Here is a 70711-nt window from a genome sequence, read left to right as displayed (position 1 = left end):
TCAGGGCCAGGCTCAGTGTACTTCTGGAAGAAATGATGGACCTTCTTTGATACTCATCTGTGTTACCTGGGGTCTGGGTAACACATGCCGTATTCTTCACGTACAGCCTGAGGGGTGGCTGGCCCATATTGCCACAGAGTAGAATACTTGGGGAGGTGTATGCAGGGTCGTGTGCTTAGGGTGGCGTACCAGTGGTAGCCTGGGCTGGGCATTGTTGCTGTTGTTTGATCATTTTTCAGTTGTGTCTGACTCTGTGACCCCATGTGGGTTTGTTTTGTTTTTTTTGGCATTTCCTTCTCCAGCTCATTTTACAGAAGAGGAAACTGAGGCAAACAGGGTTAAGTGACTTGCACAGGGTCACACAGCTAGTAAGTGTCTGAGGCTAGATTTGAACTCAGGAAGATGAGACTTCCTGACTCCAAGCCCAGGACTCTGTGCACTATGGCGCCACCTAGCTGCCCAGGGCTGGGGTGGGAAGATCTATATGAGATATTCTGCATGGGGCAATCAGATCCAGGGCACTCTCTGATCATTCTTTCCCATTCCATGTCAGAAAACCATCTCCGGTAATGAAGAATAAAAAAGGAAGAGGGGGAAAAAAGTCGGTTTAGCAAAACTAACCAACACGTCAATGAAGTTCAATGCTGTGATGAACGAATGAATAAATAAATGAAAGAGCATTTAGTAAGTGTTTGCTGTGTACCAGGCAATGGGTTCAATGCTGGGGATACATAGACAAAAGTGAGATAGCCCTGCCCTTGAGGAGCTTCTAATGGGGGTGGTGTCAAGGAAGGAGTGTTTTAGGGATGGCCAATGGAGCCATTGGAGAGTTGATTGACCTGCATATTCCGGGAGCAGCAGCAAACTGGTTCCAGAGTCGAAAGAAGGTGGGATATGCATGTATTTGGCAAGGTCCAATGATGCAAAGGCCACAACAACAAGCCGTCAGTGGGCATTTATTAAGCACTTACTATGTGCCAGACACCGTGCTAAGCTCTGGAGATAAAAATACAAGCAAAAAAGAAAGACAATCCCTGTCCTCAAGGAGCCTACATTCTATGGGGAAAGACAACACATAAAAGGAAGCTGAAAAGGGAGGATAGGAGGAGTACCCCAACTGGGGCAGAGAAAGGTCAAGGTGGAGGTGGGGACCAAGAAAGCCTGGAGATAAAGACATGGATGGCCTGGGCCTCCTTCCTAAAATGGAGGTTCTGGGAATAACTAGCCAATCAGAGGGAGAAGCTGTAGGGGTGGAGGGTAAGCGATTTTCTCCTACTGTGTACATTTTAAAGCCCTCTGAGAAGTGACTGGCCATCTATTGAATTTTATCCTGGTGAGCAGATTGAATTCTATTCAGTTTGATAAATGTGAGTAACCCCCATCCCAAAGACCACTGGAATGAGATTTTCTCCCCTTTGCTGGGGGAGTGCCTTATGCCTGTGTAAGGGGCAGGGTAGAGTTGGGGAGAGAGACAAAGACAGAGAAAGAGAGAGGAGGGAGGGGAGGAGGGAGAGAGAGAGAGGAGGGAGAGAGAAGGGAGAGGGAGGGAGAGAAGAGAGAGGAGAGAAAGAAGAGAGAAGGAGGGAGAAGAGAGAAAGAGAGGGAGAGAGGGAATGGAGGGAGGAAAGGAGGGAGAGAGAGGGAGAGAATGGAGGGAGGGAAGGAGGCAGAGAGAGGAGAGAGAAAGAGAAGAGAGAGGAGAGAAAAGAGAGAAGGAGGGAGAGAAGAGAGAGAGAGGGGAGGGAGGGAGGGAGAGAGAGAGAAAAAAGAGAGAGAGGAGGGAGGGGGAGAGAGACACAGAGAGAAACAGAGAGAGACAGAAGCAGGGGGACAGAGACAGAGACACAGAGACAGAGAGAGACAGAGACAGAGAGAAAGATAGAGAAAGAGAAAGAGGCTCTTCAGTTTTCTGTAGACCCTCTCTGAGATGCAGAGTTCTTTCATACCTCCACAGCTTATGGCTTCCACCTTTGAGAGAGAAGACAGAAGATGCCAACCCCACTTCCATTTGCTGAAGGGAGAATAAGACTCTGAGAAGAAGGCACCATGAGAGGAGTCGACAGTCTCCATCACATCCCTTTCCCCAGCTTCCTATATTAGAGACTCCAGGGAGTTTCCCTTTGGATGAGATCCAGGACTCTCTTGGCTGAGCCAAGTTCTTCCCTTGCTCCCAATGGGAGAGCTCCTTCACTCTGTGTTGTCTGGTATATATTCTATGGATATCTTCACTGATTTATGTTCAGTTATTGACTTGGGTAAATGGGTTGCTGGGTTAAGTGCTATGTGTGTTCACTGTGGACCTGGTATTTGGTGGGACAGGAGTCAGACCTTGGATATAAAGCTTGGAGTCATCAATAATGGAGCAGCAATCAGAAGCTTGATTGATCTAAAAAATCACAGTCTCCAGACTAACACTATTATGTAAGGGAGCAGATAGGTGCTATTCTAGCCTAGTACTCCCTTCCTCTGGGGAGCAGAGTGGCCTCCAGCCCCCACCTCCTGCTTTCCCTCCTGGCAGGAATGAAAGTCTGTGAGAAGGATGGGGAGAGAAGAGGCTAGAGATGTCTATTCTGTGTCCCATCAAGTCACACGCAATGACATTCTCATACTACGTGTGGATGGACAGCTCCTCACCACGTGTGTATTATTTGCACAGACTCTGCCCCAGGCTCCAAGACCAGAAGTGGCTCTTAGCAGAGGCCAAGTTGCATTTATTGGGGAAGGGGAGTGGGGAGGTATTCCCTCCCTAGGAGTTTCTTATATAATGAAATCACAGGTTTGGTTCTCCCCCACCCCCACCCCACAATGTGCTAGTGCTGGAAATACAGACAAAACTGACACAGAGAACACTAACAAAATGACCTGGTGGGATTTGAAGTATGTCATGGACCATGCAACATATACACCATCTGGGACAGTGGGGGCCCCCAGGGTAGGAGTTCCAGGGTGGAGAGGGTTAAATTCACCAGAAGAATGCAGCATCAATGTCCAGAGATCTGGAGGGCACAGCAGCAGCCAGGGCAGGCAGCCAGAAAGTAGCTGGGCCGGGGCAGGGTAGGGGGATGTGAAGCATGGGTATGGTAAGATAGAATGGGCCACTCACTCCACACTCAGGACAGCATGGGCCCAACTGGCAGTTCCAAAGTGGAGAAGGTTAAGTCTTCCTGAAGGCTGTATCAACAAGCCCCCACCTCTGCAAAGAAGAAAAGGAGGCACATTCTTATGTCTCTTTCCCAGGGCTGAGCCATCATCATTGTTGTTCTGGTTCTGCGTTCACATAACTCTTCCCATGATTCTCTGAATTATTTACTTTATTGTTTCTCACAGCACAACAATATCCCATTATATCCACACACCCCAATTTGTTTAGCCATTTCCCAGCACGTGAAGGGCAGTGACGTGTTGGGGCTGGCCCACCCCAGCTCTCAAGAACCAAATGTTCAATTTTTATACCTCAGAAATCAGCAAACAAGATAAATCAGGGTTTGATTTGTTGGTTGTCTAGACTTAGGAAAGTGATAGCAAAGTGTTAATGCATATTGAACTTAAAAATGGGTCCTGCTGCACCTTTTCCCCCCAGAAAGCCAACATTCAGACATTGACCAGCACACACCTGTGGAAAGTCCATCTTTTTTAATACCAATAGTTTGGTTATATGTTTGAGAAATGTGCATGGGGGAGCGGGGTGTGAACTGACAGCAATACATAACAAATAATCAACTGACATATTTATCAAGCATATTCTATGTGCCAGGCACCATGTTCTCTCTCTCTCTCTCTCTCTCTCTCTCTCTCTCTCTCTCTCTCTCCCTCTCTCTTTCTCTTTCCCTCCCTCCCTTTATTTCTCTCTCCCTCCCATGCCCCCTCTCCTTCCTTCCCTTCATCTCTCTCTCTTTCTCTTTTTCCTTCCCTCCCTTTCTCCCATCCTCTTTCTCCTTCCCTTCCTCTCTCTCTTTTTTCCCTACCTCCCTTTCTCCCATCCTCTCTCTCCTTTCCTTTCTCTCTCTCTCTCTCTCTCTCTCTCTCTCTCTCTCTCTCTCTCTCCTGTCCTCTCTCTCTTTCCCTGTGAGTACAGAGTGAAGCTTAAGGAACTTATATTCTAGTGAGGGAGAAGTATATAGAAAAATATATGCAGCATAAATATAAAGTTCTATAAATATGTATGTATATACACACACACTATAAGCCTATATAATTGTATGTATGTATGTATGTATATATATTTGAATACATATGAATATATATATAATTGAATACAAGGTCAGTTGGGAGAGGGGGCATTAGAAGTCAGAGGGAATAAGATAAGGCTTCATTCACCAGAGTAAGAGTAAAGGTCGGCATCAGGAAAATGTGTCCTCAAAGAGAAGAGGGGCTGACCACGAGAAGTGGGGGAGGGGTGGCAGAGGGACGCCTTGGTGCCTCGCTGGAAGCCTCACAATGAAAGCAGGGAAGTCTCGTAGATATGTGGGAGGACATGGACCAGAGTCCCATTGGAAGAGTGGGTGTGGCTGAGATCCCATCTGCATCATCAGAGGAAATATACAAATGAGTGAAGTCACAGATGTATTTGAGTGTTGAGTATTTACAGAAGATGGAAGCCAGGCTAGGAAATGGAGGATGAAGAAAAAAGCCTCGCAATGCATGTTCTTAGAAAAAAATAACATCAAAGGCTAAAGCTCAGAATGAATGGAGGCTGGTGGAGAAAGCTGAGAAGCACAAAGGGATTTTAAGAAATCTATTTGGGACAAAGAGAGGCAAGGGTGTGTAGTAGATAGAAAGCTAGCCAGGAAGATCTGAATTCAAGTCCTCTCCTTCTGCATCTGACACATGTGTGTTCATGTGTGACCCTGGGAAAGTCATTTAGCCTCTCAATGTTTTAGATAAGACCGTAAGTTATAGAGAAGATTCTAACCTGCATGGGTAGAGGGAGTTTCCCACCTGAAAGTTCTCCAGACCGATAAAATCACCAGTTCTAAGACAGAATCATTGAAGGGATGGGAGCACTACTTGGGATAGATGATGTGGTGATATAAGAGAGAAGGACAGAGCTTCTTAATTATTATTTTGTTTTTCCTTTCTTTGCCAAGAAAAATGACTTGCAGGCTGAAAATTACCTGAATAAAAACCCTCAACAGGGAGTAAATATCCAACATTAATGAAGAGATAGCCAGGATTAGTGAGAGACAGCACAGTACAGTGAAAAGAACACTGACTCTTCCAGCAGAGGGGCTGAGTTCAAATCCCACCACTGATGCTAATTTCCTGGGTGACCTTGTGCAAATCACTTGACTGCCTTAGAAGGGTTTCTCATCTGAAAGAAGATAAAGAGACCACCTTTCCTGTCTTGGTTGAAGAGAAGCTGGAGAATAGGGAAAGAAAGAAGATGAGGCCTTCTTTCTTGAGGGATCCATTTTTAACCTTTAGATTTTGAAGATGATTCTGGAGAAGAGACTTTGATTGATAGCTTGAGTGAAGTAATTAGTGTGGGACTGTATTCTCAGAAGTGAAGAGGAGTCATCTGTTAATACAATCAGAGTTTGAGGTGGCTCTCATTGTGATAATTCTCAGCTAAGATATCATAAATAATTATGTATATTTTTGTCTTATTATTGAGTTTGTAGTTAATAAATTGTATATTCATTGTCTTTTGCCTTTTTCTTGAATCCCCAGCACTTAGCACAGTGCCTGGCACATAGTAGGTCCTTAATAAATGTTTTATTGAATATATTGAATTGAATTGAATATTTATTTAATCCTAAAAGATTAAAGGACTCAATAGATAGAATTATATGAGTAACTATCCTCGAATTAAACTGCAAGCATTCCAACTCTACCGCAGAAAGATGGACTGGCCACACTGTTTGAATGCCAAATATACACTTGCCAAAAAGACTGTTTTTGTTATGGAGAACTCACACAGGGCAAGCGCTCACATGACGATAAGAAAAAATGATACAAGGATACTCTCGAGGTCTCTCTTAAGAACTTTGAAATTGATTGTGTGACATGGGAGATACTGGCATAGATCACTCAGCATGGCGTGCCCACATCAGAGAGGGTGCTGTGCTCTATGAGCAAAACAGAATTGAAGTGGCTCAAAAGAGATGTGAGATGCTCAAATGGAGAGAATCCACCCCACATGTTCACATGGACTATTTGTGCCCCACCCGTGGTAGAGCGTTCCGAGCTCACATTGGTCTGATCAGCCAGTCAGACGCACTGTAACTTGACTCCAGCATAGTGACGTCACTTTGGTCCTCTTCAAGAACCAGGGAGTACAATCAACAACTATCAGGAAAGAAGATTTCTCCAATTTGCTAAATAACATTATTGTATGCACAGGCTGGAATGTTCTTCTGCCTTTCCTTCACTAATAGAATTCCCAGCTTCCTTCAAAGCATAACTCAGGTCTCGCCTCCTACAGGAGACCTTTCTTGATCCCTCTGTCCCCCAGTTAATACCACTCTTTTTTGAAATGACTTTGCCTAGACCCTGTATCATTTCTGTGTTTGTATCCCTAGCATCTAGCAAAGTGCTTGGCACACAGCAAGTGCTTAATAAATGGTTGTTGAATTCAACTGAAGATCTTGGAGGCAAAGTAGTTATTAATTTTGGAGGGGAGATTTCAAACCTGTCTCTCCTTCCCCCTCAAAGTGAAATCACACATTATAAAGTAGATGTTAAGAAACTCACAATTTCCAATCTCACAACAATGTAATCACTTACAAACTATTCTCTGTATCAAGAAGGGATCGGTGGGATTAGCTAAAAGAATCAGTCACACTCTTTAGGTATATATAAGTGTATACATACATATATTTTAATATATTATATCTTGTTATGTATAGTTATATATATATACAAGTACATACATATACATATATTATATGTATTACATGCATGAATATATATGCATATATATATATATATATTCATTTAGCAGTTTGAGAGTTGGAAGAGTTCAGGTTTGGGTGGAGACAGATCCCTTTGTCAGTACCCCAGACCAGCAAGGGGAGAGAAGACTCCTGCACTTGAACTAATCATATTATTGTAACTCCTGGACAAGTAGGAAATATTCCATTCAGCTGGGAGCAGACACATAAATTATGGATGGACACACCTACTCCAGACAGTCACCGGAGAAAGGAAGCAGCTTTAAGGAGTGTGACCCTACTCCCAGCAAAGAAGAATACCAAGTATAGATATGAGGCACCTGGGTGGCACAGTGGCTAGAGCACTGGCCCTGGAGTCAGGAAGACTGGAGTGCAAATCCAACCTTAGATACTTACTAGCTGTGTGAACCTGAAGCATCAAGTGATCTCTGTCTGCCTCAATTTCCTCATCTGTAAAATGAAGGTAATAGGGGCAGCTAGGTGACGCAGTGGATAGAGCTCTGGTCTTGGAGTCAGGAGGACCTGAGTTCAAATCCAGCCTCAGACACTTGACACTTACTAGCTGTGTGACCCTGGGCAAGTCACTTAACCCTGATTGCCTCACCAAAAAAAAAAGAAAAATGAAAAGAAAAATTAAGGTAATAATAGCACCTACCTCCCAGGGTTGTTGTGAGAACCCCATGAGATAATATTTCTAAAGCTCTGATTGGGGAATAGCATTTTCCACCTCTAAGTTTTTCTGTTACAATAGTAATTCATATTTCTGTAATCATTTACAATTCACCCAATGTTTTCCCAGTTACAGTCCTCTGAAGTACATAGGATAAATATTATTGTCCCCATTTTGCACGTAAGGAAACCTGCCCAGAAAAGGGAAGTGACCCAGTCACACAACAGGGGGGCAGAGACAGAATTTAAGCCCAGATTTCTGGCTCCAAGTTCCATGCTTTATTCATGTGATGTTCTATATTTTAGGGGCTCTTCTGGCATTGATAGTCTCTGTTTGACACCCTAAGGATTTTTTCGACTCTGACATTCTATACTCTAAGGTTATTCCCACTTGTGACACTTTGTGATCTATATTCTAAGGGCCCTTTCTAGCTCTAACAGAGAAAATATATATTTTCTATTTTCCCATGGACTTTATGTGCATTTTGGGGAAAGTATGTCCCTGCAGCTTGGGGGAGTGTAGGGGGAATGTTTCACACAGACTGTCCTTACTATGGCACCTTAGTGATGCCCAATGAAATGAAATGCCTAATGCTGGGCATTTTGCTAAAGACTAAATAAGTCTACTAGCTGATTGTTCATGGGACATACCACTAGTGGAGGCTAATGGACTCTAGTAATAAACTGTTGTAGTTGTTTGTCCAAGAGGACCATTACATCAGGAAGATGATGCCTTGACTTGCAAACGAATTGGATTTAAATGAAGCAGGGCTGTGCAAAGTCACCAGCCTCACTTTGTCCTTCAGAGCCACCTGAGTCCAGCGGCCAGATATAGATCAGGACTGGAGTTGGCCACAGATGCAGTGGGAGACCTTGACCTTTTTTCTCTAGTAGTAGGAGTAGTCAATCAAAAGGTGAACTCTGGAACCTGAGGATAGTCATTGCCTTGGGGACCCAATCCATAAATTCAAGTGCAAGTTATGAGAGAGTTATGTCCAACTGTTTCCCATCCTTAAAAAAAAAAAAAACAAAACTCAGTGGACTACCATCCCCTCAAGCTGTCATCTTCTATCTCTTAGCCCTTTGACAGCCAAACTTCTAGAAAAAGTTATCTATCCCTGTTACCTCCCCTTCCTTTCTCCTTTTTCTCTTCTTCCTTTTTCTCAACCTTTTACAACCTGACTTCAACTTTATTACTCATAATGAAATTGTTCTCCCCAAAGTTACCAATGACCTCTTCACGGACAGATCTGATGGATTTCTCCATCTTCATATTTCTTCTCCTCTCTGCAGCTTTTGTCACACTGTTGACCAGCCTCTCTTCCTAGGTACTATCTCCTCCCTGGGTTTATGACACTGCTCTCTCCTGTTTCTCTTTTGACCTGAATGACTATTCCTTCTCAGTATCCTTTGCTGGCTCTTCATCCAGGTCATACCTTGGCATTGTAGGTGTACTCTAAGGCTCTGTTCTCGTCTCTTCTTTTTCTATACTCTCACTCCTCAGCTCACCTGGTTTTAAGTATCATCACCCTGCAGTGGACTCTATCTCAATGATCTCATCAATTCCCATGGGTCCAATTATCATTGATATGCAGATGACTTCCAGATCCATATATCCAGCCCTAGTCTTTCTCCTGGGCACTAGCCTTACATCAACAATTCACCACTGGGCATTTCAAACTGAATACCCTATAAATATCCCAAATTCAATATGTCCAAAACAGAAGTCATTATCTCTCCCCCTCCCCGCTTCCAAATCCATCTCTCTTTTGAACTTTCTTGTTTCCATCCAGGGCACTCTTATCCTTCCTGTAGCTCACGTTTGCAACTTTGAAGCTGTGTTCCACTCTTCATTGTCCTTCCAATGCCCCGTCCAATCAGTTGTTAAGTCGTGTTGATTCTATTCCTGCAACTTTCACATTCATCCTTTTGCTCCACTCCCAGGGCTACCCTAGTGGCTTCATCCCCAATCACTTTTGCCTCCTGATTGTCTTCCCCGTCTCAAGTCTCTCTTCTCTCCAATCTATCTTCCACAGAGCTGCCAAAATGATTGTCATAAATGCAGGTCTGACGACGTCACTCTCCTGTTCAAAAAACTCCAGTAGCTCCCCATTTCCTCTAGCATCAAAGACAAAACTCCTCTGGTTAGGTGAAGCCTTTCACAAGTTGGCTCCAACCAACCTTCTTCAACTTACTGTACATTACTCCCTTTCATACATTCTATGGTCCAGCAAAACTGGCCTTCTTCGTGTTCCTCACACCCAACCCTCCCTCTCCCATCTCTACGCTTTTGTTTTGTTTTGCTTTGTTTTTGAGGCAATTGGGGGTTAAGTGACTTGCCCAGGGTCACACATCTAGTGTCAAGTGTCTGGTCTGAGACTGGATTTGAACTCAGATCCATCTCCACACTTTTGCACTGGCTATTTTCCATGCCTGGAATGTGCTCCTTTCTCAGTCCTGCCCCTTAGAATACTTCTGTTGTTGTTCAGTCCTTTTGAGCCATATACAACTCTTCGTGACCCCATATGGGGTTTTCTTGGCGTAGCCACTGGAGTGGTTTTCCATTTCCTTCTCCAGCTCATTTTACAGATAAGGAAACTGAGACAAATGTAATTAAATGACTTGCCCAGGGTCACACAGCTAGTAAGTGTCTCAGGCCAGATTTGAACTCGGGCAATCTTCCTGACTCCAGGTCCCCCATTCTATCCACTGCTGACCAACCTCTATCAATTTCACTCTAGTCACTGCATCACCTAGCTGCCCTGGTTAGAATCCCTAGTTTCCTCCGAAGTTCAGCTCAAGGACCATTTTCTACATGCATCCCTCCATACGCAGTGCCTCTTCCTTCCATATACATTACTTCCTATGTGTTTGCAAACTTTAAAACCCTATATAAGCTATTATTATTATTATTATGTGTATAATCATAAGAACATGTTGTCCTTTGATGGAATAGGAACTCCTTGAGGGCAGGGACTCTTTCATGTATGTCTGTATCACTAGCACCCTAAACAGTGCTTAGCATATTATAGTGGTTTAATAAATGCTTGGGGACTGAGAGAGTGAGCGAGTAGGGGGCTGAGGTGGCCTGGAGATGAGAAGCCTTGGGGTGGGACTGAGGAGATGACATGATGCCAGCATTCAGGTATTTGTAAGGGACATTACAGGTACTCTGCTCGGCCCCAGAGAATAGGACAAGTTCGATTCTGACTCAATGTTAAGAACTTTCTAACAAAAATGCCATCCCACACTGGAATGGCCTCAGAAGGTAGTGAATTCCTATTCCTTGGAGGTATTCAAATGCAAGCTGGGGGATTTCTCATCCAGGACAAATTGGGAGAGATGACCTCTGAGACCCCTTCCACTTCTGAGACTCTGGGGTTGTCTAGACTGGGGAGGGTATAGGGCCAGGAGATTTTGGGGGTTTACATGCAGGGGTTAGGTGGGGAGAGGATTCTTTCTCTTCCTATTGAGTTCCTCATAGCCTGGACCTATCACCTTCTTCCAAGTGTCTCAGTTTCCCCAAACTCAGAGGAAAGGGAGAATACAAGCAGACAGAGCAGGTCGCAACTAGGCCCAAGTGGATCCTTGTAGTCATGGTATTAATGGCCTGGCCCTTCTTCCTCTTAGTTTATGATTTTGTAGTCAATGAGCCTGGACTGAGTGACTGCTGTTTGTTCAGTCCTGCTATGGGGGAGACAGCAGAAATTAATAGAGGGGGGAAAGGGGGGACAGATTGACCACTGGGGATGGGGAAACAGATGAATAGATGGACAGAAGGCTTCCGGATGGACCAGGGAGATGAATGGGAAAAGGATATAGGAGAGGGGCAGTCAGGCAGAGGACAGATGGACTAAGGAGCAGGATGGAAAAACAGACAGATGGAGAGGGAGGGATAGGAAGATGAAGAATGAACAGACAAACGAAAAGGAGGACAGACAGACAAGACAGAGGAGCAGGGCAGGACACCTAGGGGTGGACAGACAAATGGCCAGAGGAAAGGGATGGCAAGACGAAGCACAGACAGGTGAACAGTGGGGGGAGACAGGCTGAGGACAGATTAGGGGAGAATGATTGAGAGAAGGGGGAGCTAGAGGAGAGGAGCAGCCCCGTGCTCAGGTTCAGGCTGATGCCTTGGTGGGGTGGAGAGGGGGTTTCTTCTGGGCTTGGCCCTGCCCTGCCCACCCTGGGGCTCGGCCGCTCCCTCCCTCTCCTGCCCTCTGGCGCCCCTGCGTAGGCACGGCTGCACTGGAGGAGGCTGCGGCGGGGGAGGCGGAGCGCCTGGGCAGCCGGGAGGGCAGGCACGGCGGGCGCCGGAGGATGCAGTCTCCATGGGGCTGCTGTGGTTTCTGTCTTTTCTCCATTCCACCTTCTTTGGGGACGAGGTAGGAGCTGCCAAGGCTTGGGGTGGGGTGGGAGTGGGAGATCACTTTGGGGGGTGAGGGGGGAGGGCTGGATTTTTCCTGTCCTGCCCTGCAGGATTGAAAACGGAGGAGGTTTAGCGGGGAGGGCAAGGCCTGGGCCAAGAGGGAGGGTTAGGGATAAAAAGAGGGGAGAGAGGTTTGGATGCCAAGAGGATGGGGGCATAAGGATTAGAGGATGGGGAGGGAGGAAGAGTATGGAAATGAAGGGCCAAGGGGATGTGATGGGGGAGGGAGATAGGGAGAGGAGGGGTGGGGAGCGGGATGGGCTGGGAGAACAGGAATGGGGTCTAGGGGTGCCTCTGATGGAGGTAGCTGGTGTCCTTCAGACCTGACAGGGTGTGTAGATTTGGGGGGAGAACCTTCCTGGAAGGGGGCGCTGCAGTGAGTCCCACAGAGAGAGGGCGGTGCCCCTGTGCCCCGAGATCTGGTGGGGAAGGAAAGGCTTAGTTTGTGGGTTGGGTGGAGGAAGAATGTGAGGGGACTTGTCGAGGTTTCAGGGTTGGAACGTGGGGGCATAGTTTGAGGGGCTTTAGGGGAGCGGTTTGGGGGAGAATAGGGGAGGGTTTCAGGGAATTGGGCTTGGGGGAGGATTTTAAGGGGAACAGTGCAAGGGAAGGTAGAGGGAGGGTTTTAGGGGAAAAGAGGGGGACATTTTTCAGGCCTGGATTGGAGGTTGGAGCTCAGTGTATGGATTCTTTTTCAAAGAATTATCTGGCCATTTTTGATGCTTCTAGCCCCTACCACCTCGAGAGGTTTAGGGGGTGGGGAGGAAAACAAGGCTGCTGCAGAGATGAGGCTTCACCAGGCCTTGGTGCTAGAGCAGAGCTGGAATGGACATCTGGGCCCCCCAGGCCAGAGGCTGGCACCAAAGGCTGGCACCACAGCCTGGCACCAGCCGTGGGAGAGTCTGTCCCCAGGAGGCCTGGTTCTCCATTCCTCCTCTACCCCACCCCTCCCTTCTCCTCCATCCCTGGCCCTGGCACTTCCCCAGTCAATTGGCAAGGAAGGCCCTGTCCCCATGGTGACCGTTGCCAGGGAGCTGCTTCCTCTCTCTTTGGATTCTAAGTCCAAGGCCTTGCCTTGTGGGAAGGAGACGCGCTAGGGGCTGATGGGGGCATGTTAAGGATGGAAACATGCCCCCCCTACTCCGCCCCCCCGGCAAAGCGTCTCCTTCCCCAAAACCCAGGTCAGACTACAGAGCATCTCTTTCTCCAAAACATCCTCCTATACTCCTGAATCTTGCTTGGCAATCTGGCTTCTTTTCCCTACCTCCTCACATCCCTTACAATACTTCCTGAGGTCTGGCTGCCCTCAGTACCTCCAGCACAGAGAAGCCAGGGCATTCCCTCAGAATCACACAGCCCAGTCTGGGAAGAAACCACCGGAAGAGTCTCTGGGAGCAGCCTACTACTTCTCTTTATGGATTGGTCCCTGGTGCTGCGGCCTCCTAGGGAAGTGGGGTGGCTGGAGGCTGGGCTTGTAGGATGAAATTCTGGGTTCCAGGGGAGCAGACAGCCCAGGACCTCTATGCCTTCTCCTCCCCATCAGGTCCCTCCCTAAGAGGGAGGGTGGGCAATGGGTGACAGCTCATCTTGGAGTAGGACAGAAAAAAGACACCTTGACTATTCACATTTCTCTCCATAGTTACACAGTGAGAAAGGTTGGGGTGTGAGGTGGGGGAAGTGCTGAGAGACCATCTAGTCCAAACTCCTTATTCTACAGATGGGGAAACTGAGGCCCAGAGAGGGGAATAACTTTCTAAGTCACACAGTGAGGAAGCAGAGAGAGGACTGGCATCTGGGTATATCCTGACTCTCAGTCCAGGAACTGATGCATAGCTCTCCCTCCTCCGACCCCTCCCAGTACTTCACTTTTGCCTCTCCGGCTTCCAGGCGGCCTTTCAGGATCACAAAGTGCCTTTAATACATTATCTCGTTAGATTATCACCTTCCTCTGGGAAGTACATTGTGCAATTGTTATCATACCCATTTTACAGAGAGGAAAGCTTAGCCTACATAACTTGCCCAAGTCCACATAGATACTAAGTGGCAGAGCAAGGAAATGAACCCGGGTTGCTTGACTCTCAGGCTTGGACTCTTTCCCTAAGGATTTCCTTGTGGCCCTTATGATACTATGTGGCTTATCTTCCCTACTAGGTTGTGATGGGAAATTTATTAGGGCAGAGACCTCAGTTTTCTTCTCTGGAAAATGATGGCATCAGACCAGATGATCTCTCTCTAAGACACTGCTCAACCCTGACATATCCTGGGTTCTAAGGGCTCTCCCAGCCCTGACATCTGTGTTCTAAGGGCCCTCCCAGCTATAACATCCTGTGTTCTAAGGGACCTCCTAGCTCTGATATTCTGTGTTCTAAGAGCCTTCCCAAGACTAATGTTCTATGTCCTCTCTCCAGGCAAGTCCACTATTTTTTCCTCAAATTTTAGGCAGAAGAACCATGGCCTCTAGTAGTCTTAGAGTCAACCTTAAGTCCATCCTGAGGTGAAGCAGCCACAGATGGAAAGCCAGGAAGAATTTTCCTCTTCAGCTTTGTTTGGGGGCAGCTCTCAGAGTCCCCTCAGCCTATGACCTCAGGCCAAGTTGGGCTTTGAGACAAGAGATGGACTAGATTCATTGACTAATACCCTACCGCCTTGGGCCTCTGAATCCCCAGTAATTTCTCCTTAGTCTTCTGAGAGTAAATGAAAACAAATGTCCAGTAGAATGTATGCTCCTTGAAGGCAAAGGTATCTCCACCCCACTGCACAGTGCCTTGCATATAGTAGGAATCTAATAAATAGTTTTAGAACCAATTTGAAGATCAAGCCATGGCTTCATAGATTTTTAACTAGAAGGAATCTTAAATGTTATTGAGTCCAACTCCCCAATTTTATAAGCAGGGAAACTGAGACCCACAGAGATTAAGTGATTGTTCTACATGACAGGTAGTATGCGATGGAGCCAGAATTTGAACCCAGATTTTCTGGATTATACAAATCCAACACTTTTCCAGTCAACCAGTCTGTCTGGAAGATACACCAACCTCCCCATGCCACCGATTGTGTTTAGCCCTGGGCTCATTCATCCACTCTGAGCATGTATACATGGTCATTGCTCCCCCAAAGAGAATGTAAACTTCTCAAGTAGGGCTGGAGTGTGTGTGTATGTATGTATATGTGTATATATATATATATATATATGTGTGTGTGTGTGTGTGTGTGTGTGTGTGTGTGTGTGTGTGTATAAACACAAATATATATAAATGTGTGTATTATAGACACAAATGTGTGTATACTCATACATACAAACACACATATATAGTCATTGGACCACCAGCACCTCACACAGTGCCTGGCACATGGGAAGAAGAAGGAGAGAGAAGGGGAAGCATTTATATAGTGCCTACTATGTGCCAGGCACTGTGCTAAGTGTTTTACAAATATTATCCCATTTGATCTTCGCAACAACTCTGAAAGGTAAGTGCTGTTACTTTCTCAATTTTACAGCTGAAGAAACTGAGGCAGAGGTTAAGTGGCTTGCCCAGGATAACAAAGCTAGTAAATGTCCTTAGAGACCCTTGAGTCCCACCTCTTCACAGGTGAGGAGGCTGGAGCCCAGAGAAATGAATTGATTTGCCTTGGGTGATACAGGTAGTAACTGACAGGTGCAATTTGAACTCAGATCTTCCTGACACCAGGCCCAGTGCACTACCCATTGTACCACCTGGCTGCACTTATGGAATGCTTCTTGAATTGAATTGTTTCTCAGGAAACAACTTACTTTATTTGTGATAAAGAGGAAAGAACACTGGTTCTGGAGTTCTGGGGTCAGGGATCCCACTTCTGTGTGGGACCTTGGGCAAGTCAGCTAACTTCTTTAGTCCCCAGTCTCCTCACCTGTAAGATGAGGAGGCTGGACGCAAGGGCCTCTGAGGACCATCCCAGCTCTCAGTCTATCTCTAATACAGACTCATAGTCTGGATACAGAGAAAAGCCCCCACATGCATAACAGAGCCAGGAGACAAACAAACAAAAGAGAACTGACATTGAATCTGACAAGAAGGAGTGGGGGGGGGTTGTTATTTGCATCATTGGAGGGAGAACCCACATGGATGAGATCACAAATCCATCAGAGCATGGAAATAACTGATATTTCTATAGTGTTTGATGGTTTGCAAGTCCTTTCACACTTTTTCGCTCCTACAGCTATATTTTACATCAAGTGGGCATTTATTAAATATTTGTTGATCCTCACAACCAAAAAAAAAATTGTCATCCCTATTTTTCAGAAGAGGAAATTGAAGCAGAGAGTAATGAAGTGACTTGTCCAAGGTCACCCATGTAGCAAAGCCCAATTGGAAGCCTTAGTCTTTTGGCTACAAATCTGCTGGTGGTTCCACTAAACCCCAGCGGCTTTCCCATACATACAATAATGAGACACACCTTATTTCAAAGATTGACCAGGATGGGGCTGGGGTAGTTTAAGGAGGGTTTTCTAGAAGAAGTCACTTGAGCCAGGGAACATCCAATGAAGACAATCATGCAGAGACACCAGCTCACTCCAACCCCACTCTGGCCCTACTCCAATTGAAGGAAAGGCAGATCTGATTCCCATATCTCTGGGATGCTTTGAGCATGATCCTGCCACAAAGGCAGGGGGCTGAACTAGATGTTCTTTCAAGGACCAGGGTCCAGGAGTGCAGCTTGAGAGAAATAACCACAAGAAATAGAAATGGCCACCATTCCCACCACTCTTAAAAATGTACCTACACAATGCAATGCAGGCACTGGTGAACTGCTGGGGCTCTGTCCACGGTGCTGATCTCTTAGTAGTCAGCTGGAATCCTGCAATCATAGGCTATAGATTATAGAATGTCAGTGATGGACTGTACCTTAGGACAGATCTCTGGAGGACCTTAGAAAATATAACATAGACTACCAGAGTTATAAAGGGCCATTAGAATATAGATTATAAAGTATCACAAGTGGGGGGTAACCTTAGAACATAAAATGTCAGAGATGGAAGAGTCCTTAGGATATAAAGCAGAGAATGTCAATGCTGGAAGAACCCTTAAGACACAGAACATTCTATGGAAAGAGCATAGAGAGGAAAGAACTTGGAGTCAGAAAATCTAGGTTTAAATCCTATTTCTCCACCTACTGTGTGACCATAGCCCTTCTCTGGGCTTTTTTCTTTATGTGCAAAATGGGAACAATAATACTTATCCTATCTACTTCAAGGATTGTTATGGGGAAAACATTTAGCAAATTGAAAATCACTGCAGAAATATGAGTTCGTATTATAACAGAAAAATCTCGGAACTGGAAGGGGCATATGTAGAACAGATGTAGTCAGAGCTTATTGAATAAATGAATGAATACCTTATTTTATAGATGGGGAAATCAAGGCTAAGAGAGAAGATAAGACTTGTACAAAATCGTTCCATGAACTGATGGCAGAGCTGGGGATAAAACTCAGTCCAGTGCTTCCTCAGACTGCCCAGTCTGCCCATAGGGAAATCTGGGAGAAAGAACAGCAGGGAGGAAATCATATTGAGGCATCAAGGGCCCCTTTGGGAGGGTCTGGTCAATGTGTCATCCCTCCCACAGGCTGGAGTGAGAGGGTGACTGGTTTCAGATTCATTAATCCCTCAACCAGCCCCAGGTGGCCCATATCTGAGCCCTAGACATGATAGATGTGCTAGGAGGTGACGTCTGTCAGGAAATGTTTATTTCCATCAACCTGTCACTTTGCTCATCAGAATGGGTTGGGAGCTGAGGCTGAGCTCCCAGGAAGGGGATGGTTTTAAAGCCTTTTTGATTCAGTTAGAGACAAAGACTTCAGGAGGAATCAACAAGAACTAACTGGGATCTTTGAGGTCTGCCCTTGAGGGGAGGTAGTGTGGGATGTTGGAATGAGCCTGAAACTTGGAGTCAGGAGAGCTAAGTGTGAGTTCCAATTCTGGCACTAACTGTGTGACCTTGGACAAGTCCTTTCTCCCACTCTGGGGCCTCAGTTTCCCCATATACAAAATGAAGAGAGGATGGATTTGATAATATCTAAAGTCCTCTCTAGCTCTGATGACCCCAATAATAGGATTCTGATCATTAGGGTCCATAAATTCTAATCTTTGAAATTGACTTTTTAAGGTCAATCTTTCAATTTGACCTTTGACTTCAATCTTTGACTCTGGTCTTGGAGATCAATCCTTGAGGTCCATTTTCCATTAGCTGATTTTATATGCTGAGTTGATGGGGCTGCTTTATGTCTGGGTGTCATTGATTAGCAACATACCTAGACCCCAGAGATGTTCTGACTGAGACAGGAATTTGGCTTCCATCTTGTGAACTCAGTCTGATGTGTATGTGTGGTTTTGAGCTGTATGCACACATGTGTGTATAGACATATGCATTGTATATATATGTGTACTGTTTTGTACCTACACGTGCATGTGCTTAGAGAAATGTGGTCTTCAAGAAGCTGAGGGCTGTTCTGGTTTGCCAAAAGGAAGGCAGAGCTGTTGCCTGATGATCCAGAGAGGCAATCAGAGACAAAGGGACAGAAGAAGTCAGGAAGAACTTAGGGCAGACAGAGCAAGACCTTGAGAGAGAATTTGGGAATACTCTTCTTATGTACAGTTCAGCATAACACTACTTTCCAAACACATATACCTCTGCCCCAGAGTCAACTAAGGAGAGCAGGGGACACATCTGTGCATTTTAAGGGGAAACTGGTAAAAGTGCCTTGACTTGAGAATCAAGAGGCCTGGATTCAAGTCCTGTCTCTGCCACTGACTGACTGTGTGTAGCCCTTAATGAGACATTTCCCCTCTCTGGGACTCAGTTTCCTTATCTGTAAAAGGAGGGGTCTGCACTAGATTATTTCTAAGGCCCTTGCTGGCTCAGATATTCTATAATTTTTCTCCTCTATGGCACTGGCTGATGACTGGAGCCTGAACACAGAAACCAGAGGTTCTTAGCTCCCAACCTAGGGACTCTCCAGTCTGTCTACTTAAGAACCTTGCTCATCCCACTCCTGAAACCTCCCTGGGGTTCAAAGCAGAGGAATGACTGTGGACTCCCTGTTGTGCTGGGGGGTGGGTCAGGAAGGGTCTTTGAGAATAGGGAACCCCAGCTTCCCCCACCCATGAGACACCATTGATCTTTTCACTTGTTGTCTTTTACAAATTCTATCATAATCCAACATGTTCAGAACCCAGATTCAGATAACTTGTGGGTATAATCCTAAATTCTAAGTCTTCCCTATCCAATCTTAGAAAACCTTCAGTGGAGGGAAGGTTGGGCTTACTCATAAAATCTTAAAATTGTAAGACTTTCTTTTTCTAAGATTCTGTGAGTCTAAGATGTTATGACTCTAAGCTCCTATAACTCTACCCTTTTATGACTATTTCATTCTAAAAACCTAAAATTTGATGATTTTAAGGTTCTGTGAATGTTAAATTTGGATTCTATGATTCTAAGAGTCTGATCTTCAAATCTATGATTCTATGATCCTATGCCTCTAAGATTCTCTGCCTCCAAGCTGAGAATCTAAGATTTTTATTTTATGATTCTGTGATTTTAAGATTTTTGATTCTGTGAATCTCTGACTCTAAGATCTAGTGATGCTAAGATTGTCATTCTGTGAATCCATTTTGCCTGAAACTAAGGGACTGTGTCCTGGTCCCCAACCCCGACAATCTTACAAGGGGATTCTTTATCTGCAAATTACTATTTCACCACTGTCCCTGTCCCTCCTCCCCCTGGCCCCCATTCAGGTTTCAGGGCTAGTACCATCATCAGATTCACAGCAGTGGGGCCATAGTACCCAGAACAGAGGCAGCAGTGGCTTCTCCTGATGATGGTGAGAACGGTGGGGTAGGTCCCCCCTCCCCAGAGCTGCCATTGGCTGTTGCCATGGTTCCAGACAGTCTTCTCGGGCCTGCCATTGGCTGCCAGCAGCCAGCATTCCCGCATCCCTCCTCCTCCTCCCCCCCCTCTGCTGAGATTCCATCCAGTGCTGGGGATGAGGCTGACAGACTGATCGGCCCCAAGCCCAGGCCCTGAGCAAGGCTTTGTTTCCAGGCTGAGCCTGCAGCAGAACCACTGGCCCCAGGGAACACACCACCCAGCTCTGAGTTCTGTTGACTGGTTTCAGGACTTGGAGCTCGGGGCCCAGGACGTGGGATTTTTGGCCACTCATTGGCAGCTGGCCCTGGGCCTGGCTCTGCCCCTTCTTCGCCATCCCGGGGATGAGCTCAGGGAGATCGAGGCAGCCACAGGCGACCCAGCAAGTGAAGTAAGCGGAGACCCTTCATTTGTCTGTGTCTTGCTACTGTCTCTGTCACTATCTCTGTCTGTCTCTGTTTCTGCCTTTGTCACTGTCCCTGTCTTTGTCACTGTCTCTCTCTCTCTGTCATGCCTTTGTCACATACACAATCCATGCGTATCTGGATGGATATACACACAGTTTATGTACACCTGGACACAGAGGAAACCCATATATACCTGGATGCAAACACAGAGGTCATATACACTTGGATGGACACAGACACACACACTTTATCTCTTTCTCTAGTACCAGCTTTCAGAACCTGAAAGCCCTTTTTTTTTATCCTTTGTGCTTATGGAGAAACTGAGGCACAAGGAGATGGGAATTTGTGCCTTCACAGAACCATGGGTAAAGGACTTCTCTCTCTCTCCTTACTTAAAGGATATCATCAGCACTTTCTTGGGTCCCACCTGGCCCAGCCCAACCCCAACCCATCTTGCTGTCCTGTCACCTGCTGAGCTCAGATTTGTGTATAAAGATTCTGTCGCCTTCCTTCTCCTCTATCTGTGTGTGTGTGTGTGTGTGTGTGTGTGTGTGTGTGTGTGTGTCTGTGTGTGGTAGGGATCTCTGTGTCACCACATCCAAACCGGAGGTGAGGGAAATGGGCGTGGGGCCTGTCGAGGGAGTGACCAATTCAGTGGGAGACCTCTCGCCCTAACCTAACCTAAGGTCTGACACATATTAGGTGCTTACATAACGCTTGTTGATTGGCTGAGATCTTCTTGGTTCTGGTGACAGTCCCAAAGTTAGGTGTGAAGAGGAGGAGTGGGTGGAAGGTTTGGGGAGCAGGAAGGATGAGGGTTCCTAGATCGGGACTGGACAGGATTTCCTTCCCCTCTCCAACACCTGGGTCAGGGCAGGATGAGGTCCAGAGGGCTCCCAAGTCAAGGGCATGGGGAGGATTTCCTTATCTATGGCCCCAGGATGGACAGTCAATGAAGCTAGGTGGGCCCCTGGCAATGGAAGTGGTTCTTACTGAGGGTAGGGGATGGACTAGGACGGAGCCTGCTAGTCACTTCTGGGTCTTTAGCTGCAAGGTTGTGCCCAGAGAGGTCCAGGGGCTAGAATGGGCCCATCTGGAAAGTCTTAAGGATCTAGTGAAGGAAAAAGAAGCCCCTTGTAATAAAAAAAAAGTTCTTGAATCTGGCCTATAGAAGCCTCTGTCCCATGTGGGCCAGTAAGCTGTGCTCTGTTCACTGGCCTGAGGTTGAACCTCTGACCTCAAGAGACGCGATGCAGGCCCTAAAATGAACTCTAATGATCTGATCAAGGTGAAGTCCAGGTGAGGGAGCACGACTGACTGCACAGCCTATCCTGCCAGGAGCTGCCTCAGTGCCCCCTCCATGATAAACGAGCTGAGGTGAATTTATCCTGCTCTCCCAATGAAGAGAAGCCAGCCCACCCGACCCATTCTTGACTTCGTGCATACCTCCACCTGGACAACTCCTCCTTAATAATAGCTAGCATTTATATAGTGCCTACTATGTGCCAGGCACTGTGCTAAGGGCTTTACAAATATTATCTCATTTGGTCCTCACATCAACCCTAGAGATAGGTTCTATTATTGTCCCATTTTACAGTTGAGAAAACTGAGGCAGGCAGAGATTAAACAGCTTGCCCTGGGCCACATAATTTGTAAAACTCAAGTCATCCTGACTCCAAGCCCAGCACTCCATCTATTGCAATACCTTCTTGCCCCTAACATCCTCCTGGAAGTTCAAGGCTAGGTTTAGGGGCCATCTTTTCCAAAAAGTCTCCCTGCTTCCTCCCAGCCGCTCTCTCCCTCATCTTTTCTCTCCTTGCCCCCCCTCCTTCTCCTCTCCCTCTTTCTGTCTCCCCTCTCTGTCTCTCCTTTCTGTCTCTCCTCCTTCCTTCCCTCCCAGTCCTCCTCTTTTTTCCCCTCTCTCTCCGTCTCTGTTCTGCTGTCTCTGTCTGTCTGTCTGTCTCCTGCTTGCTTGCTGTGACTCTTTCTGTCTCTCCCTCCCTTCTTTCTCTCTTGCTCTTCCACCTCTCCATCTTCCCCCTCCTCTGTCTCTGTTCTGCTGTCTCTGTTTCTCCTCCTTCCCTCCCTCCCAGTCCTCCTCTCTTTTCCTCTCTATCTCTCTGTCTCTCTCACTTTATCTGTCTGTCTGTCTGTCTCTCGCTCACTCTCTCGCTCTCTTTCTGTCTCTCCCTCCATTCTTTCTCTCTCTCCCTCTTTTTTTCCCCTCTCTCTCTCCATCTCTTTACTGCTGTCTCTGCCTGTCTCTCCTCTCAGACCGTGTCCTACTCGATATTACACAGGTGTATATCCTAGTTTTACCTTGTTCCCTCTCCTAAACTAGGAGCTGTATGAGGGTAAGGAAAAGTTTTGCCCTAACAAATAGTGGAAAGGGCACTGAGCTGGGAGGCAGAAGGTCTGAGTTTGAATCCCAGCTCTGATAGTTATTAGATATATGACCTTGGCCAAGTCATTTCCTTTCCTTTGGGCCTCAGTTTTCTCTTCTCTAAAATGTAGCTCCTAATACTTGCATCCCTGCCTTTGCACCCACCTGGCGTGCCCTCCCTCCTCACCTCTGCCCCCTGGCTTCCCTGCAGACACCCCTCATATCCCAGCTTCAGTAGGAAGGTTTTGGGACCCCATCAGTTGTATCTCCACTTGGAAATCACCTTCCATTTATCCCGTCTCTATCTTGTATATAGCTGGTTATTTGCACGTCCTGTTCCCCTATCCCCTCCATTACAATGTCAACTCTTTGAGGACAGGTGCCATGCTTTCCGCCTTTCTTTGTGACCCCAGAGCTTGGCACAGTGCCTGGAATACAGTAGGTGCTTAATAAGTGCTCATTAACTGACTGACTACCTCACAGTGTGAGTATGAGAAAAAAACTTTGGAAGCCTTTAAGTGTCAAAGGAATGGAAACTATTTGTTACCAATTAATAAAAATAGTAAGAGCTTCCTAAGCACCTTGAATTTACAAATACCTTTCTGAACAACACTCTGTGAGGCAGATAGCACAAGTATGATTGTCCTTTTTTTACTTACAGGGAAACTGAGGCCCAATGAGGGGGTAGTGATTTGCCCAAAGTCATGCAGCTAGGAAGTGTCAGGGCCAAGACTTGAACCCTGACAATTAGAGCTAACCCAGAGTGGCAGCCTCTGGAGGTGCTGAGCTCCCCCTCCTTGTCTGATATGTACAGGCAGACTTCTTGTGCAGGTATGGCTTGGATGAGATGGCCGCTGAGGTACTGTGTGATTCTGAGACTCCAAATCCGGGCCACTTTGCCCTCCACTGAGCTGCTTCTTATCCTAGTCCAACTTGAGGAGGCAGCACTGAGTGTCTGGTGACTGACTGGCTGATGGATTCATGGGGGTGGGGCATGGGGGGACAGGGTAAGCCATGGGCCCTGGGGACTCAGAGGAGCCATGGCTGAGGTCCCATGCTAGGGAAGGTTCATGTGAACTGTCAGAGATTGAGCTTAACCAGCTGGGGCAGGGCTGCTGGTGGAGACTTGGAGAGAGAGTTCTCAGTGTCGCTTGGAGCTGAAAACAAAGACAGGGAGAGAAAGTATGAACAGGGAACAAAGAGGGAGATGGAGACATAGTCAGAGCCACAGGGGGAGGAAGGAGGAGGGGAGAAGGAGCAGTGGAGCTTAGAGGACAGGGAAGAGGAGAAGGCTGAGAGGCAGAGGCAGGAGGAGACAGAGACAGCCAGAGCCGGACAGGGAGGAAGTGAGAGAAACAGTGATGGAGAGGAATACAGAGACACAAATGGAGAAAAGAGACACACAAAGAGAGGGAGACAGACTGAGACGGACACCGAGAAAGGAAAGGGGAGAGACAAAGAGATAGAGACAGAGACGGAGAAAGGAAAAAAGACAGAGATGGGAAAGAAAAGAAGCAGTGAGTGGGAGACCAGGGTCAGAAGAGAGGAGGACTGAGTGGTGATCGTCCAGGAGAATGGAGGAAAGGAAACCATGACTAAAAACAAAGGGGGGGAAGGGCAATAAAGAACTGAGGAACCTGAATGAAACAAAGGGATCAGAAGAGGTGGGGGGCAGGTGTGGGCAAGGCTACCCTGGAGTTGGGCCAGGATGACCAAGACAGAAAATTCTGGGCTTGAGGGCCAACCCCACACCTCCCCACAGGGATCTCGGACCATCTGTCCACCAGCGCCATGGGTCTGTCTACCTGTCAGATTATTGGTCCATATATCTGTCAGGTTGCCCATCTCTGGCTGCCAAACTGTCTGTCTCTGACTCTCTCTCCTTTCTTGTCACCCCAGGCCAAGCTGCTGCTCCAGTGGGAGCCCCTGGAGGCTGTCAGTTCCTCATCCCAAATCCTGTGCCTTCCCTACTCTCCCAGATCCTCTCCCAGGCCAGTAGCTATCACCAAAGCAGCAAAGAATTTTAGCATTGGGAGGACCCTCAGGGGCCATCGATTTCAACCCATATCTACAAGGCATCCCCACTAAAATACACCCAGCAAGCTGTCATCCAACATAGGAGATAGCTCAAATCATGAGGAAGTGTTATCTGTGTATCAAGCCTTTTCTTCAGCTTCCATCCATTGTCCCTAATTCTGCTCTCTAAGGCCAAATGGAACAAATCTAATTCCCCTTCCACATAACAGACCCTTGAATGCTTCAACCCGCCAAGAAATCAACCACCAAGCTTTTACTGAATGACTACTGTATGCTAAGCACTGTTCCAGGCACTGGTGACACAGATAAAAACAAAACAAGTTCTTCCCTCAAGGAGATTATATTCTATCAGTAGAGATAATATTATATATATATATATATATATATAAATTATGTATTTTACAAAAAAAAAAAAAAGGTCATTTGGGGAAGGGAGGAGGCCAGAGAAGCTAGGGCATCAGGAGAAGCCCCATGTAGGAGGGTGGAACTGATGGAAGCTAGGGATGGTAAGAGGAAGGGGCGAGGAGGCAGTGTGTCGCAGGCTGGCATGGCAGACAGCCTGACCAAAGGTCCAGAGGTGGGACATGCAATGTCATAAATAAGGAACCATAAGAATATCAACACAGCTAGACCATAGAAAACATGATGAGTGAGTGAAGATAAGCCTGCAAAGGTTGGTTGGAGCCAGACTGGAGCCAGGAGGGCTTTAAATATCAGATACAGGAGTTTGTTTTTAGTCCAAGATGTAATAGGGAGTCACTGGAGTCTATTCAGTATGGGAGTAAGGTAGTCAGATCTATGCTTTGGGAATATCACTTGGCAGCGGAATGAAGGATGGATTGAAAAGGGGAAGAGACTGGAGAAAGGGAGGACAATTAGGAGGCGACTGCGGCAGTCCAGACAAGAGGTAATGAGGACCCAGGGAGGTTAAGTGATGTGCCCTACGTCATGCAGATTGTATCAAAAGGGAGATTTGAACCCAGGACCTTTGACTCCAGAACCAATGCTCTTTCTGCTGTACCATACTGTCTCTCCCAGGACAACCAAGAAAGACCAGTGTCATAAAAACTCAGAGAGGAGACAGTATACAGGAGGAGAGGGTGATGGCCGTGTGAGTGGAGTGTTTTTCAGTCATGTCCGATGCTTCATGACCCCATTTGAAGTTTTCTTAGCAAGGATACTGGAGTGGTTTGCCATTTCCTTCTCCAGATGATTTTACAGATAAGGAAACTGAGGCAAACATGGTTAAGTAATTTGTCCAAGGTCACAGAGCTAGTAAGTGTCTAAGGCCAAATTTGAACTCAGGTCCTTCTGACTCCAGGGTTGGTGCTCTATCCACTGTACCACCTACCTGCCTGTAATTGAGTTGTTTTCAGTTGTATCCAACTCTTCATGATCCCATTTGGGGTTTTCTTGGCAGAGATACTGGAGTGGTTTGCCATTTCCATCTCTAGCTCATTTTACAGTTGAGGAAACTGAGGCAAACACAGGATTAAGTGACTTGTCCAGGGTAATACAGCTAGTAAGTGTCAGGCCAGATTTGAGCTCATGAAGATAAGTCTTCCTGACTCTAAGCCCAGTGCTCTATCCATTATGTCACCTAGATGCCCCACCATAAAAGTAAAATGGACAAAACTTGGCAACCAGTTGGTACTGGAAGGTGGGGAGAGTTAAGGATGGCTCTGAGGTTGTGAACTGGGCTGACTGGAACAATGCTGGTGTCCTGGATAGAAACAGGGAAGTTCTTTCACAACATGACTAATGTGGAAATGTTTAACATGATTGTACATGTGTAACCTATATCGGATTGCTTACTCTCTTGGGGAGGGGGGAGGGAAGGGAGTAAGGGAGAAAAATTTGAAATTAAAATTTTATAAAAATGAATGTTGAAAACTATCTTTACATGTAATAGGGAAAAAATACTATTAAGTGCAAAAAAAAAGAAATAGGGAAGTTCAGAAGAAAAGTGGATTTGAGGGAGAAAGAATAGGTTCTTGTTTTAGACAGACTGAGTTTGAGATGCCCATGGGACATCCAGTTGGAAATGTCCAATAGACAGCAATACTCTGGTAAATGTTTAACTACCAGTTCTCAAGGTGGGGGAGGGGGGATTATGTCCAATACTCTTTTGAGTTTAATCTGCATCATTAATATTTTTCCTGTCCTTGAGTCTAGAAATAAAATTATAAATCAAGTCCTGATTGGTAGTGTTGGCTGGTTTCTAGGTGTACATGTTCATACTGAAATCTTAACAATCGGCTCTCATGAGCTGGTACCAGCTGGCTCTAGCATATCTCTGCCAACAGGTGATGTAGGAATAGAGTTCAGTAGAGAAATGAGGGATGGATACATAGGTCTGTGAGTTATCTGCATAGAGATGATAACTAAGCCCATAGGAGCTGATAAGGTTACTAGGAAAGTGTAGAGAGAAAAGAGGTCCCAGGACAGAGCCTTGGACTATATCCACAGTCAGGAGGCAGGGTGATGAGCCAGCAAAGACAATGGAAAGAAGCTATCAGATAGATAGGGGGATCCACTTAATATAATTCCCTCATTTTACAGATGAAGAAACTGAGGCCCAGGGAGGTTAAATGATATGCCCCCAAGTAACACAGATGGTGTAAAAGGTGTGATTTGAATCCAGGTCCTTTGACTCCAGAACCAACAGGCAGTTATTTCCACTGCACCATTCTCTTTCTTAGCCAGCCAGGAGAGGTCAGTGTCATAGAAACTCAGAGAGGAGATAGTATCCAGGAGAAGAGGGTGCTTAACAGCGTCCCGTGCTGCAAAAAAGTCAAGAAGAATGAGGATTGAGAAAAGGCCATTGGATTTGGAAATCAAGAGACCATTGGTAACTTTGGAGGGATTGGATTCTGTTGGGTGGTGAGTTCTGAAGTCAGATTACTTGAAGACAGACATCTCTTCTTCCTGAGTCTTCTTTTCTCTAATTCATGTTTTTCCTAGTTTCCCCCAGTTCTTCCAATTTATCCTCATACAACATAGACTCAAGGTCCTTCATCAATCTGACAATCATTCAATAAATATTTATTAAGCACCTACTAAGTGCCAGGCACTGTGCTAAGTGCTGGAGATACAAATACAAATAAAAACAAAGAGTCCCTGCCCTCAAGGAGCTTATGATCTAATAGGAAAAGACAACGCATGAACAGAAGCTGAGAAGGGGAGGAAGGGAGAGCACGGGGAAGGTAGCAGTCAAGGAGGCATGATGGAAAAAGTCCAAAAAAGTCAAAAGCAGTGTAGCTGGTGGGAAATTGGAAGAAGACTGCTGAACCCTGTTAAATAAACACCCTTTAGCACTGTCCTCCAGTTAGAGGCTGACCTCCTCTGGACATTCTGAATTATCAATGTGCTTCTTTCTCTGTGGTACATAGGAGGGGGGTAAGGGAAGGGAATAAGCACTGATTTATGTATCAAGAGCTTTTTATAAATATTATCTTGATCCTCACAACAATCTTGTGAGGTAAGTGCTATTATTATCTCCATTTACAGTTGAGGAAACTGAGGCAAACATGTTAAGTGATTTACCCAGGGTCACACAACTAGTAAGTTTCTGAGGCCAGATTTGAACTCAAGTCTTCCTGACTCCAAGCCCAGAGCTCTAACTAAAATGCGATAGTGTTCTAGATATAATCTGACAAAGGTAGAATACAGAGAAATTAACACTTCCTTATTCCCCCGAAGCTTTTCTTAATGTATCCCAAGATCATGTTAGCCTTTTTTTGGCTGCCACATCATACTGTTGATTCTTATTGATTAAGCATTAGAACCATTAGAATGATTAGAACCCCAGGATCTTTTTCAGAAAAAAAAATGTTGTCCTCCATTCTGTACCTGTGAAATTGATTTTTTGGACCTAAGTGTAGCACTTTACATTTGTCACTATCAAATGTCATTTTATTAGATTTAGCCCAAGGCTCTGGTGTAAGAGCCTGTGAAGATCTTTTTGGATTCTGACTCTGTCACAGTGTGTTAGCTATCCCTCTCAGCTTGAAGTCATCTGTAAATTGGATAAGCATATCATTTTCACCTTTATCACTGATAAAATTGTTAAACAGAATAAACCAAACACAGATCCCTGGGGCATTATACTGGAAACCTACTGCAGGTTGACATTGAACCATTAATGACTAGATTTTGAGGCTAGCCATTCAACCAGTTATGACTCTATAATCCACATATCTCCATCTCCTCCAACAGAATAGTGTAAGACACTTTTTTTAGAAGCTTTGCTAAAATTAAGGTAAATGAAAACCCCAGAATTTTCCTCATCTCTTAGTTTAATACTCCTGTCAAGAAGGGAAATGAGGTTGGTCTGGAAGGACCTTCTTGAGGCCACTCTGCTGACTCTTTATAATCACTGTTTCCCTTTTTAGATATTTGCCAACCATCTCTTTAACAATCCATCCTAGAGAGTTCCCAGGAATCCAAGTCAAACTCACTGGCCTGTAGTTTGCTGATGCTGTTCTTTTCCCTTCTTTGGACACTGGGGCCAAATTTGCTCTACTCCCTTCCTGAGGGACCTCTCTCATTCTCCATGAGCTTTCAGCTGTCACTGACAGTGGGGCAGCTGTCACATCTGAGGATGTTATTCATGCGGGCCAAGTGACACGAACTCATCAAGGGCACTTAGGTTTCTCTTACTATTTCCTTACTTACATGGGGGCATCAAATGATGAAGTTGGACCAGATCATGGCCCATTCAGCTCTGATTCTCTGACCCTATGATAGATGAACAGTGTCTACAAAGTCAGACTCTTGAGTTTCCTTGGTCACTCCCAAACTTATCTTCAATCCATGTCTCCCCCACCCCTCATCCTGCCCCAGGCACTGGAGGAATTAAAAATGTCCGGGCCAGGCCCAACGGCTTCCTATGAGCAGCTGGTGCGGCAGGTGGAGGCCCTGAGCCGGGAGAACACGCACCTGCGGAGAGAACTCCAGGATAACTCCAGTCATTTGTCAAAGTTGGAGAATGAGACCTCTGATATGAAGGTATGACTAGGGGGCACAGAACCTAGAGAGACAGGGACATTGGGATGTGAGAGATGGGGTCACAGACACAGGATACGGAAAGGGGGCCATGGGACATCAAGAGTTAAAGACACAAGGATATGGGACCCATGGGCTAGGGTTGAGGGGAGCAGACCATAGGACTTAAGGGCTATAGAGACAGAGATTATAGCTAAGTGGTGGAAAGAGGAGAGTAGCAAGGCTAGGGATTGGGGGAGGAGATGAGGTGGATCTGGTACTGGGATCTGTTGAGGTAGAAAGCTGGAGGTGGAGTGTTAAGGAAGTATAAGTTGCGTTGAGATAGAGTGAGGAAAGTTCTGGGAGCTGAACAATGGGGAGATGAAGGGGGGAAGATTGTATAATGGAATCCATTGCTACCCCCACCCCCCACCCCCAGTCAAATTCCAACTGCCACGCTCACAGGCAGCTGTGTTGGAAAGAACAGTCCATTCCTTCCTCTCTCTGGGCCCCAGTTTCCCCATCTGTAAAATAGTGAAAATTCCAAGTAGCAATCTTCCTTGCTCCCGGGGGCTGTGGTAGGGGTGGAGGAGTGAGTCCTCATTCCAGAAGGTGGAATCTGACGGAGCTGAGGTTTGCTTTCCTTCCTAGGAGGTGCTGAAGCACCTTCAGGGGAAGTTGGAGCAAGAAGCCCGAGCGATGGTATCATCTGGGCGGACTGAGTTATTGGAGCAGCTGAAAGGTAAGGGGGTGGGGGGAGGAGAAGGGAGCACTGGGCTCCATGCCTGGGGGAAAAGCTACGACAAAGCTCCTACCATCTTGGAGCATCCAAGCTAACAGGACTCATGGGCCTGAGGCAGTGGACCAGGCTGGGAAATGGGTACAGTGTGGAGAGCTCTGGATTGGCTCTGAGGAGACCCAGGCTCTGACTCTTTTAATTCACCTACTCAGAGATATTTCACTCTCTGGGCCTCAGTATCCCCATCTGTACAGTGAGAGTTTGGAAATATGTAGTCTTTAGACCTAGTTCTAGATTCTGTGATTCTGTGAATGTGGTTCTAACCTTGAATGAAACAAGGAAAAGACAGAGTGATCAATCAATCAGCAAGCATTCATTAAGCACCTACTGCATGCCAGGCATTGGGTTAGATTCTACACACACAAATATGAAAAAAAAACAGTCCCTGCCCTCAAGAAGCTTACATTCTACTTGGGGGAAACATGTATATAGGCAAACACAAAATATACACAAGCCAAATACAACCCATTTTTTTTTCAGAGGGGAGAGGCACTGGTAGCTGGGGTGGAGGGGTTGAAATAAGGTCTTATGTAGGAGCTGGCGTATGGGCTGAGCTTTGAGGATGGCGAAGTGGTGAGGGCCTGAATTAGGGCAGTGACTATGGGAGTGGAGATAAGGGGATGGATGCCAGAGATGCTACACAGTATGGGAAACTGTTCCCATACTAATGATGTGGGAAAGTTAATAATTGAGGAACATGCTGATAAATGCTCATGAATCTGGATGATGATGGAAAGGATGGTAGTGTCTTCACCAGAAATAAGAGGCTTAGGTTCAGTTCTATTTCAGACATGTTGAGTTTGAGGAACATCCATTTTGAAATGCTCAATAGACAGTTGGTGATGCTAGACCAGAACTCATGAGAGACACTATGGCTGGAAATGAAGATCTGGGAGTTATCTGCATAGAGATGTAATTAAACCCATTGTAGCTGATGGGAAAGAAAGCATAGAGAGAGAAGAGAAGAGGTCTTGGGAGAGAGCCTTGGAGTATACCCACAGTTAGCATGGATAATGATCCAGCAAAGGGGACTGAGAAGGAGCAGTCAGACAGGCTAAGGAGGAAAGACAAGTTTCAAGAAAACCCAGAGAGGAGAGAGTATTCAGAAGGTGGTCAGCAATGTCAAATGCTACATGGGTCAAGGAGGAAGACTGAGACACAAGTGTACAAGGATCCTGAGATTTATACAGTGGGATAAACTCAATTGGTGGCTTTATATAGTTCAGCCAAGTGCATATCCCCGAGGTGTAATGTCAGGGGATTTGGTAATTCCATCTCGAAGACTCTGGCTCTGGTAGCTTTGGAGAGTACCTGTGATAAGGTTGGATGCTAGATTTCTTTTCTTTTCTTTTCTTTTTGGATACTAGATTTCAAGGTATTGAGAAGTGAATGGTATTAAACTAACAAAAACAATCCAAGTAGGAGAAATGAAGTCGTTGACTGGGGGGGAAAAATCCCTGCATCAAGTATCTCAGATAAAAATCCAATATTCAAGATATGTAGAGAACAAAAGCAAATATATTAGGCTGAGAGCCATTTCCCTAATAGATGCATGGTCAATCAATCAACGGGTTTATTGACTGTTTGCTTATTGCCAGGCACAATGCTAAGTGCTGGGAATCTAACAGCTCTCAGAAGAAGAATTACAAACCATTAGCAAGGATAGAAAACATTGCTCCAAATCATTAATAATAAGAGACTTGCAGATAGAAAGAATTGAGTGAAGTAGACAAACTCAGAGGATGTAGAAGCAGTGAACCTACGGACAGCTTTTCCTAGGAGCTTGGCTATGAAAGGTAAGAGATACATAGGACCCTGGGTAAAGTAAGATCCATTGAAGGCTTTTCTTTAAGGATGAGGAAACCTGGACACATATGTAGACAGTAGGGAAGCAACTGGGAGATAGGAAGAGACTGAAGACATATTACTGTGAGTATTGGACAGAAATATATGGGTTTTTAAAAATTTTTGAAATAATATTTTATTTTCCCCCAACTACATGTAAGAACAGTTTTTACCATTTTAAAAAAAGTTTTGAGGCCCTCCTGCCCGGGCTTGTGCTGGCTGCACTCAGGGGTTCCTTGGGGTTTGCGCTCTGCAGCTTGGGCTCCAGCCAGGCTCGAGGTTCTGCCTGTCCCAGCCTGCAGGGGTCCCAGCCCCACAGCTTGACATGCCTGTGTGCGTGTTGTGGCCCTTGTACCTGAAAATGGTCGCAGCTGGGATGGGGGCCGTGCTGGTGGGGGCAGAAGTGGTGCACAGGTACTACTAACCTGATCTAACTATACCTAAAGTCCCCCCAAAACGTGGTGAACTCAAGACAGAGCTTCTGGGGCTGAAAACCAGAGAAGAGCAAGATCAGATTTCTCAGCAGCAGTGATCTACATGGTCAGCATTTGACATGGGGACTTATACTGCGTTTTTATACATGTGGTCAATCAACTTGCTTGTCCCAATACACTCAGGGTTCTCCATGAACATTAATAAATTCAGCAGTATTTGTGGTTTGACTTGTGCGACCTGAGAATTATTTGAATGAACTCTCCCCAGCCTTTGGAATGTAATTTGGAAGCTATTTAATTGGGTTCTGGATATAATGTAAATTACATATAAAACATATTGGAATTAAAAAAAAAGTTTTGAGTTCCAAATTCTATCCCTCTATCCCTCCCCTCCCTTATCTCTGAGACGATAAGCAATCTGATATAGGTTATACATGTGTAATCATGTAAAACATTTCTAAAAAATTGGTTTTAATCCCAGCCCTGCTATTCAGTAGTCATTTAAGTCATTTGGACCTCAGTTTCTTTATCTGTCAAATTGAGGAGTTTGACTAGATATATAAAGTTTCTTCCAGCTTCCAGTCCTATGACACTTGTTGTGTGACCCTGAACAAGTCCTTTTTCCTCTCTGGGCCTCTGTTTTTCCATCTATTCAATGGGGAGAATGATCCCTACTCTCCCTACTTCCTAGGGCCAAGAGGAGTTGCAAGTAAGAAGCCATTGCTTGGACCTTGGGTGCAGGGAAACTCACAGCCCCTGCTTACCTTCTGCCCTGGCTTCTCTCTCATCTTCCAGCCCTGCAGATGGATATCACCAATCTGTACAACCTCAAGTTTCAGCCCCCAGCTCTTGCTGCAGAACCAGGCAGCCAGAATCGGAGCCGCAGCCGGAGCCCCGAGGGCAGCCCCCTGCACTGTGCTGCCCCTGCACCGGCTGTTCCAGGGCTGTCCAAGAAAAGAGAAGAATCAGGAGAATTGAGCAGGGCCACTGTCCGGCTGCTGGAGGAACTAGACAAAGAAAGGTAAGAGGGAGCGGGGAAGATGAAGCCCTTCAAGAGTGTTGACCAGTATGAACAGTCCTGGTTCTGCCACTAACTTGCGGTTTTACCTTGAGCAAATCTCTTCCTCTCTCTCAGCCTCCTTGCTGTGTGACATTGGACAGGTCACATACCTTCTCTGGGCCCCAGTCTCTCCATTCAGACAATGTGAGTGGGCAGCACAATCCCTGTCCCTCTGAGTGTTGTCATGGGAAGGGTCCAGGGCTCTGGGAACATGCTGGAGGTCTTTGGGAGAAAGTGATTCAACATCCTGCTTTTTATCTCTTCTTCTACCTCTGGCCTTGGAGGGTGGGAATGAGTCAGGAACGTCTCTGCAATCTGTAGAATCTTTGCATCAACTGAGAACAGCACAGTGACAATTTTTCACTTTGATTTTTGGTCCCATCTTTCTACCTCAGTATCTGACTTCATTTGTCTTGTGTCCTATTTCTTGTCTCTTTGCCTCATCTCTCTCCCTCTGTGTGTGTGTGTGTGTGTGTGTGTGTGTGTGTGTGTGTCTCTCTCTCTCTCTCTCTCTCTCTCTCTCTCTGGCTAGGCAGTGGGGTTAAGTGACTTGCCCAGGGTCACACAGCTAGTAACTGTAAAGTGTCTGAGGCCGAATTTGGACTCAGGTCTTTCTGACTCCAGCGCAAGCGCTCTATCCACTGCACCACCTAGGGTCTGTCTCCAAGCAAGCATGACCCCCTCATTTCTCTTCTGCCATGAGTTTTCCGCCAAGTCAATTCAACTCAACCAGCCATCATTTTTATGTGTGCCTGTTGGAGCCCCAAAACTGATGTTGAGGAATATATTCAAACAAGACAAGATCCCAGACCTTGGGCATTGTACAAGGAGCCCTAAGCTTGGAGTCAAGAGACTCCAATCCTTTACTAGCCATCTGACCTTGAATAAGTCAATTCCCATCCTTGGGCCTCAGTTTCTCTATCTGCTAAATTAAATTAATGACATTTGACAAAACTCACTTCCTCCTGAGCTTGTTGAAAGGAAAGTCCTTTGCAAACAATAATAGGGACTGAGAAGAAAGCTAAGGTTGTTACTGGGAGATTAGTGAGAGGGAACCCCGGTGGCACCCCCTCAACTATGTCCTCCCCATCTCCCACCAGGTGCTTCCTGCTGGCAGAGATTGAGAAGGAAGAACAAGAGAAACTCTGGTATTATGGGCAGCTCCAAGGCTTGTCCCAGCGCCTAGATGAGCTGCCTCGGTCGGAGACGGTGAGGAGGAATGGGGCAAGGTGGAGGCTCCGAGGGTTTGAGTTCTACATCTGAGGAGTTGGGGAGGGGGCTTGTGTGGCTGGATTGTTCAGTTGTCATCTCTGGGAGGGAAGGGGAATCCCCCTCCAGTCCTATGGTTCACCCTCACCACCCCTCCAGCTTTATTTGGTTTTTGGCAGTTTTAATTCTATTTTCAGTTTTGAATGATCTCCCTTCCCCCACCCCCTTTCACCCATTGAGAAGGCAAGAAAATCAAAACCCCCTACAAATATGTACATTCATGCAAAATAAATTCCCACAGTAACAATGTAAAAAAATAAAGAGAAAAAAATCTGCTTCAATCTGCTCTGAGTCCATCAGCTGTCTATTTGGAGGTGGACAACATGTTTCATCATGAGTCCTTTCAAACTGTGGTTGGTCATTGTGTTGATTAGAGTTACTGTCTGTCCTAGTAATTATCTTTATACAGCTGTTGCTGTATAAATTGTTCTCCTGATTCTGCTCACTTCACTTTGTATCAGTTCATACAAGTCTTCCTAGGTTTCTCTGAAACTACCCCCTTCATTATTTCTTACAGCATAACAGTATCCCATCACATTGATAACTTGTCCAGCTATTCCCCAATTGATGGGCATCCCTTCAATTTCCATTTCTTTGCCATTACAAAAAGAGAGGCTATAAATATTTTTTGCTCACATGAGTCCCTTCCCTCTTTCTTTGACCTCTTTGGGGTATAGCCCTGGTAGCAGAATACCTGGGTCAAAAGGTATACACAGTTTAATAGCATAGTTCCAAACTGCTTTTCAGAATGGTTGGACACAGCCGCACCAAAAGTGCATTAAAGAACTCCTTTTCTCACAGACCCTGAAGCGTTGTCATTTTCCTTTTTTGTTATATCCCTTCCAGTTTTCCATGCAGACAGACCTGATCCGGCAGCAGCTGGAGTTCGAAGCTCAGCACATCCGAGCGCTGATGGAAGAGCGATTCGGGACCTCAGACGAGATGGTGCAGAGGGCTCAGGTGGGGACCGGGAACCTGACACTAGAAAGACCTCCCTCCACCCTTATAAAAACACACACTGCCAGGGAGAGCTTTGGGCTGAGGACTACAGGTGGAGGGAGGATTAGACTGAAGAGAGGGCTCAGAGCCAAGGACTGGGGCTGGATTGAGGGCAGTGATGGAGCCGAGGATTAGGAGTGGAGCCAGACACAAAGACTAGACTGAGGGCAGTGATGGAGCCAGGGGTTGGGGCGGAGCCAGTGCCTGAGGTCCGAGTCATGAACTGGGGCGGGCTGGGGGCAGGGCGTGAGGCCGGGGGGCGGAGCTGGGGTTGGGGGTCGCGCTTGCTTGGAGACGGACCCTAGCCCAATATTTTAACACCGTAGATCCGAGCCTCTCGCCTGGAGCAGATTGAGAAGGAGCTTTCGGAAGCACAAGCTCAGACCCAGACCCGGGAGCGAGCGCAGCAGCCACAGCCAGAGCACCAGGTACCTCGGGGTGGTGACGTCCGAGCTCAGGAGACGCCTGCCTCAACTGCCCATTCCAGTTTGGTCACCAGTGTGCTCTGGGTGGTCCCAAGTTCGTGGGAGGTGGAAGTGGGAGATGAGGGGGACTGGCCAGCCCCCAAACCGTTACCTTCCATCCTCCCTAGAGGACAAGCCAAACTATGGGGAAGCACAAATGAAAGAGGTCTAATGGTGGAACTGTTGGCATCGTAGGGGCGGGAAGGAGAGGAGAGAACCTTGGGGCAGGAACTGTAGGGCAGGGAGCTAAGAACATATCCAGTTAGTGGAGCCTCCTTGCCCTCTGCAAGGTGTGTGTGTGTGTGTGTGTGTGTTCAATGCAATTTGATAAGCATGTTTACGTGCCTACTATATGTCAGGCACTGAGTTAGGCACAAGGGCAAACATGAAATAGACTTTGTCTTCAGGGAGCTTACACTCCACTGGGGGGAAACACCATAAACTCAACAATAAGAAATATTTTTTGAGAAGCCAGTCAAAGTAACTGAGGAAATCAGCAAATGGGAGCCTGTGGGAGGTGTCACTTGAGCCAGACCTTAAAGGAGACTGAGGGTTCCAAGAGACAGAGCCTAGGAAGGAGAGCTTTCCAGGCCCTAGGGGACAACCCAGGAGGGAGGTGGGATGGAAGGGGAACTGGAGTGGGCGAATTTGCCTGCAGTATTTATGAGGGGGAGTCATGGGAAATAAGTCTATAAATACAGCTTGAAACCAGATTGCAACGTCTTTAAATGCCAAACAGAAATTTGCATTTTCTCCTAGACGCAACAGAAAACCACTGAAGTTTCTTAAACAGGGGAATGACAGGATCAGATGTGTGCTTCTGCAGGGATGTGCCCCAGACAGCTAGACAAAGAGAGCTGGTTGTTAAATGTTCATTTACACCTCTAAAATCGGCAACATCTACCAATCAAGGCTTGATTTATTGTTTTATTGATTGTCCAGATTTAGGAAAGTGTTAATAATTAAATAATTAAACTTAAAATTCTCTCTGTGGGTACATTTCTTTCTTCTGCTGCAGAGTCAGTTGTTAAACATTTACCAGCACACTCCTGGCTTTGGGAATACAGTTTGGGCCCCCTGTGGTGGAACATGCCTGTAATCCCTGCTTACAGGGGAAGGCTGAGACTGGTGGATCACTTGAGTTTGGGAGTTCTTCGTAGAGGCTAAAGCCAATGGGGTGTCTGCCCTAAATCTAGCATAATTATAATGAGCCCCTTGAGCACAGAGCAGGTAGGAGGGATAAACCCATCTAGGTCAGAAACAGGACAGGTTAAAGCTTCCTGTCCAGCCACCAGTAGGATTGGGCCTGTGACTGGTCACTGTGCTTTTAGCCTGGACAAGATAGGGAGACAATACAGATACAGATGTTGCATGTGTGCATATGTGTATATATAATATAGGTTTTTGTTAAGTCGTTCTCAGTTGTGTCTGACTCTTCATGTCCCCTTGTGGGGTTTTCTTAGCAGAGATACTGGAGTGATTTGCCATTTCCTTCTCCAGCTCATTTTACAGATAAGGAAACTGAGACAAACAGGATGAAGTGAATTGCCCAGGGTCACACAGCTACTAAATGTCTGAGGCCAGATTTATAACTGAGAAAGAGGAGTCTTTCTGACTCCAAGCCTGGCACTCTATCCACTGTACCATCTAGCTGCCTCTATGTATAATATATGATTATATATATAGTATACCTATATCTACATCTATGATTTGGCAGCTGTATGGAGAGATGGAAGGCAAGGAGTCCAATTAGGGGCTGTTGGGATAATTCAGGAGAGGTGATAACAGCCCAGACCAGAATGATGCCTTTTATGAGTAAAGAGGAGATGGAAATGAGAGATGTTATAAAGGGAGACTGGACAGCTGGTTGAGTGTGAGGGCTGAGGGAGAGTCAAGAGCTTAAGATGATTCATAGGTTGCAAACCTGGGTGCCTGGAGGGGTAGTGGTGCCCGTAACAGAAACAGAGGAGCTAAGAAGGGGGATGTTCCTCTTTGTTGAGGGGAGACAATGAATTCTCTGTTGGACATGTTAAGTTTCAGTTGCCAATGGGACGTTGAGGTGGAGATATCCATTGGGCAGTTAATTGGTGATACAGCTCTGGAGCTCAGGAGAGGGATGAGAGCTGGGTATATAGATCTGGGAGTCGTCTGTGTAGAGGTGATAACTGAACCCATGGGGTGTAATGTGATGAGAAAGAGACAGAAAGATGAGAGATACAGGAGAGAAAGACAGGAGAGGAGGGGAGAGATGAGAGAGAGGAGAGAGAGACAGAGATGAGAGAGAGACAGGAGAGATGAGAGAGAGACAGACAGAGAGACAGGGGAGAGAGAGATACAGGAGAGAGAGACCAGACAGAGAGGAGGGGAGAGATGAGAGAGAGGAGAGAGAGAGAGAGAGAGAGAGAGAGAGAGAGAGAGAGAGAGAGAGAGAGAGAGAGAGAGAGAGAGAGAGGAAGAGAGGAAGAGAGGAGAGACAAGGGGGGTGGAGAATAGGAGAGAGACAGACAGAGAGAAAGAGAAGAAAAGAGGGCCCAGGATAGAGGCCAAGGCATACCTATATTAGAGGGCAGTACATGAAACATAAGCTCCCTTCTTCCCACAGACCCTGCTAGGGGCAAAGCCAACAGGGGCAGAGGGGGATGGGGAGGCAGAAATCCCCACACACCCAGAGGATGGAACCACCCAACTCAGCAACAGCAAGGTAAGAATTGAAGAGCCACGCCCACACTTCCAAGAGCTGGGATGAAGACCTGGGTTGAGTAGGGTATGTGGGCCGGGTTGGTCTGGGGCTGGTGCAGCAGGGGATGGTTCCAAGAGGAATCGTCCCAAAATGGGGAGAGGGGGTGGATGGGTTCTCAGGGCGCCTAGGTAGGGATGAAGAGCAGGGCGCAGGGATCTAGGAGGTAACAGAGAGCAAGGGTCCCCGTCGGACACTGAGCACGTTTATCACCACCACAGGTGGAGGTGGTGTTCTGGCTACTGTCCATGCTGGCCACGAGGGATAAAGAGGACATGGCACGGACCCTCCTGGCCATGTCAAGCTCCCAGGAGAGCTGTGTGGCCATGCGCCGCTCTGGCTGCCTGCCGCTCCTGCTGCAGATCCTCCATGATGCTGACCGTGAGGCGGGCCCTGCCGAGGGGGCCAAGGATGCCCGCATGCGGGCCAACGCAGCCCTACACAACATCATCTTCTCCCAGCCTGATGAGGGCCAGGCCAAGAAGGAGATGCGAGTGCTGCATGTGCTGGAGCAGATCCGCTCTTACTCTGAGACCTGCTGGGACTGGCTTCGGATGCAGGGCCAAGATGGGGGCCAGGGCCCTGAGGGGGGTGCTGGTGAGTGAGTGGGGGGTGAGAAGGGAGCTAAGATGTGGAGGGCCTGGAAGGGGAGGTACCTGCTGGAAAGAGCCAAGCGATCTGGGTTCTCATCTCGTCCTTGTCATCGACCTGTCCTGCCTTAGACACTCCCTTGCTGTGTGACCATGGGCAAGAGCCTCAGTTTTCTCATCTATAAAATGGGGATAATAACACTTGCCTCCCCTCCTCACAGGATCACTTTGGGGAAAGCATTTTGCAAGCCTTACTGTGCTTTAGAAATGTCAGATATAAAAATTATTATTGACTTGAATGACTTTGCATGAGTCAGCTCACCTCTCTAGACCTCAGTTTCCACACCTGCCTCTGAGCCTTCTCCTTCCTCTTCCCCTCCCCCCAGGGCCCGTACCTATTGAGCCGCAGATCTGCCAGGCCACATGTGCAGTGATGAAACTCTCTTTTGATGAGGAATACCGCCGGGCCATGAATGAACTTGGTAGGTATAGAGGGAGGGAGGGAAGGAGGGAGAACAGCAGATTCCCTGCTGAGTACTGGGAGAGACTCCAGGGAGTTCTGTCAGCTGTTCTTTGGGAGAGGCCTTGCTACATGCTTGGTGCAGGGGAGGAGTGGGGGAAGGGAGGCCACAGAGAAGAACTGGGCTCCTCTTCTTGGATTCGATGGATGACGCCCACCCTCACCTACACACAGGCAGAAAGATCTCTTAATGTACCAGGAATACAGAGAAAGTGCTATGAGAAATTTGAAGAGGGAGAGGTCATTTTCACCTGTTCGATGGAGGAAGTAGGTTCTTCAGAATCCTAACCAGGGTAGGGTGGAAGGGGCTTTGTCCCAAGATGCCAAATTTAGAGGGAGCTGACATTACCAGCAGTCTGTTAGCCAAGCAGAAACAACTGAGATTAGCACCAGTCAATCAATAAGCATTTATTTAATGCCTACTTATGAGCCAAGCACTGTGTGAGGCGATGGGGATACCAGTACAAAGACTGAAATAATCCCTACTCCCAAAGAGAGATAAGAATTGATAGAGATAGATAGATAGATAGATGCATATAGCTTTATCTATCAGTCTATACAGATAGATATAAATGGTGTATTTATCTATAGATATGTACAAATATATCTATATGTGTGCAGGATAAATATAAAGTTAATAAAATGCAAAAAGATGCAATGCCATTAAACACAAGGTAGTCTGGGAAGAAGGAAGGACACTAGCTGTTGGGAGAAGGAGCCAGGAAAGGTCTCCTGCAAAAGATGGTGCCTGAGCTACCTCCTAAAGGAAGAGAGGGGCTTGCCAAGGCAGAGGTAAGGACAGAATACATTCCAGGCATGAGAAATGGCCATTATGAAGGCACAGAGACAGAAGATGCAGTGTTATATGGGAGGGGCAAAGAGAAAGCCCGTTTGGCCCTGGATCACAAAGTGTGGGAGGGGGAGTGAGGTCCACAAGCCTGCCGTGATTGCTTGGGGCCAGATTGTGAAGGGCTTTAAAAGCTGAACGGGGTTTATATTTCATAGTTAAGATGCCATAGCAAGCCACTGGAGTTGGCTGAATAGGGGAATCACAGAGTTAGATCTGCATGTGAGGACAATTACTTGAGTGGCAGGGTGAAGGGTGGACTGGAATGGTGAGAGATTCAAGGCAAGGAGACCAGTGAGGTGATTGCAGCAATAACTGAGGTGAGAGGTGACTGTGTGACTCTGGGCAAGTCACTTAATGCCCATCTGCCTCAGTTTCCTCATCTGTAAAATGTGGTTAATAACACCTACCACCCAAGGCTGCGGTGAACGAGGGGGGCTGTGTGAGGAGGGAGAGGGGACTGGATATGAGAGAGGTAGTGGAGGTGGAAATGTAAGATTGGGGAAAGGGAGGAGTCAAGGAGAATGATGAATCTGGGAGACTGTAGGATGGCAATACCTTTGACAGAAACAGGGAAGCTAGAAGGGGGAAATATAAGAAATCCAGTTTGGAATATGTTGAGTTAGAGATGTCTCCAGTACATTCGGTTTGAAATGTCCACTAGGCAATCGGTGATGCATAAATGAAACTTAGATGAGAGATGAGGGCTGGAAACACACACACGCATATGCACATGCACATATACACACATGTGTATACACCCATACACATCTATATATGTGTTATACAGATGTTACATCGTATAACTATATATATGTGTATGGACAGGTAGGTGGCACAATGGATAGGGTGCTGGGCTTGGAGTTAGGAAGACCTGATTTCAAAAGTGGCCTCAGACACTTACTAGCTGTGTGACCCTGGACAAGTCACTTAATCCTGTTTGCCTCAGTTTCCACATCTGTCAAATGAGCTGAACAAGGGCATGGCAAACCACTCCAGTATCTTTGCCAAGAAAATCCCAAATGAAGTCATGAAGAGTCAGAAACAACTGAAAAAAATGACTAAACAACAACATATATAACTATATAACTGTGTATATATAACACACTGTATAACTAACATATATAGGTGTTGTGCAGGTATATGTATACATATATGTATATGTATGTGCATGCATATATATATATATATATATACAGCTAAGTGGCACAGTAGATAGAGCACTGACCCTGGAGTCAGGAAGACGTGAGTTCAAATCTGGCCTCAGACACTTGACGCTTACCAGCTGTGTGACCCTAGGCAAGTTTGGCTTTTTGGGACGAGTGCTAAGTCATCCTGTGGTATTGCCTTGCCAAAAAAAAAATTAAAAATAAAAATAAAGAGTGGGGAGGCTTGGACATGTCTGAAAGCAGTAAGGAAGGAACCATTTGATAGAGAGAAATTGAAGATTAGAGAGATGGGATGGGAGAATGATTGAGGAGGCAGTCTCATGGAGGAGACCCCAGGGGATGGGAGCAAGCACACTTGTGGAGGCTTTGGTCCTAGCCAGGAGAAGCATTTGTTAGATACACCCTAGGGAAAAGGAGTAGAGTGTCGGAGATGCCAAGGGGCTTTGGAATGAAGAGAGTGGAAGAAAAGGAAGGTCAGGTCAAATGACCTCAGTTTTTTCAGGAAAGTAAAAGCAAGATCTTTAGCTGGGGTGCGGGTGGGGAGGAGGTGAGCAAGATTTGAGGAAGGAAGAGAAGGCTTGGAATAGCTTTTATAGCTATAATAGCTATTATCCTCATTGAGGAGCACGGCTGCCGAGGCTGAGAGGCCTCAGCTGGGGATATGACGGCTCTCATCTTGCAGGTGGGCTGCAGGCCGTGGCAGAGTTACTGCAGGTGGATTATGAGATGCATAAGATGACCAATGACCCTCTGAACCTAGCCCTGCGGAGATACGCGGGCATGGCCCTCACCAATCTCACCTTTGGCGATGTTGTCAACAAGGTGCGTGTGCGTGCGCATGGGGGGGGTGACGGGGGGGGGTGGGAGGCCAGGGCGGGGGGCGGGCGCCTGCTCCAACCCCCAGCCTGGGACTCCACTACTGAGAGGGGAGTACAAAAGGAGAATTTGGGAGAATTTGGTATCGCCATCATTCTACCCCTGCGAAAGGCTAGGGGCACCCTTGGGACTCCCTCCTGGGTACCACAGGATGACTTAGCACTCGTCCCAAAAAGCCAGCTATGCGACTTTGGGCAAGTCCTTTCCCCTGTCTGAGCCTGAGCTTCCTCATCTGGAGAATAAGGGGCTCCACAGGAGTTGCCCCGAGGCCACATGTGGCCCTCTAGATCCTCAAGTGCGGCCCTTTGACTGAATCCAAACTTCACAGAAATCCTCTTAATAAAAAGATTTGTTCTGTATAACTTGGATTCAATCAAAAGGCTGCAACCAGGACCTAGAAGGCCACACGTGGCCTCCAGGCTGCAGGTTCCCCACCCCTACGTGACTAGATGATCTCTAATGTCTCTGTAACACCTCCAATATTCCACATGTTCATTCACTAAAACGTAAGCTCCCTGAAGGCAGGGACTTATGTTTTTGTCGTTCTATCCCCAGCATCTAACAATGCCTGGAACTTAGTAGACTCAAGTGTTTGCTTGTTGAATTCAATCTCTTGTTGAATTCTATGGCTCTTTCCATCTCTGAAGGCAGCCATCGCTGTGTGGTTTGGAGTTTGGGGTACCTTTCCATGTCCCCTTTTTCCTATAACCCAAATTAGTTCCAAATTACTTAGCCTCTATTTCATAGAGAATGAAACTAAGGCTCAAATAGGGGAGGTCATGTAGAGGTCAATAACAGAGCTAGGACTAGACGCTGGGGTACTCCCCTTGGGGATTGGGGATCTAGGGGACCCTACCCCTGAGGGTGAATTAGAATTCCTGAGTGCACATAGATGACATAAGCCCAAGATAATAGAGGGAGATGCTCTGAGATTGGACTTTCCCTTGATGTCTAAGTAAGATATCCACTGAAACGCCGTTTCCCTTTCATTGGCAGGCCACACTGTGTGCCCGGCGGGGCTGTATGCAGGCCATTGTGGCCCAGTTGGCCTCAGACAGTGAGGAGCTCCACCAGGTAGGTTGGGTAAACTCTCAGAGAGACAGTATGGGCTGGGCCCAGAGCCAGAACCCAACAGAAGGCAATGGGCAGCTGTAGGTATTGTGCATTGGATGTTGTCTAGGCCCACAAGGAGGGTGTTAGCCCAGTGCTAGGCCCTATCCCTGTCCTTAGAACTCTTTTTTGGCCAGGTTTCCAGTTCCCTCTGCACCTTGATCACTCTTCTCTGGAGGTGCTCCAGTTTGTCAATGTTTTTCCTTAAATGGGATATCCAGAACTGAACATAATATTGTAAACTCTTATCAGGGCATTAACTATCAATTCTCAATTATTCTAGATACTGCTCTTATACTTGGATTAACTTTTTTGACTGCCAATTTATATTGTTGACTCATATTAAGCTTGCAGTCCACTTAGATCTCCAAATCTTCTTTTAAAAAATTCTAAATTTAGGAGCCATCAATAAAAACAAACATTTTAATATGTAAGCAAAAATAAAAAAAAACCCACAAACCTTCTAAATTTATTCTCTGTAGTTTTTCTTTTAAAAAGTATAGGCCCCAGGGCTTTTTTTTTTTTAAATCTAAGCTAATTACTCACATCTCTTCCATCTGGTTTCTGTACTGTTCATTTTTTTTTCCTTTAACACCCAAGCCCAGGACTTTAAACTCTTCCCTATCCTTCTCTATCCCTCTCTTCCAGGTGGTGTCCAGCATCCTTCGAAACCTATCCTGGAGGGCAGATATTAACAGCAAGAAGGTCCTACGGGAGGTGGGCAGTATGACTGGACTCATGCAGTGTGCCCTTCGAGCCACCAAGGTGAGCCCCAGACCAGCTAGGTGGCACAGCGGATAGAGTTGTGGGCCTGGAGTCAGGAAGATCTGAGTTCAAATCCAGCTTCAGATACTTACTAGTTACGTGACCCTGGGCAAGTCAATTAACTTCTGTTTGCCTCAGTTTCTTCAACTGTAAAATGGGGCCTACCTTGTAGGGTTGTTATAAGGATCAAATGGGATCATATTTGTAAACCACTTAGCACAGTGCCTAGCACACAGTAGTTGCTATGTAAATGCTTATTCCCATGGTGACTTGTTTGACATGACCTAGCTGCTTCTGCCATCTAGCTCCTGAGCAGTGCTAAAGGTGGTCTGTCCCCACTCCAAGCTTCAAGGGAGTATCCAGGCACTGAGATAAAGGTGAAGAGGAAAAGTTTCCTAACATGAGGACCCCTTTTCAATGACAAAAAAATTCATTCCCCCCCCATCTACACACACACATACACCCATACACCACCCCCCCCAGTAGCTATATTATAAGTATCTGGTGATTGATAAAATAATGTATTTGAATGGATTTGCATTTTGTTGATCACATCAGCATCTCTATATATTTGAAAAAGTCATACTTTATGCATGAAACAGATGGAAAGCAAGTGGATCCCCATTGCCAAACCAATCCTAGGTGTCTCTTTCCAACCCTATCTCATTCACCAGACCATCAAGGTGTTCATTTTTCACAGTGAACATAGGGTACGGTGACTTAAACAAAGTGTGTCTTGGGGGAAGAGGGTCAGTGGGTCATTGAAGGTTGTCCTGACTGTGGTCTCTCTGTCATCTCCCCCTCTAATCTCTGTATCATCACCACTGTCACCCTCTCATGCGTCTAGCTAGTGCTAGAAGTTGTCACGGTTGGAAGAGGCCATCCCAGACCTAAGGCTACAGGCTCTCCCGCCCAGCTGTCTAGGGATGAGCCTCTGTGCACTTAGCAGAGATTCTGTGAAACCTCTTCTGGAATGGGGACCCCTTCTGAGTGACAAAAGGCTCCATTCCTCTTCCTTGCCCCCCAAACCCAGCAGTAGCTATGCTCTGGGTATCTGTTGAGGGAAATACACAATGATAAAAAGCAGCTGTGAATTCTGTGGTGTTTTTGAACAGATGCATATTTTATTAAACACAACAGTGTCGACATACATTTGAGAAATAGGAAAACTCTGAGATGTGTGAGACACATTATTCATCCTGCAGAAGAAATGTGTGCTTGTTTATCATACAGTGACAATGCATGTTTTGTTGGTGCTAATTAAAGGTAAAAAATAAATTAATTTTAAAAAAAGGTAAAAAATAGCAGCACACATGAATGAGCTTGCATATATATACACAAGTGTATGCATATATACATACATATATACATATATACACTACATATCTACACATGTACATATATATACATACCTATATACATACACATACATACATATACATAAAAATCCTTCCCTTGAAATAGATAATGCTGGGGCCTCTACTTTGGAAGCCACTGATATTGTCAAACTTCCTTATTTTGCAGATGAGGAAACTAAGGCTGGGGGGGGAGTACTTGCCCAAGGTCCCCCAGCTAGTTAGTGGTAGAATGGGACAGGGATTCTTGGTCTTCCCTGTCCCTAGCTCCTCCTACTACATCACTCTGACCTCCTGGTTACCATCTAATCCTATCATAACACACACATTTACTAAATACTTTCTATGCTCCAAGTGCGGAGGAATAGTTATAAAGACGCCTGTTAATCCTGTATGTATCTTGTACGTACCTAGTTGTTTACATATCGTGTTCCCTCTCCCCTTCCCTACCATTAAATAAGAGCTTCTTAACGGCAGAGACCAGGCTTTTTGCCTTTCTTTCTGTCCCTAGCACTTAGCCCAGTGCCTGGCACAGAGCAAGCGTTTGATAAATTTCTTGATGATGATGAAGAGAAGAACCACAGGTCTTACCCTCAAGGAGCAATCCTCTCCAGTCATCTCTGTCCCTTCTTTCATTCCTGTTTCTGCCATCTCTAACCTCTTCTTCCATCCCCATGTCTCCAAGTCAAACCTTGTCTTGGATTAGAGAAGACACAAGGTCATACAAAGCAGGAGAGAGGGGAATAGAGCAAGAAAAAGGATAAACAAGAATCCATTCCAGGGAAGTATACCAGCGGTAGGGAAGGAGCCCTTGGTCCCAGGAGTTGGACTGGAGGTTGGCGTGGCTGGGAGCATATAGACTTGGGCGGGAACGAGCTGGTACAGTCTCAGAGGTGGAAGATGGTAGCGCCAGATGAACAGGCAATGACTTCAATTCTCCCCCTCCCAGGAGTCCACACTGAAGAGTGTCCTCAGTGCCCTATGGAACCTGTCGGCCCACAGCACAGAGAACAAGGCCGCCATATGCTTGGTGGATGGAGCCTTGGGCTTCCTAGTCAGCACTCTCACCTATAAGTGTCAGAGTAACTCACTAGCCATCATCGAGAGTGGAGGGGGCATCCTCCGAAATGTGTCCAGCCTCATCGCGACCCGGGAGGACTACAGGTCAGCCAGCTCTCTCCCTCTACTCTTGCTATCCCCTCCATTCCCTATGCTGCCTGGCTCCAAAATTCTAGGACAGTGTGCCATTGCTGGTTTGGAAACTAATGCTAACATTGCTTAGAAACAGTTTTTATTCTCTTAGGTGGGGTTAACCCTTCTCCTAGTTCAGTCTGGTTCCCATTCCACAACAGCCTAGGTGACGTTGTCATAAGACTCTCTGAGCTGAGAGGGACAACTGAGGACAGCTAGCCCAACTCATCCCATAAGTGCACATCTACCAGAATTCTGGCCTCCACATGGAGATTTCTGGCGAGGGGGGTGATCGCTGCCTTCAGAAGCAGACCGTTCTATTTGGGGATAGCTCCAATCGCTAATCTCTCTCCCGGACCCATTGTTCTATGCTGTGGGGCCAAGCAGAAAAGGTCAGACTCCTCTTCCTCCTCCTATTACTACTGCTAGTTCTCATTTAAACAGCTCTTTAAGCTTTACAAAGGGCTTTTCTCGAAGAACACCCTCTTCCCTAAGCCATCCACGAGGTCATCATGGCATCTGGAGATCATCCAGTCCAGTTCCCTTATTTAAAGCACCTGAGGCCCAGAGCCCAAAGTCATAACAGGAACCTGGAAAATTCTGATTCAAACAAATGGGCCTGGGTCATGATTCCAGGAAGGTGGCCTATTTGGAGAGTTCTCTCCAGCCCCCTTGTGGACTCCCCACAAGCCTGAAGCCGGAGGAAGTGTTTCATGGGGGTCCCCTCCCTTATCTCCTCCCTCTAGGCAGGTGCTCCGGGACCACAACTGCCTTCAGACGCTCCTCCAGCACCTGAGGTCCCACAGCCTGACCATCGTGAGTAACGCCTGCGGGACCCTGTGGAACCTGTCAGCTCGTAGTCCCCGAGACCAGGAGCTTCTCTGGGACCTGGGCGCCGTGAGCATGCTGCGGAACCTGATCCACTCCAAGCACAAGATGATAGCGATGGGCAGCGCCGCCGCCCTGCGCAACCTGCTCACCCACCGGCCCCTCAAATACAAGGACACAGCGGCCGTCATCTCCCCGGGCTCCTGCATGCCCAGTCTCTACGTTCGCAAGCAGAAGGCCCTAGAGGCCGAGCTGGATGCCAGGCACCTGGCCGAAGCTCTGGACACGATGGAGAAGCAGAGCCTGAAGGGTCAGGTTGCCAAGAAGCCCCCGCTGCGCCACCTGGACAGTCTGGTCAAGGACTACGCCTCCGATTCCGGCTGTTTTGACGACGAGGATGTGCCCGCCCTAGCCCCCGGGGTGGAGGTGGGTAATCCCTCCGTCCTCTCCATGTTCCTCAACAGTCCCTACCTGCAGGGCCAAGCCTTGCCCCGCATGTCGGCCCCACGCCGAGGCCTCGAAGCAGAGAAGGAGGATGGCAGCAGCGGCAGAGGCAGTATGGATGCCAAGAAAGGGGTGATGGATGGGACGGCGGCGGCAGCCGAGAAACTGGCCACCAAACTCTCTGTGGCCGTGGCCAAGATTGATAAACTGGTGGAGGACATCTCAGCCCTGCATACCTCCTCGGAGGACAGCTTCAGCCTCAGCTCGGGTGACCACGGGCTGGACTGGCCCTCGGGGCCGGGGGAGATCCGGGAGGCCAGGGCTCAGTCGTGCTCACCCTGCCGGCTGCCTGAGGCAGGGAGGAGGGAAGGGGTAGGGAGGGCCCACCCGCTCCTCAGGCTGAAGGCGGCTTACACCAGCCTGTCCAATGACAGCTTGAACAGCAGCAGTACCAGTGATGGCTACTGCCCCCGAGAACACATGAATCCCTCCCCAAGGGCCTCGTTTGCCGGCTACCGAGAGGAACTTCAGAGATACCAGCAGCGCCCTAGCCGGCTGGACCTCAAGAACATCGTGGCTACCCAGCCAGACAGGAGAGAGCCCCCATCTCAGGAGTCCACTGTCCCCCAGGGGCCAGAAACCCAGGATGGGCTGCAGAAGTCATCCATATTCCCTGGGGAGTGGGCCCTAAGAAAGGAGTCAGAGTGGCCCAAAGACACGGAGGGCAAGCTTGCCGCTGATTCCCACGTGCACACCATCAAACTCTCGCCCTCATATCAGCACGTGCCTCTGCTGGAGGGTATGGCCAAGGTCGGTGCTGTTCCCTTTCCCAGCAACGGGGGCGGTCCAACAGCCAGGAAGCAGGCCTGGCTGCCCACAGGGACCCTGAAAGGCACTGAGGGCCTGAGCAGGATCCCTGAGAAGCTGCCAGCCCCAGCCCCACCTGCTCCGGCAGCAGAAACCTTACAGAAGTATTCCGTGGAGGACACACCCATCTGCTTCTCCCGATGCAGCTCCCTCTCCTCCCTCTCCTCAGCTGAGCATGGCGTGGATGGGAGAAGCCGCAGTGAAGACAATGAGCTGGACAGCGACTCTTCCCTGGAGATCCTGGAAGAGCCCGGGCCCGGGGAGGGAGAGGACGACGGGGTGGAGGATTGGAGGCCCCGTGGGACTGCCTCCCTGCCTGTGGCCATCCCCGCCCCACGGGGCGACCAGGCTTTCTTGTCCCAGGCCCAGGGGGATGAGGGCGCCTCCCCCTCCCGACAAGAAGACATGACACCCTCCAGCTCCTCCGAGAACTACATCCAGGAGACCCCCCTCGTCATGAGCCGCTGCAGCTCCGTCAGCTCCCTGGGCAGCTTTGAGAGCCCCTCCATTGCCAGCTCGATCCAGAGTGACCCCTGCAGTGAGATGGTGAGTGGCACCGTGAGCCCCAGTGAGCTTCCCGACAGCCCAGGGCAGACCATGCCCCCCAGCCGGAGCAAGACCCCCCTCCCAGAACGGGAGACCAGCCAGTTCAACTTGCAATGGGAGAACAACGTCAAGAAGTTCATGGACATCACCGACTTCAAGGAGCGCTTCCAGCTGCCCCCAGACCTCGACAGCACCATCTACTTCACCGTGGAGAAGCCGGACGAGAACTTCTCCTGCGCCTCCAGCCTCAGCGCGCTGCCCCTCCACGAGCACTACGTGCAGAAGGACGTGGAGCTCAAGCTCTTGCCCCCTTTCCCTGAGCGCGGAGGCGGACTTCACTTCGCGGGCCACGAAAAGCGGGAGGAGCCTGGGCGGGAGGAGCGGGCGGAAGGACCCCGCGGGAGCCGGCCCCGCCTGGAGACCCACTCCGAGGATGACCTGGAGATCCTGAAGGAATGTATCAGCTCGGCCATGCCCTCTCGCTTCCGGAAGGTCAAGACAGCCCTAGTGCCGGGCTTGCCTGCAGGCAAGAAGGGACTGCATGTGCCTGTCTACATGCTGGTGCCTGCACATGCCCATGCCAGCATGGCAGCCAGGGCCCCTCGGCCTTCCCGCAGCCCGTATAAAGATGAGGATTCCTTCACGGACTCAGCCGAAGGCACACCAGTCAACTTCTCCAGCGCCACCTCACTCAGTGATGAGACCCTTCAGTATCCGCCCAAGGACAGCCAGGGGCAGCGGGCTGAGAGGAGGGAGCCCATCTCTCGGCGGGTCACCTCCAGCCATTCTACCCCAACCAAGATGGTGGCTGCCTACAAGCACAGAGCAGGAGGGGCCTGCCTCCCAGTATCAAGCAGGGGCAATGAGCCCATCCGAGGCTCTCTCAAGAACCTGCCCAACCTAGAACTGACCATTAGCCGGCCCAGGAGTGCCCACTCTGAAAGGGATAGCCGTCCCAGAGGGGACAGTGCACATCCAAATGGGGGTCACGGGGATGTTGCCTTCCAGTCTCTGTGTCACACTACGCCCACTGAAGAGGCAGTTTACTGTTTCTATGAGAATGATTCCGATGATGCTCCCGAGGCCCCAGCCCGGAAGGCACCAGCAGGAGCCCGGGCTCCAAAGAAGGAGCATCGGGCTGGCAAGAAAGAAACGGAGCCCAAGCCCAAAGTGGTGCCACCATCCTCCGTGCAGCCCCGAGCGCCTGCCAAATCCCAACACAAACTGATTGCAGATGAGACACCACCCTGCTACTCCTTAAGCTCTTCAGTGAGTTCGCTCAGTGACCTGGACCTTTCAGAGAGGGATGGTGGGCAGCCACATGGCAAAGGGGGCCTGCCCCACCTTCAGACCCGAAAGCCTGTACATACCAAGCCCCCACTACCAGCTCCTGGTCGGGACAATTCTCCCAGCTCCCCGAGTCTCAACTCAGATGAAGATCTGCTACAAAGGTGTATTGGCTCAGCCATGCCAAAGAGACAGCGCCACACAGCCCGGCACCGAAAGACCGAGCGAAAGCCCAAGCAACCGGTCCCCCAGGCAGCGGGCAGCAAGGAGCGAAAGGCTGAGTTACGGAAGGAGCTAGGCGAGGAGGTGAGCTCAGACCGCGCCTCAGACCTGGACAGTGTGGAGTGGCAAGCTATTCAAGATGGTGCCAATTCCATTGTGACATGGTTGCACCAGGCAGCAGCAGCCGCAACATCCTTCTCCAGGGAGCCCTCATCTGAATCTGACTCTATCCTCTCCTTTGTGTCTGGTCTGTCAGTGGGGTCCACCCTGCAGCTTACCCTTGGAAGGGAAGAGCAGAAGCGAAGGGGGAAGGAAACTGGAGGAGAGGTGGAAAAGAAGGAACAAAATAAGACTGCTGATGAGTGCAAGAAAGGAGGGGAGACCCGGACCCTCAACCGCCGCATGTTGCGGGGCCCAGAAAAGCCAGCCAGTGCCCAGAAACCCGTGTCCAATCTTCCAGCAGTGTTCCGGGGTCGAACAGTCATCTACATGCCCACCCTGGCCAAGGGGACCCCCAAGCCTCGATCCCCTCCAAAGAAAACTGTGCCCAAGACTGAGCCCCCCACCAAACCCCTCACTCTCAGTCAGCAGAGGTCCCGGAGCCTCCACCGGCCAGGGAAAATGTCAGAGATGGCTGAATTGATGCTACCCAAGAGGAGTGCCACACCCCCTGCCCGGATGGCTAAGACCCCATCCTCTGGCTCTTCCCAAACCTCCACCCCATCCCAGCCACCATCCAAGAAGTCCCCGCCCTCTTCCCAGATAAGCAAGCCAGTGCCAGCAACTGGGAGTAAAGTGGGCACCAACAGCCCTCAGGCCAGGGCTCCGGTGAAGGCTCTAATCTCCAGACAGCACAAAACCCAGAAATCTCCTGTCCGGATTCCATTCATGCAGAAGCCAGTGAGGAAGACGTTCCCAGTGAGGAACAACCAGCCTGTCCCCGAGGAGCAGGGTGCTGGAAGAAAGGCAGGTGGAAGGCTCAATCTGGTTCGTGTGGCCTCAACCCGGTCCAGTGGCAGTGAGTCTGACCGCTCTGGCTTCCTGCGACAGCTGACCTTCATCAAGGAGTCTTCCAACCTCCTCCTGCGACACCGCTCTGAGGCCACAGCTCCCCTTCCCCAGAACAACTCGCCACGCCGAAGTCGGACCAGCGTCCCTGCTGTCTTCCTCTGTTCTTCTCGTTGTGAAGAGCTCAAAGCGGCCAAAGCCGGGCCCCAGCCTAGTCCCAGAGCCTCACCAGGGGAGCGCCTACCACACCGGACCAGCTCAGAGAGTCCTTCCCGCTTACCTGTCAAGATAGCTACTCCCCCACCTGAACCATTCAAACGCTATTCCTCATCCCCCCACATCAACGTTGTCAAGAGGTCTGGCAGTCCAGCCCCAACCCTTCCACAAGGGGCTGAGGCTGGGGGTGGGCGGCGGAGGAGTGATGGAGAGGCCAAGCCTCTCCCTCAGGTCAGTGCAGGGGAGGGCCATGATGCCCAGTCAACAGCCGCCAAGGGTACATGGCGGAGGATTCGGGACGAAGACATACCCCACATCCTGAAGAGCACGCTCCCCTCCACCGCCCTGCCTCTTGTTGGCACGGTCCAAGAAGAAAGTCCAGGTCCCCAAAGGAAGACCAGTGATGCTGTGGTCCAGACAGAAGACTTCTCAGCCTCTAAAACCAACTCCAGCACCTCACCAACCCTGGAGAACCGGGAGCCACCCAAGCATGCAGGTAGTGTCCCAGTCAGCGGCGTGCAGGCCCCCTTCATTGGCAGTGACGTGGATGGGCTGAGCTCCAAGGTGACTGCTGCCATCTCCTTCGCCCACGAGGGGCTGATGGCCCCAGCTGGAGGCTTCCCCTCCAGCCGCCACAGCTCCCCCAGCCGGGCTGCCCGAGTTACCCCCTTCAATTACATCCCCAGTCCCATGGTGGTGCCAGCTATGACCGACAAAGCCGTGGAGAAAGCTATCAGCCTCCAGGGTGAATAGAACCTCATCTGGCCTCTCTCCACCTCTCCCTGTCTCAACCCCTCCAGTCCTAGCCTGCTTAGGCCTCCCTACACTAAGACCCTCATGGCAGCAAGCTGCACTCTTGTGGAAGATGCCCGTGTACAAAGAACTAGTTCAAGAAGCTGCTTTCTTATTTCATACTCAGCCAAGTACAAGAGAAATTAGCTTTCAAAGATGAGTGGCTTGAACCTGGGGATGGAGACTGGTCCACTAATCAGTAAGTCTCAGAACTGGAATTGCTGGCCTCATGTCTGATGAGGGTTTCCTCCTTCCTCTGTCTCTGGTCACAGCCCTGTTGCCAGAAAACTTTCCTTCCTGGAAGGTGGAAATAATGGATGATTTTTTTTTTTTTTTTTTTTTTTACCCACAAGGCCTGGAGCACTGTGGGGAAGAGTCCAAATCTGGATATGGGAGAGTTCCCCTTCTCTAACATATGGTGATGTCATTTAGGGGTTCTTCCTCCACCATGAGGGGAGAGACTTTACTTGGGAAGGAATAGATGGTGGAAGTAGGTACGGGAGCTGGCATAGAGAAGAGACTAATGCTTTGGAACAGGAAAAAAACAATGGGAGGATAGCAGTTGGAGGAGACACCCCCTGGGCCCAGGGAGAGAGGGGTGTCTGAGGAAAGCCCAGAAAGCTGGGGGCAAGGAGCATGCTCAATGATCTTCTTCTGGGCAAGAGACTGTTCACCAGCATGCTGCCCTCTGGCACATCAGCAGCTCTGTGCCCCAAACAGAACAAGACCCCTGGCTGGGACCGCTGCCTCCCCATGCCCAAGTGAAAAGCCACCTTCTAGCCAAGCCTTAATGCAGATCTTTCTGCTGCATGCTTTATCTTGTATACCCAGCACTAATAACCAGTTATAAACATCATATAGATGAATTACAGCTTGTCAACACCATGGGAAGCCCAGGAAGGAGACTTCTAGATAGGGGGAAGCCCTGGGGAGGGCCAGAGAGGGAGCAGGCATAGAACCCACCAGATGCAGAAGAGCTGTTGGTGGCAGGGCCAAATGCCTGTAATTAATGCCACCCAGTAATTCAGTAATGACTAATTTGCTGAGTTTTGTCTGTGTTATGTAAACCAGCTTGGGGATGGGGCTGAGAGGGATCTGAGACAATGAGAGAACTGCACCTTATTTAATAAGAGGTGAGAGGGTTACCCCAGAAGCCCAGGGCTGACTGATACCACTTCCTTGATGTCCCTAGGTAGGCCTGACCAATGAGAACTGGAGGGAGTGGAAGGATAGGAAAGAAAACAGATGCATATTAGTTTTGCCACTCCGGCTTTGATCTCTTTTTCCCTGGGCAGCTGCTTTTAGAACAAAAAACTACAGATGGTTCTTTCCTCTCCCTTAGCTAGCGTGCACAGGCTCACCTCCAGGGTCAGGAGATGACTCTGACACAGGGAGGATTGCAGTGTCCCTGGCAGGAAGTCAAGACTTTAAGAAACACCCAGAGTAAAGGTGATTGTGCTTTTAGCAGGTGGAATGGCACTATGATCCAGAGCTGTTGGAACAGAATTTGAAGGCACTTCTTGAGGAGAGGGGATAGGCTTACCAGTACTGAGCCATCCATAATCTCTTGCCTAGTCCCCAACATGGCCTGTTGCTGAGATAGCTAGCTGGGTGGAGGAAGATCCATCTGTGGCTAGAAAACTAACAGGATGGTCAAGCACCCTCCTTAGCACTCGCCACATGCTAACTGGTGAACTGACCAGCCACTGGGCCCTCTCAGAAACTGAGCCACGGGAGGGACCAAAGAATACAGAGTATGGATGGCAGAAAAAGGAGAAACAGAGAGGAGAGGCCCAGACAGGGAAAGTGAGGGTCTGGTGAGCTGCTTCGAGAGCAAGTTCTTTCTGTTGTAAAAGCGCACTTTAAAAGGATTGCAGAGAGCAGAGCCAACTGTGATAGTTTTGGGGATGTGGGGGTATGGAACCATCTGTTTGGTTGTTTGTTTTTTTTTAATGACTTTTTGTGAAAAATACAAAATTGCAGGAGTCTCCCAGCAGGTTACTTTAGGGAAGGAGGTAACACCCCTTGAGGTGACCCAGTGTTTTCTCTAGGAAGTAAAATTTGAGTTTCACAGACGTGGGGGGAGACAAGCTGCCTCTTGGACTTTGGCTAAGCCAAGCCTCTGGAAAGAATGTCCTGATAAGGCCAGAGAACTATTGGTTTCTATTGGGCCCTAGAGGGCAGATCTAAGAGACACGTGGAAGACTTTGAGTTTGGTGTATGAGGAAGCATTTTCTAACATTTAGAACTGTCCAGAAGTGAAGTGACCCGCCTTGCAAGGTGGTGGGGTTTCCCATCACTGGAATTCTTCAAGAAGAGGTTAGATGACCACCTATCAAGGAAGCAATAGAGGAGATTCCTTTTTAAGCTATGGGTTAGACTGTATCAAGTCTGAAGTCCTTTGTAGCTGATATTCTGTGAAACAGATGTGAAGGGTCAAACAATTAGCCGAACTACTGAGGACGTAATCTCCCCGTGTGGCTAGCTTCGGTTTGCTACTGGGCTGAAGGTCCAGGGTAGAGAGGAAAGAAATCAGGATCAGAGATATCAACCTATACTGTGCCATATGATGGATGTGAGGAGGGTCAGGAGCAGGAGAGGGAAGAAGGCAGAGAATGAAAGCGACAGAAGACGTTTGGCTGATTTTGCTAACTGAACTGTGGCTTTGTATGGGGGTGACTCACCCACTGGGAACTGGACTGAGGCCACAACTTACTTCCTACAGATGCCACGGAACAGCTAACAATCAGTGAACTCTGGCCCACATTAATCATGGGATGACTGAATTCTTCTTGAGCCAGACTGTACATTCATCCCTCTCTCTGTCTGTCTCCTCCTTGGCTTTGAAAAAGCTTGATCTGTCTGCTCATTGTGTATTCCGGGAGGTAGGGCTCCTTGAAGAAACACCTTCAAATATTTCAGTCTAGAGCCCCTGTTGGAAGGACAATGCGTCCTTAGTCACTCAAGTTTAGTCTAGGAACTAGAGTGTTTCCAGTCGAAGTATTTCCATTGGAAAGAGCCAGTAACCTCTTTCCCAGTGGAACCCTGGGTTCCAGAAACAGCTGCTCTTTGCAAAACTGTTTTCCAGCTGTTTTTGCAAAGAACCACTCCTCATAGAGCACAATGTAGACTCAATCTGTGTGAGACCTAGGGCAAGTCCTTTCTTGCCTCCTAGTTTCAATTACCTCTGTAAAATGAGGGGGTTGGACTAGATGATTTCTAGGGTTCCTTTTGGCTTGAATGTTTTGTGATTCTGGGGAGAAAAGAATACATTGAGCAAATAGGTCGATAACCATTAGGCAAGTAGTAGGGCATATGGATTCAATTCATTCTATTAACCCTGGTCCTCTGGGGGAAGGGAAATAGCCTCCCATTGGACTTGATCCATAACAGGTCCTTATTTGACAAGTCCACAAAAGGAAAATTTAAATTCAAAAGCTTGGAAAACTCATCCCACTCCTCTTTCTTGCTGACACCTCTTCAGTCATCCTATGGCAGGCCACTCAGCCAAATTCATTTGTGGCCACCATTTCAAGGGACTATATGACAAAATCAACTGCTGGGAGCCTTGGGACTGTACTTTAAAAGCCATCTCCTAGCCTGGAGCTAATCATATTTGGGAGCTCCATCTCCCACATCTCATACGGAGAGTTGAGTCATTATTCTCTTTTGCCAGGAAGGCTGCTATTAAGGGAGGAGCCAACTCTAAAAGGCTGTAATAGACCCAGAGTTGACCCAATTCACATGGATTTGTGGGGTAGCTCCCACTGGAGATTCCCCCCCCAGTGTCAATATTACAAGGAGATTTGACATGTGTATCTGCAACCTATATGTGGAATTGGAACCAAAACACAAGGAATGATTTCATCCTCATTTTCCTTTCGCACAACACTGAATGCTTCGGCCTTGTAGGAATAAGAGGAGGGGATACTTCCACAGGGATCCTCCAAGTCTGGCCCCTGAAATTAGGGGCTGTTCTCCAAAGATGCTTCCGGTTCTGTGTCTCCCTTTTAACAGAAAGAATATGGTGAAGTGACAGGCTTGTTCCCCATTCAGCAAGGACAAGACAGCTGGGTGTGTAGAACCTGTCCTACGCAATCTGTAGCCAGAGATTAAAGCAAATATGGTGGAAAGAGGAAGCCTGGTTTTAGTGAACGTTAGAGCTAATGTTCAGCTGGTCATCAGACACTCACCTGTTATTGGCTGTAACATTCAAATACAAGATGTGTTTGAGACTGAAAATACGTCCTGGAAAGTTTGCAGACTGAAAAAGGTGGAGAGATGCTGTTAGACTGTTCTCAGTCTAATAGGCAAACTCTAGATGGGAACAAGATGGCGTATCAGGTGCTCACAGCGGGCAGTTACCCCAACCCACAACCTTTTGTCCTTCTAGGAAAGACATTATGAGGTTCTGGAGGAGGGGACTCAGCCCAGAGGTCAGAGCTGGGCCTGACCACCCCCCTCCACCAACTGGCTAGGTGATCTGGGCAGGCTGCTTCCCCAACCTGTGAAATGGGGAGAACCTCCACCAGATCTACCTCCCAAGGGAGTGAGAATCAGCTGAGCTGCTGGACACACGATGGGGTGTTGGGAGAGCCACACAGGATGGTATTATTCCATAGCGTAACTGGTGCTACACTGCCGGGCGTGCATTTGGTTCTAGCTCTTCTGAGCAAAGGCTTAGGAACCTTCTGCTTCCTGTCACTTGTGCTAACTTGTCCTAGGAGCTGCACCGAAGCCAGTCAGGACACAGCCCCTACCTTCCCAGCCTCAGGGGCTTGGTGACCAACCTGAAAGTCCAGGCACTCATGGAAACCATCAGGGGCGAATCCGGACAATTCAAGCTGTCTTGGGAGTGTGCTGATACGGAAGCGCAGGCACTGCTCCCTCATTGGGGTCAGAGGAACAGTTTCCTAGTCTCTGTGTTCGATCTACACTTTATGTGCCCTACAGAGGCAGGTGCCCAAAACAGGGCTGAAGCTTTGAGAACATCTGCACAGCCAGGCCTCCCCAAGCTAGCTGCCTGCCCCACCCAGCCCCAGGACTTTGCCAACCGCAGTGACAGGCTCAGTTGCCTCCCCTCCTTCGCCCTCATCCTTTCACACCACATCAGCTTTGTTCACAGCATCCTCCAGCCAGTGGGGGGAAGTGGAGGGCAGGGAGTGTCACAGACACACTATGGTTTCCTGGGGTAGAGAAGAGGGCAGTTTGTGGTAATTGAACAATTGATATCCATACACCTGTCAACCAGGGCCAGAGGAACCAAATTGTCATATGCCAAACACAGCTATCACTTAAAGCCTTTATCCCATCGTAGGGATGCTCTCTGTACCACTCAGCTGTTAACCTGGTTCGCTCCTTTATGCTCTCAGTGTGAGAGTGGATATGTATGTATTCCTGCTTAAGCGCCGCCATCACCAAGGGATCTGAACTGGGGACTCAGAGAGGCAGGAATCTTGCATCGTCAGAAGTGATCGATTCTATCGGGCAAGTCTTCACCAAAGTTCAACACTTCTACCATCTTCCCCCTGTGTATCTGCTGTTGGTGGAGTGACCAGCCCAAAGGGGAAGGACTTAACCTTCGGGAGAAATGACCCTTGGGGTGGCCACAATGGAGGCCTAACATCAGCCTGCTTTTTCACCAGCTGCTCAGGAGCTGCTGTGCTATGCCTGACAGTACTGCCTGATCAGCAAAGTTTAAGAACAACAGCCCCCCTCCAATCTATTCCCAGCAGGGTACTAGATTTAGGGCATCACACACATATCTTCCTGAAGCAACAGGAGCGGATACCATTACCTCACACCTCTAATCTGTCACCTTGTCCATTCAGCATGTACGTACCACCCCAGTTCTTCACCACAGACCCTAGTTCTGTTCTCATCCAGTTTGTGTGATGATCCCTTTCAGCCCCCAGAAGAAAGCTGCCTTTGCCCATCTCATTAAACTGGTTTCTAGCCCATCCTCTCCAGTCTACTCACTTCCTGCTCCCCCTCACCTCCCTAGCATCTGCACCGAGGGTCATTTTACTGGGACTCTGGACAGTATTAAAATGAAGCATGTAAATATTAAGTGTTCCCCCCTCCTCCTTTTCTTTTTTTTTCCCACTAAAATAAAACAGAGCCATTTGTCTGGTTCAAAGGTGAGACGGGAAGATCAGGCAATTGACTTGTAGGGCACCTTTAGCATCTTCACTTAATAAACTAAGCTGTTGAATTGCCTCCTGGGACTGGACCAGGTTTCATTTCTTTTCTTTCCATGTGGGAGGGTGAATCTCAACTCCTGGGAAAACTGGTGGAATTTATAATAAAGGGTGAGATCATTGAACACGTGCAAACATAACTCTATCCTCTAAGAGGAAAGGGGACTTACTTATTCTACTAGAGGGGAGGGATCAATTAAGTGGACAAAGGGGAAACCAGATGATGTCATTTGAAATCAGGAGAAGTTCAATCAGCTTCCAGCTCTGACACCTTCCAGTCATGTAGCCTTGGACAAGCCCCTCGAGGTCTGTGCACCCCACTTTGGAGGGTGCTACCTCTGTCTTCATGTAGTCCCTCACTCAGAAAAGGTTCCAACAAATTCATAGATCCATAATGGTTATTAAAGGGGGTAGGATTCAACAAGTCTTTGTCTATTACACAGGACATACAAGGCACTATATTCCATAAATTTCTGAGGTTAGTGCTATGGAGCCAACCATTCCCTTCCATATCCCAGATCATGGAAGCCCTCGGTGCCAGACTGAACCTGGCCCTACAGCCCCTCTGAGGATAAAAAGCTGGTGGTCACAGGGCTTAAAACTGGAAGAGACTCCAAAAACCAACTGGGGAAAGCTGCTAGTCCTAGAAAGCAGGAATTTTGATACCTTTAGAAAAAGTCAGGAATATACGTTGTACAAAGCCTAGCTGCTGTGGAAAACCTCTTACACCAGAAATAAAAGATTTTACAGCTGGAAGGGTAACCTTAGGAAGGAAATAAGTAGCCATTAAGTGCCTACTATGTGTCAGGCACTACACTAAGCCCTTTACAAATATCTCATTTGCTCTTTCTCAACAAGCCTGGGAGGCAGATGCTTGCCTCAGGTCTCTCCCCACTGCAATCCAACCTCCATTCATCCCCAGTCTGATCACGTCATACAACTCCCCCTCCCCAACCCTACCACCCACCCTCAACTCAGTAAACTCCAGTAATTTCCTGTTGCCTCCAGGATCAAATACAAAATGCACTGGCGTTCAAAGCCCTTCATAATCTAGCCCCCTCCCACCTTTCCAGTCTTTCATTTTACTCCCAGACACATAATCTCCAATCCAGTGACCCTGGCGTCCTGGTTCCACAAATAAGACACTCCATCTCTTGGCTCCGGGCATTTTTTCTGGTTATCCCCCATGTCTGGAACCCCCTTCCCCCTCTGCTCTAATTACTGACCTCCCTGATTTCCTTTTAAATCCGAACTAAAAACCGCAACTTATATAGGATGCCTTTCCTGACCTCTCTCAATTCTAGTCTTCCCTCTGTTAATTACTATTTATCCTGAATATAGTTTGCTTTTTATATATTCGTTTGCATATTGTCTCTCATTAGATTGTGGGCTCCTTGAGGGCAGGGACTGTCTTTTGCCTCTTTTTATATCTTCAGAACTTAGCACAGTCCCTGGCAAATAATGGGTATTTAATAAATGTTTATCGATTTGTTATTATTTCCATTTTACAACTGAGGAAACTGAGGCAAACAGGTTAAATGAATTGCCCAGGATCACACAGTTAGTGTCTGAGGGCATATTTGAATTCTGGTCTTCCTGACTCTAGGCCCAATGCTCTATCCACTTTGCCACCTAACTTAGTCCTGTTCCCCATTTTATCAACGGAATTGTGGCCCATACAGGTTAAGTGATTAGCTCAATAATTTGAACACAGGTCTTCTGAGGTAGCTAGTTGGAGCAGTGGACAGGCTCTGGGCTGAGAGTCTAGAAGACCTGAGTTTAAATCCAGCCTCAGACACTTACTAGCTGTGTGACCCTGGACAAGTCAATTAACCTCTACTTGCCTCAATTTCCTCAACTGTAAAAGGGGCATTGTAATAGCACCTATGTCTCAAGGTTGTTGTGAAGATCAAATGAGATGATCTTTATAAAGTGCCTGACACATAGTAGGTGCTTAATAAATGCTTGTTCTCTTCCCAATCCAACCTCTCCACTCTACTTTACCACCTTATGCATTCCCCATCACATAGTCTCTGTTTTTTTCAAACCGGGGAACTTGCTGTCTCCCTGTACCTTTCCACCTCTCCTTCTCTTCCCTCTGCGAGACGCTTCCCTTACTTCTTGTCATACCCAGAAAGCCTTCCCTGAGCCCCCAGGTCCTTCCCTCAGGCTGGAAATAATCTTGCCCCTTCTCATCTTGGCCCTTCACACTCCTCTTAAAGACTTAGGAAGGCAACACAGCATGATGGAAAGAGCACTGGTCTAAGAATCAAAAGAGCCAGAATCAAGTCCTGGCTTAGCCACTCACTACCTGTGCGATCATGAACAAGTTACACACTCTCTAGAAGCCTCAGTTTTCTCATCTGTAAAATGAAAATAATAGACCGTTTTCCTCACAGGGTCATGAGAAACCACTTTGTAAACCTTAACTCACTATACAGCTTCGAGTTATTACATCAGTTATATCTGGGCTTATCAATACTCCTACAAAACCAGTTTCATTTATCCAGCATTCCCTCCATTCCCATCAGAGTCAACAACATGCTTAACCAAATGCTTGTTGAATGAAAATCGAATTCAAAATACCGCTTTGCACTAGAGTGGAGGTATGGCACCTCCTCTCTTGGTCCAACAAGATTCAGAGTACTTCTTTTCACTTGCTAATTCACAGGTCAATTCATCTTGGGCTCCTTAGGGACCATGGTTTCAGGCAAAGCATTCATTTGAACTGAATTAATTTTGTTTCAAAGAAACAACTGAGAAGTCCCAGTTACAAAGAGAAGGGTTTCTATTCATGTGCAGTTCAGAGAGTTCTAAATGATAAGCATCAAAATGGCCCTGGGGCTCTGGATCATCCCTTCACAAGCCATTTTATTATCATTTATTTTAAAGAAGATGAAAAGGAATTTTCAGGTGTACCCTACAAAAAAAGGGCAAGATGAAGGAGGAGAGATGGTGAGTTTTTAACTATTCACTGGCCCTGAGGTTATATCGGAGAGAAATCTCTGATGTTTTAGCTGTTAAAGTTGATCCCAAATTCCAGCTGCTGCCTTCCAGGAGGAGAAGCAGACAGTGAACTCCAGGCTACATTCCAGATTTTCAAAGAGGGTAAAAAGCATTCATTAGACCTGAAATCAGAAACCTGATGTTAAAGTCCAGCTCTGACACTTGCTGGCTCTGTTACCACAAGCAAGTCACTTAACCTCACTTGGCCTCGTTTTCCTCATCTATAAAATAGGGACAAAAATACCTAACTACTTACCTCAGAGCTGCTTTGAGAAAGCACTTTTTGGGAAGAGTACATTGTACATAGTAGGCACTTAAAAAGTTTGTTGAATCAGTGTTTTGATGAATAGGTGCTGAGGCACTGTGGTGCATGTTGAGATGACAGAATTTGGAGCCACAGGTCTGAATCAATCCTAGTTCTCATCTGTAAAAGGAAAGGGGTTAGAAGAAGTGACTTCTAAAATATCTCCCTATTCTAGATCCATCATCCTCTAAACTGAATGTCTAAGCATTAAGTGCAAATTCACTGGGGGCAGTTGTTGAAAACAAGAGACTGAGTCAACTCTCTGTGCAAGCTACAACCCCTCCATGACAGGGAAAATCAGTATGAAAATCTTCCTCAATCTCCTCCTGGCCTTCAGGGGGTAGGGCCTGAGGAAAAGAGAAGGCCAGGCCAGTGTTTGGACAATTTCACTTTAATGGGGGGCGATGAAATCAACAAAACCAACAGAAGCCAGTATGCAGAGAAATGACTAGTCAAAGTTTTAAAAAGTAAAAGGCATGGATTTAATAGGACTTTGAGGCCCATGTATAGAGAAACAGGAGAGATTGGGAAGAGGCTGTGCTGACAGCACCAGATGACATTTTGGGGAGCTGTGATAATTAAGTGAATGCGTTCCAGCAGCCAGCATTCTTCTCTGGTGATCTGGCAGTGTCTCTCAGAAGAATCATCCTTGGAGATAATGTCTTCATTGCCCTACCTTCATCATGTTCCAAGTGGACTTAGTCCTCAGTTCCATGGTCTGTTCTAGATACCCTTACGCACTCAAATTTGTCCAGGTCAATCTTGACCTTCCCAGGTGACCCCAATGGTTGTGTGTAACAACTGGCTTCAGTTCCTGATAGTACGTGTGAAGCTCTGTGGGGCCTTCTTGTCCTCCTTACAGGGCCAGAGGTAGATGTCATACTGCAATATTCCTCCACTCCTCCCCCAAATGGGGACGGGGCCTCAAGTCTGAAGGGGCAGGTGGGCTGAAGGAGAGAAAAGGGTGGAGGAAAACCCAGGGGGCCAGAACTGGCAGGCAAACCTTAGAAAAGCAGCTTCCAGAAAAGCTTGTGTCTCTGCAGACACAGAGGTCCTGAATTTCACTTCCAAAAACAAATCAAAAAGCATGACATCAACCTGAGCAGCCCACACCAGGATTACAGCTAGAACCCTGTGCATCAGAGACGGTCCTCTGCTTCATCTCTAGGATGTCTTCCTCAAGGCTGTCCCCAGACTGCCGCAGCTCCTCACACTTCTGTTTCAGCAGGCCACAGGCCAGCTGGAGCCGATGGTTCAGGGCCACATAGGAGCGACTCTGTTGGTACTGCCGTTCCCTTTCTGCCTCTGGGTCCTCATTCTCCTGAATGGCAGGAAGCTCTGAGAAGGAAAAGGGAAGGAAGGAGAAAAAAAGAACACAAGTCCAGTTGCCTCTCAACTACTTGTATATTGGAAATGGGCAGAGTATAATACCAATCTGTGAATAAAAACTATTCCTATGTCTTTAGCTCTGGAATGTGTCATCTGGAAGGCCCTTATAATTACGGAATGTTAAAGCCAGGAGGAACCTTAGAATCCAGAATGCCACAGTTGGGGGGGGGCCTTAGAACCCACAATGTCAGAGCTGGGAGGTTCCTTAGAACCCAGAATATTAAAGCTGGGGAGAGTCTTTAGAACAGAGAACACAGAATGGTATAGTAGAAAGGACCTAAGGACACTGAATGACACAGCTGGAGACTTTGGAGATCATTCAGTACAACCTCATTTTATAAACAGGGAAATTAAGCTCCTCGATCTTATGGATCTTATGGAGATCAGTTTGATATGAGGAATAAGATATGTACAACTACAGCAGTAGGCACAATGTGATACAGTCAACTGAACAATAAAATGGGAGTCAGGGCTGGATTCAAGGTCCAATTCTACCCCTTAATAGCTGCCTGACTCTGTGCAAATCACCTCCCCTCTCTGAATCTGCTTCCTCATCTATAAAATGAAGATATTATCTGCACTCTCTACATCACTGGGGGGCTATGAGGAAAGTGCTCTAGAAATGGGAATTGACTATTATCTTCAAAACCACAGATTTCACCGCCCCATAAGTATTTAACTAAAGTGGATATTTAAATGAGTCTGTTTTTTTTTCTCAGAAGTCAAATAACAGAAGTGAGTAAGCAGGATGCTAGAGAGCAGGGGGAAACTAGCATGGGATTAATAAAGATATATATATATATATGTACAATATATGTAAACATAAACATGTATGCACACATGCAAAGAAACGGACAAATCACAAAGTAGATAACTGGATAGTAAAAGTTGGCCAAACTACTAAGCTGATACCATTCAACTGGAACGTTCAGATACTCCCAGGATCAAGCTAGGCTGCAAATAACAGGGTTGCAGGAATGATGGGGACTTACATTACCTTCCATGGCTTGTGGGGCAAAGGAGGTGAAAACTGGATCAGAGGGCAGAGCACCATGGACATCCTCCAGGATCTGTTCAACTGTGGGCGGAGATGGTCTTGTGGGGAGGACCACTCGCTTTCTGGCCTTAGAGGTCATTAGGAAGAAGGCTGAGGTAGAAATCGAGATAAGAAATTAGGGGAAACTGCACAGGGAGTAAGAAAATAGAGAAAGAGAACAGGGTGGGAGGGAAGGAGAAGTGGAACAGCAGAGAGAATCACAGGAGAATTGAATCCACTAAGAGATCCATGATCTGGAACCTCGGGCGGGCCATCACATTTGGTGCCAGACTGCATGGTAGTCGTTTTCCCCATCCTGGACTTCCTATGAGGCAACATTAGATAGTAGAAAAAGTCCTGGGCTTGAAATCAGAAGACCTGGGAGATGTCACCTCCTCAAATGGATTTAGTTGAGGGTAATATTCAAATGAATTTACATTCTTTGAACCGTGTTCAAACCCTAGTTTAATGATACTCTTTTTTGCCCTCTACATATATCCTCGATTTTATCCGTCTCCTCAAATCTACCCTAGTCTAAAAAGAGAAGTCCCCCTCCCCCATTCTGCTACCTCCTCCAGCTATCTTTCCATGTCTCTCTGCCTCCCTACCTCCTGTCTGCACAGGTTTTGAAGCATCTTTCTTCTAAAGCTCAGCTCTTCTCTGTTCACTCACCTGCTCACACCTTCAGTGACTCTCAATGCCAACAGGGTAAAGGCTGGCTGACATTCAGGGTTTCCATAATCTAAGCCCAAGCTACCCTTCCCATGTTACCTTCCACCGTTCCTCCTAACATATCTACCAAACATGACTGCTCCAATCCAGCCAGAATCAAGCAAGCATTTCTTAAGCACCTACTGTGTGCTCAGCCCTATACACTCATTTACATTATTTCTGACCAGATGGCACTTTCCTATCTCTGCACCTTTGCTCATTTTGTTCCAGGTCAGCAATGCCCTCTCACACCCCTCTGTCCAGCAGATGATCCATCTCTCTTACTTAAAAAAAAAAAATTTAAATTAGTGAACTTAACACCAAACAAAAAGGGCTGCAAATCTCCATTATATGCAGCTCGCTTTTCTTTTGAAATACATAATAAGTGCCACATGTCACTTTTAAAGCCCTTATACCTGAATTGATTCATCTTGGGTCTTTCCTGGCTCTAAGTCAGTTTTTTCCAGTCACACCAGTCAGTCCCTCCAATCCCCTCATTTCACAGATAAGGAAACCTGCCCAACTCATCTGTGTTTCTCCAAAAGGATAACCTCACAAAAGGTCTTGCACATGAGATACCTTCAATAAATGTTAGCTGAATGGAAATAAGGTAGCTAAGAAAAAGAGTGACAGGTAGGAAGATGGGAAAAATTTGGGGGAGGAGGAAAGTGGGAAGTGGGGAAGGGGTCAGGTACAGGGAAATATGAAAGTGGGAAAATCAGGGAAGTCAGAACGTTGTTACCACTCCCAACAGAACTGAAATCAAGGAGTAATCTTTCATCTTATTTTTGTAAAGTCAATGCCTTGCACATAGTAGGAGTTTATTAAATGCTTTTTGTATTAGATTGGAAGTGTTCCTGCCTCTGTCCACCCCGTCTCCCCAAGCCAGCCTACATACTGCTACCTAAACATCCTCCACTGAAAAATCTTCAGTGGCTCCCTGTTTTCTGGCTGACCTCAAATTCAAAGCCCAAAACAATCTGGCACCACTATGCCTTTCTAGTTTTATCCCATCAAAGGCTACTTCACGGATTATCTTACATACCCAGCACTTAATATAAAGTCAATCAGTCAACTAGTATTTATTAAGCAACAACTACTATATACCAAGCAGTGTGCTATGTGCTAAGGATACAAAAAAAGGTTTAAGGAACTCACAATCTAATTAGGGGGAGACAATATGAACACAACTATATACAAACTACAGACATACGAAGGATAAATTGGGAAGTAGATTCTCTCAGAAGAAAGGCAAGAGTCTAAAATTATGGGCTGAGATTTTAACTGGGACTTAAAGGAAGCTGGGAGGCAGCGATGAAGACGGAGAACATTCCAAGCCGGGGGACAGCAGGAGAAAATGCTTGGAGTCAGGAGATGGAGTGTCTTATGTGAGGGAGAGCAAGGAGGCCAGTGTCACTAGAGTAGTATGTGCAGGGGAGTAAGGTGTAAGAAGACTGGAAAGGCAGGAAGGAGCCAGTTCATGAGAGGCTTTAAAAGCCAAATTGATTTTATACTTGACCCTGGAGGGAACAGGAAGCATTTGGTATTTTATTGAATAAGGAAGTGACACGGTCAGATTTGTACTTGAGGAAGATCACTTTGAAAGCTGAGTGGAGGATGGATTGGAATTGCAATACCCCAGGTCTCAGGTGATGAGGGCCTGCATCAGGGTGCTGGTACTGTCAGAGAGATGTCACCCAGGCAGAAATGAGATTTAACAACTGAATGGATATAGGTGGTAAGTGCCTTGGACTTCACATTTGTTGACTTAATCCTGGCCTTCCTCTTTTCCTGAATTCTCCTCTAGAATGCTCATCATCCTTTAAAGTAATTCAAAGGCACCCAACTAGGATCAAAGACTTAGAGCTTGAAGGGACCTTGGAGGTCATCTAGTTCAACTCTTTCATTTTAAAGATGTGGAAACTGAGGCCCATAAAGCTTCCATGACTTGTCTAAGGTCCCACAAGTTGTAAAGCCAAGACTGGAACCTAAACCCTTTAATTCTAAATTCTGCCCTTGTCTGCAGCAACCACCTTTTCTCTCAGACTTCACATAACCCTTTGTTTACTTTTTCCAGCACATTTATCATATTTTATTAAGCTGTAAGTGCCTACAATGTGCTAGGCTTTGGGGACCACCCTGATGCAGGCCCTCATCACCCCCACCTTGCCTCAAGTCTTTCCATACTCCAGTCCATCCTCCACTAAGCTTTCAAAGTGATCTTCCTAAAGTACAAGGGTTTTACACTCAGAGTCCCCCTACTAGACTGTGAAGTCTCCGTGGGCAGGGGTTGTATCTCATATAATTGTTCTTCGGTCCTTTCAGTCTTATCTGCCTCTTCCTGACCAGATTTGTGGTTTTCTTGGCAGAGATACTCGAGCTGTTTGCCATTTCCTTCTCCAGCTCATTTGACGCATGAGGAAACTGAGGTAAATAGGGTGAAGTAACTTGCCCAGGGTCACACAGCTATAAGTGTTTGAAGCCATATTCGAACTCAGATCTTCTTGACTCCACGCCTGACACTCTAGCCATATGCAGCTTAGGGGCCCCTAATGTATGTAAACTTCTCCCCTAAATCTCTGCACACAGTAAGGTAATGACTGGATTTGCAGAGATTGGGGTGGACTCAGGAAAGCTCTCCTGGGGGGGAAAAAGGGAGGGGCAGGAGAAAGATGGAGAAGGGGAAGAGGTGGAAGGAGAGCATCTAGAGGAGGGGAAAGGAGGAGCGGGGTGGGAGGGAGGTGAGGGAGCAGCAGGAGGAAGAAAGGAGGGAGGTGAGGGAAGGGGTGGAGGGGCAGGCAGGGGAGGAGGGTGGAGGAGGAGCGGGGTGGCGGGGGGAGAAGGATGGCGGTCCTCCCCTTCCCCCTCCAGCCGCACTTCACTAACATTACAGGGATGTCACGAAATGCAGCTTACCCCCCTCCCCATCCCAGACCAGCATCTGGTCCACGGGCGCCCATCCCACGGCTCGCGGAAGGCCTAAGGAAGCCACTTCCCTCCCCTCATTCTAACACTACGAAGGGGAGAGTCCCTCACCTGAAGCTCACGCTCCAGCGTCAGGGCAACCGCCACGAGGGCCACTTCCGCTTCCGCCGCTTTCTCCCTCCTCTCCTACCCCTCCCGCCGACGCGCATGCGTCGGGAGTCGCCGGGCGAGCGCGCGGCCGCCCGTTCTGGCCCCGCCTCCGCCGGACGCACGCTGGGCGGTTTCCTCCTCGCCACCGCGTCTCGCCCCTCCCCCATCTCCGAGGCCGGAGACGTGACGCTCTGGCCCCGCCTCCTCCTCCCTTCGCCTTTCCTCGGGCACGCCGGGGCCGGTGGCCGGGCGCTTTCCGGGCCCGCCTCCTCCTTTCTTCTCCTCCTCCTCGGAGTCTCTTCCCATCCCCCCACCTCCCTCTCCCCTTGCGCCCCTGCTGGGGGACAATGGACTGTGTGTTAGGAAGGGGTGGGGCAGCGTTAAACGTAAGCTCCTTGAGGGCAGGCGAGGCCTACCCACCACGGAGGTTCCTAAGATTGTAGATTTGCAGCTGGAAGGGACCTCAGAAGCCACCTAGCCCAAAGCGCCTATTGTACAGGTGAGCAGACTGAGGCCCGGGAAGGTGCTATCTAATAAATACCAGCCTCCCAGCCTCAGTTTCCTCATCTGTAAAATCGGGATCATAATAGCACAAGGTCGTTGTGAGACTCGGTTGTAATAACATATTTGCAAACCTTAAAGTGAAATATAATAACTAAGGGCTATCAGTGTATTATTAATGAAAGAGTAGTGATCAGGCCACTAACTATGGATGAACTGAAAGCTTGTAGGTCTCCATCCTGAGCTGCCGCCGAGATCCTTGAACACAGTACTTAGGAAGAAAGCAGCAGCAAGAGTCCAGAGGATACGAACTAGGACCAAGTAAGACCCAAACATTCCTTTATAGAAGGGTGCAGAACCCGGCTCTAACACAAAGTCCCAAATTTAGAAAGTAGGAATGAGTAAACAAAAAAAAGAATCCCACCATAAAGATACTGACATGGATACCTAAGAGACAAACCTGGAAGAAGAGAATAGCTCCAAAGCACAAAGGCTCAAAGAAAAACACTGCTTGGACACAAGTTCAACTAGAATTCCGGGGAGAAA

At 47.6% G+C, this 70711-nt stretch overlaps 3 protein-coding genes across 8 annotated transcripts in view; 2 read left to right on the top strand and 1 right to left on the bottom strand.

The window, feature by feature from the left end:
* The first annotated feature begins 11870 nt into the window (after positions 1-11870).
* On the top strand, positions 11871-59838 carry APC2 (APC2, WNT signaling pathway regulator). The gene is made up of 22 exons (XM_027853125.1): positions 11871-11947; positions 29563-29727; positions 30355-30445; positions 33577-33802; positions 34942-35050; positions 35957-36070; positions 36436-36537; positions 39176-39274; positions 39532-39907; positions 40287-40382; positions 43119-43258; positions 44309-44386; positions 45071-45187; positions 47492-47706; positions 48480-49626; positions 49735-53386; positions 53420-53896; positions 53952-54074; positions 58422-58492; positions 58668-59081; positions 59261-59316; positions 59775-59838. The coding sequence occupies exons 1-22, from the start codon at positions 11894-11896 to the stop codon at positions 59836-59838; spliced, it is 7986 nt and encodes a 2661-aa protein (XP_027708926.1). The 5' UTR covers positions 11871-11893.
* A 3990-nt stretch (positions 59839-63828) lies between these two features.
* CUNH19orf25 (chromosome unknown C19orf25 homolog) lies at positions 63829-69713 on the bottom strand. Its single transcript, XM_027853276.1, has 3 exons — positions 69626-69713; positions 65840-65989; positions 63829-64791 (listed from the first exon to the last, which is right to left on the bottom strand). Exons 2-3 carry the CDS (start codon positions 65976-65978, stop codon positions 64547-64549), a joined length of 384 nt encoding a protein of 127 aa, XP_027709077.1. The 5' UTR covers positions 65979-65989; positions 69626-69713; the 3' UTR covers positions 63829-64546.
* The window catches only part of LOC114036637 (CTD small phosphatase-like protein 2), a 10969-nt gene continuing 9236 nt past the window's right edge, over positions 68979-70711 (top strand). For 4 of the 6 annotated variants that reach the window (XM_027853272.1, XM_027853273.1, XM_027853268.1 and 1 more), the window contains exons 1-2: positions 68979-69018; positions 70389-70486. The gene's annotated coding sequence lies outside the window, so the exon portion shown is untranslated. Of the gene's footprint in view, positions 69019-70031; positions 70164-70388; positions 70487-70711 lie in introns of those variants that run through there. The other 2 variants (XM_027853270.1, XM_027853269.1) reach the window with 2 other exon arrangements.

Source organism: Vombatus ursinus, unplaced genomic scaffold, assembly GCF_900497805.2.
Source record: "Vombatus ursinus unplaced genomic scaffold, bare-nosed wombat genome assembly UNPS02009918.1, whole genome shotgun sequence".
NCBI classification, from domain to species: domain Eukaryota; kingdom Metazoa; phylum Chordata; class Mammalia; order Diprotodontia; family Vombatidae; genus Vombatus; species Vombatus ursinus.
Note: the sequence above shows the minus strand (reverse complement) of the source record. Positions and strands in the feature narration are given on the sequence as shown.

What these genes read in the sequence shown, in the direction of transcription:
- APC2 (XM_027853125.1), top strand. Translation starts at nt 11,894, where the DNA reads ATGGGGCTGCTGTGGTTTCTGTCTTTTCTCCATTCCACCTTCTTTGGG. An exon ending in CCACCTTCTTTGGGGACGAG is followed by an intron (nt 11,948 to 29,562) that starts GTAGGAGCTGCC and finishes ATCCTGCCCCAG; the next exon opens with GCACTGGAGGAATTAAAAAT. An exon ending in GTTATTGGAGCAGCTGAAAG is followed by an intron (nt 30,446 to 33,576) that starts GTAAGGGGGTGG and finishes CTCATCTTCCAG; the next exon opens with CCCTGCAGATGGATATCACC.
- CUNH19orf25 (XM_027853276.1), bottom strand. Translation starts at nt 65,978, where the DNA reads ATGACCTCTAAGGCCAGAAAGCGAGTGGTCCTCCCCACAAGACCATCT. An exon ending in TGCCCCACAAGCCATGGAAG is followed by an intron (nt 64,792 to 65,839) that starts GTAATGTAAGTC and finishes TTTCCTTCTCAG; the next exon opens with AGCTTCCTGCCATTCAGGAG.